This window comes from Phodopus roborovskii, unplaced genomic scaffold (genome assembly GCF_943737965.1).
Source record: "Phodopus roborovskii unplaced genomic scaffold, PHOROB, whole genome shotgun sequence".
Lineage (NCBI taxonomy): Eukaryota > Metazoa > Chordata > Mammalia > Rodentia > Cricetidae > Phodopus > Phodopus roborovskii.
Genome location: NW_026125605.1, coordinates 57,743 through 118,690, shown reverse-complemented (window position 1 = coordinate 118,690; position 60,948 = coordinate 57,743). Strand labels below are relative to the sequence as shown.

Sequence of the window (60,948 nt, the reverse complement as noted above, 5' to 3'; positions counted from 1 at the left end):
TTTGCTGCACCTTTTAGAAGTGGCTTGCTTGTACACCCTGCCTACAATATTATTGTTAACTTCCTTCTCAGTCCTTTGCTGAGGCTGAAGATTGCACTGACACAATTTGTTATCTCTTTCTAGATAGATATATTGGGTACCAGACTTCAACTTTACAGCTTAGAAGAACTCTATAGTAATCTCTGTTGTGCCTTTACCCTAGGACTCTTGTTCTTCACTGGAGATAGATCTTGTGTGTTTGTTCTTGCATTTTCATTCTCCTATAGCATACTTTATTTTTGCTATCTTTGTACATTGTTTTGTGTTAAATATGTCATTGCTACCTCTGCTTGTGCTGAAAAAGAAAAGAATGAAAATGTCCTAACTTAAAATGAGATACTGTCATCTAGTGACCACACATGGAACTTTCAATTTTCATCAGTTTGTGAGGGATATTGGTCTGTAGTTCTCTCTTGTGTCTTTGTGTTTTGGGTACCAAAGTAATGTAGCCTCATAAAAAGAGTTTGTCAATGAACCTTCTGCTTCTATTTTGTGGAACAACTTGAGTATTGGTATTAGTTCTTCTTTGAATTTTAGCAAGAATTCTGCACTGAAACTATCTGGCTCTGCGCTTTTTTTTTTTTTTTTTTTTTTTTTGGTTGGGAGAATTTTGATGAGTACTACTATTTCATTTAATATTACAGGCCTATTTCAATTGCTCATCTGTTCTTGATTTAATTTTAGTAAGTGATAGCTATCCAGAAAATTGTCCATATCCTTTAAATTTTCCATTTTGGTTTTTTGAAGTACAGATTTTCAAATTATGACCTGAACAGTCTCAGGATTTCCTTAGGTTCTATTGTTATGTCCCCTTTTCATTTCTGATTTTGTTAATTTGCATGTTACCTCTCTATCTTTTGGTTAGTTTGGATAAAGGTATGTTTATCTTTGATTGTCTCAACGAACCCACCCATCATTACATTGATTCTGTGCAATGCTTTCCTAGTTTCTACTTTATTAATTACAACCCTCAATGTGGTTACTTCCTAGCTTCTACTCCTCCTGGGTGAGTTTGGTCCTTGTTGTTCTAGAGCTTTCATGCGTGCTGTTGATTCTCTAGTGTGACGATTATCCAGATTCTTCCTGTGGGCACTTAGTGCTATGAACTTCCCTCTTAGCACTGCTTTAAAGTATCCCATAATTATGGATGAGTATTGTCATGATTTTCACTGAATTTTAGGAAAACCTTGATTTCTTTCTTTGTTTATTCCTTGACTCAGGACTGATGAATCTCATCATTGGTCAATTTCCATGAGTTTGTAGGGTTTCTGCAATTTGTGTTGTTAATTCTGACTACAAACCATGGTGACCTAATAAAATACAGGGGACTATCCCAATTTTTTGTATCTGTTGAGGTTTGTTTTGTTGCCATGAAGGTTCCATGTGGCGCCAGGAAGAAGGTATATTCTTTTGTGATACGGTGGAATGTTCTAAAGATGATTTTTTAATTACATTGGGTCATAACGTTTATTAGTTTCTTTCTTTGTTTGTTAATTTTCTCTCTGGAAGTCTCCATTGGTGATAGAGAGGTATTGATGTGGGGATATTATGTTCAATTTGAATTTTAGTGATGTTTCTCTTTTTAATTTACTTATTTTTATTTTACATGTCAATTGCAGTTCCTCTCCTCCCTCCCACTTCCCTTCTTCCCTCCAACATAGGAACACTGACTTCCCTTCCCTCCCACCCTCCATCCAGGTACTCTGTTCAGGTGGAGTCATGTAAATCTGACAACTCATTTGAAGTAGGGACTAGGACTTTTCTCCTGTCTCTAGATTAAGGGAGTATCCCTCCATGGGGGATGTGTCTGAAAGGTCCTTTTGTGAACCAGGAAACAACCTGGTTCTACTGTCTGAGGTCCCTTAGGACTGTTCAGGCCTTCTAGCTAAGACCCATGTCCACTTGATCTGAGTCAGTCACATGTTGGATTCCCAGGTATCGGGTTGAAGGGCCCCTTACATCCTCCTTGTTCCGGTCATCTGTCTCTATGTATTTCTGCAACCTGGTGTTGACTTTCTCTCTGCATCTGGTTTCTATTTTGACTCAGTGTTCAGTTATGGGTGTTTCCCTCTTTTTCCAACAGGTACTATGAGAGGGCTCTATGATGTTGGATAAGTTAGTTGTTGATCTCATTATCAAGGAAGGACATTTATGGTAGCCTTTCCACTGTTGTTCAAATTGTTAGTTGGAATCAGACTTGTAGGTCTCTAGATATTTATTTATGTTCAGTTTTCTCTTCAAACCAATAATGGCTCCCTATTTTATGTTCTCTCACTCTCTATTTTCTCTCTTCTATTCCTACAATGACTCAATCTTCATAGTTGCACGTGCTTTACTCTCCTTCTCACCTCTTTCTCTTAGATCCCTCTCCATTCACTGCGACCCAACTTCCCATGTGCTCATGTGGATTTGTCCCTTCCCCCTTCTGTGAAAGACCTTATATGAATCTTTTAGAATACACCTTGTTTCCTAGTTCCTCTGGCTGTGTGAATTATAGGCTGTTGATCATTTAGTCTAGGTCTAAAATCCAAATATGAATGAGTACGTACAATGTTCCTATTTTTGTGTGTGTTTTACCTCATTTAGGTTGGTTTCTTCAAGTTCCATCCACTTGCCTGTGACTTTCAAGATTCCATAATTTTTTTTCTGCAGAGAAGCATTCCATTGTGTAAATGTGCCACATTTTCTTTATCCATTCTTCAGTTGAGGGGCATTTAGCTTGCTTCAAGGTTCTTGTTATTACAAATAATTATGCTATCAAGAGAGTTGAGCACATGTCTTTGCGACATGGATGTAGATAATTTGAGTACATTCCTAAAAGGGGGGATTACCAGGTCCTGTGGTAAACTAATTCCCATTTTCCTGAGGAACCACCACACTCATCTCCAAAATGGCTGTACAAATTTGCATGCCCACCAGCAGTAGAGGAGTGCTTCCCTTTCTCCACATCCTCTCCAGCATGAGTTGTCATTGGCGTTTCTAATTTTAGCCATTCTGACATAAATAAGATAGTATCTAAAAGTTGTTTTGATTTGCATTTCCATGAGAGCTAATAATGTTGAGCACTTTCTTCAGTGTCTTTTAGCCTGTTTGATTTCCTCTATTGAGAATTCTCTCTTCAGATCTGTACCCAATTTTTAATAGGGTTATTTGGTGTTTTGTTGACTAGTTTCTTGAGTTTTTTGTACATTTTGGAGATCAGCCTTTTGTCTGATGTAGGATTGATGAAAATCTTCTTCCAGGCTGTGGGCTGCCGTTTGGTCTTGCCCACTGTGTCCATTGCCTTAACAGAAGCTTCTAAATTGGAGTAGGTCCCATTTATTAATTGCATATCTCAGTGTTTGTGCTACTGGAATAATGTTCAGGAAGCAGTCTCTTATACCAGTTTACTCAAGGGTACCTCATACTTTCTCTTCTAAGAGGTTTAGTGTGTCTGGATTGATGTTGAGGTCTTTGATCCCTTTGAACTTGAGTTTTGTGCATGGTGATAGACATGTGTCTATTTGCAGACTTCTACAAACCATCACAAAACGGTGCCAACACCATTTGTTGACGATGCTTTCTCCTCCCACTGTACTTTTAGGTGTTTTATCAAAAATCAGGTGTTCATAGGTGTGTGGGTTAACATCACGGTTTTCAATTCAAGTCCATTGGTCTACCTGTCAATTTTTGTACCAATTTCAGGCTGTTATCAAGACTATAGCTCTGTAGTAGAGCTTAAAAGTCAGGGATGATGATGCCTCCCGAATTCCTTTTATTTTACAGGGTTGTTTTGGCTATCCTGGGTCTTTTGTTTGCCATATAAAGTTGAGTATTATCCTTTCAAGGTCAGTAAAGAATTGTGCTGGGATTTTTCATGGGGATTACATTGAATCTGTAGATTACTTTTTGCAAGATTGCCATTTTTACTATGTTTATTCTACCTCGCCAAGAGCATGGGAGATCTTTCCATTTTCTGGTATCATCTTTAATTTCTTTTTTTTTTTTAAAGACATGAAGTTCTTATTATATAGGTATTTCACTTGATTGATAAGCTTTACCCCTAGATAATTGATGTTGTTTGTGGCTATTGTAAAGGGTGATGTTTCTCTATTTTCTTTTTCAGCCCCTTTGACTTCTGAATAAATTAGGGCTACTGATTTTTCTTTTTTAGTTTATCTTGTATCCTACTACTTTGCTGAAGGTGTTTACTAGCTGTAGGAGTTCCCTGATAGAGTTTTTGGGGTCGCTTATTTAAACTCTCATATATCTGCAAATAAAGACAGTTTGACTTCTTCTTTTTCAGTTTGGATCCCCTTGGTGTCCTTTTTTTTTTTTTTTTTTTTTTTTTTTTTTTTTTATTATAGCTTTAGCTACAACTTCAAGTATGATATTGAAGAGATACTGGGAGAGATGCAGCCTTGCCTTGTACTTGATTTTTAAGGGATCACTTTAAGCTTCTCTCCATTCAGTTTGATGTTGGCTGTGGGTTTATTGTATATTGCTCTACTTATGTTTATGTATGTTCTTGTTATCCCTGATCTCTCCAAGACCTTTTTTATGAAAGGGTGTTGAATTATGTTGAACCCTTTTCAGAATCTAGGGAGATGATCATATGGCTTTTCTTTTTCAGTGTGTTTATATGGTAGATCTCGCTGATAGAATTTTGTGTGTTCAACCATCCCTGGAACCCAGGGATGAAGCCTACTTGGTCATGGTGGATGATTTCTCTGATGTTTTCTTGGATTTAGTTTGCCAGTATTTTATTGAGTATTTTTGTATCAATGTTCATCAGGGATAATGGTCTGTAGTTTTCCTTCTTAGTTATGTTTTGTGTGGCTTGAGTAACAAGGTGATTGTGGCCTCATGAACAGTGTTTGGTAATAAAACTTCTGTTTCTATTGTGTGGAACAATTTGAAGAGAATTGGTATTATCTTTTCCTTGAATTACTGGTAGAATTCTGAACTGAAGCCATATGGCCCTGAGCTTTCTTTGGTTGGAAGGCTTTTGATGAGTGCTTCTATTTTGTAGGGGGTATAGATCTATTAACTTGTTCCTCTGTTCATGATTTAATTTTGGTAAGTGATAGGTATACAGAAATTTGTCCAAACCCTTTGATTTTCAAATGTTGTGGAGTACAGGTTTTCAAAGTATGACCTGAAAATTGTCTGGATTTCCTCTGTGTCTGTTGTTGTATCCCCCTTTTCGTTTCTGATGTTGTTAAATTGCCTGTTCTCTCTCTGCTTTTTTGTAAGTTGAGACAAGGGCTTGTCTATCCTGATGATTTTTTTTTTGAAAAACCAATTCTTTGTTGCATTAGTTTTTTGGATTTTTTCCCTTGTTTCTATTGTATTGATTATTTCCTGGCCTCTATGGCTCCAGGGTAAGGTTGGAAGTTTTTGTTCTAAGGCTTTAGGTTGGGCTGTTAACTCTCTAATGTGAATATCCTCTGTTTTCTTCATATGGGCACGTAGTGCAATGAAATTCCCCCAATAAAACTGCTTTCACTGTGTCCCATAAATTCGGGTATGTTGGGTCCTCATTCTATTGAATTTTAGAAAGTCCTTAATTTCTTTATTTCTTCTTTGAACCAGGTGTGGTTCTATTGGGCATTGTTCAGTTTCCATGAGTTTGTATGGCTTCTATGGTTTGTGTTGTTGTTGAATTCCAATTTTAAATCATGGTGGTCTGATAAGATACGGGGGACTATTGCAATTCTCTTGTACCTGTTGAGGCTTGTTATGCTACCGAGTATATGGTCAATTTTATAGAAGGTTCCATGTGGAGCAGAGAAGAAGGTATATTCTTTTGTGTTTGGATGGAATGTTCTATAGATGTCTGTTAACCCATTTGAGACATAACTTCTATTAGTTCTTTTGATTCATTTTTGAGTTTCTGATTAGTGGTCCTGTCTCATGGTAAGAGTGGTATGTTGAAGTCTCCTACTATAAGTGTGTGAGGTTTTATGTGAGGTTTTTGTTATAGTAGCATTTCATTTATGAATTTGGGTCCCTTTGCATTTGGGGCATAGATGTTCAGAATTGAGACCTTGTTTGATGGATTTCTCCTATGATGAATAGGAAGTGACCATCTTCGTCTCTCTTTTGATTAATTTTGGCTTCAAATCTAACTTGTTAGATATTAAGATAGCCAGACCTGCTTGCTTCTTGGGTCCATTTGATTGGAAGATCTTTTCCCAATCCTTTACCCTGAGGTAATATTTATCTTTAAAGCTTAGATGTGTTTCTTGTATGCAGGAGAAGGATGGATTCTCTCTTCATATACATACTGTTAGCCTGTGTCTTTTCATACGTGAGTTAAGACCAGTAGTGTTGTGGGAGATTAAGGACCATTGATTGTGTTTGTTTATTTTAGATTTTTTGTTGGTAGTGGTATTGTGAATATATTTCTCCTGCTTTACACTTGGGTCCTGGTGAAGTGGGATTATCTATTGCCTATGTCTTTGTGATCATAGTTAACTTCCTTGGGTTGGAGGTTTCTTTCCAGCACTTTCTATAGGGCTGGAATTATACATTTTTATTCTGAAAATCTGGCATTGTCATTAAATATCTTCTTTTCTCCATATATAGTTATTTAGAGTTTTCCTGGGTATAGTAACCTGGGCTGGCATCTGTGGACTCTTAGTAGTTGTAGAATATCTATCCAGGAGATTCTGGCCTTGAGCATTTCCATGGAGAAGACAGGTGTATTTTTTATAGTTCTGCCTTTATATGTTAATAGTCTTTTTCCTTTGCTGCTCTTAATATTCTTTCTTTATTCTGTATGTTAGGTGTGTTGATTATTATATGTTGAGGGGTCTTTTATCTTTGGTCCAGTCTATTTGGTGTTCAGTATGCTTCTTGTTCTTTCGTGGTCATGTCATTCTTCAGATTGGGAAAATTTTCCTCAATGATTTTGTTAAATATATTTTCTGCACCTTTGAGGTGGGCTTCTTTGCCTTATTCTCTGCCTATTATTCTTAGGTTTGGCCTTTTCATGGTGTCCCGCATTTACTGGATGTTTTGTTGTAAGGATTTGTTGGATTTACGATTTTCTTTGGTCCATGAATCTATTTCCTCTAGTTTGTCTTTTGTGCCGAAGATTCTCTTTTCTACCTTTGAATTCTTTTGGTTATGCTTGCATCTGTAGTTCCCGATCATTTGCCCAGTTTTTCTATTTCCAGCATGACTTTGGTTTGTGTTTTCTTTATTGTCTCTATTTCAGTTTTTAAGTCTTGAACTATTTCCTTTACCTGTTTCATTGCTTTTCTTGGCTTTTTGTACAGTCTTTCATAAATTTCTTAATGTCTTCCAATTTTTTGTTCATTTTTTTCTTCCATTTCTCTAAGGGATTTTCTCACATCTTCTTTGAAATATTCTATGATTTTTATGATGATACATTTTAAGTCATTCCCTTCTGCTTCATCTACTTTGGGGTTTTAATGTCTAGTTGGCGTAGAGTTCCTAGATTCTGGTGGTGTTATGCTTGCCTTTCTATTGTTTGGTGTTTTCTTGTATTGCCATCTTCCCAAAGCTTCCTCAAGTATGTGTTGGAAGGGTCTCTCCCTGTAGCTATGGTACTCCCCAGGTGGGCTTAGTTGAGTCAGAGGTTCGATGTCTGTAGCTCTGGGTGGTCCAAGCTCTCTATGAGTTATCTCCAGAGGCAGGGCCTGGCGGTGGGGGTCAAAAATCAGGCTCCAGCAGAAGACTGGTCATCGGAATTCGAGTTCTCGAAGGCTGGAACTCATGATGTCCTTAGTCAGGTAGGCAGATCTAGCCTGGGCCTGGCACTCTCCAGCTATGGCCTCTTTTGCAGAGGCCCTGTGATGGGTGTCAAGTATCCAGTCTGCAGGCACTCAGACCATGGGGATAAGCCGATCTCAAGGAGGCACCCAGACCACCAAGAGAGGACCGACAGTGGGGGTCAGAGACCAGAAAGGTGGAAAGTATTGGTGGTCTCACATGGATGTGCAGGTCTATTGTGCTCAGAGCAGCTCCAGGAAGGTCCCCAAAGCTGGCAGGATTGTTGGTTCCACCCTCTGTCCCAGTGCTCAACCAGAGTGGTGGGACAGTGGGCAGGGTAGGGGGAGAGCAGACTCTGGTGAGGGTAGGTGGGTGTGTATCAGAACTCCAAGAGTGCTCTCGATGGGGACAGGCCACAGGGGTAGTGAGATATGGAGGTTATCCAGGTAGTTACTGGGGAAGAGTGGGGGGGAGATTCCACCTGAATTGGACCCAGACTCACCTCTAGCTAAGGCCTGGTGAAGGGGGTCAAAGGTGGTGGGAGTCAAAGATTGGGCTGATAGTCACGATGTTTCCACAGAGATAGGCAGATCTAACTGGAACTTGGCACTCTCCAGATGAGGCCTCTTTAGCAGAGGCCCTGCTATGGGGGGGGGGGGGTCAAGGATCCAGCCTGCAGGAACTCAGAGTAGCCCCATGTGGATAGGCTTATCTCTGGGAGGTGCCTGGAGCTCCAGTAGAGGACCTGAGGTGGGGGTCAGAGACCAGGCAGGTGTAAATTACAGGTCATCCCACATGGATTGGCAGGTCTAGTGTGCTCAGAGAAACTTCAGGAAGTTCGCTGTAGATGGCAGCTTAGTGATGTTTCTTTTACAAATGTGGATGCCTTTTTATTGGGGCCATAGATAGATGTTCAGAATTGACACTTAATCTTGATGGATTTTACCTGTGATGAATAAGAAATAATGGTAAATGATACTCAGGATTGTTTCCCATGTGAGTCCAGGACATCAAGGACAGCTTTCCCTGTGAATATTGGATATACAGAACTTTGTCTTATGTAAGTGCATGACAATAAGCACATCTACCCATGCTTGCTACTCATGTGCATGCCATCTATTAACATGATAGGTAAGACTTACTACCACATAGATCCATGATATCCAGGAATGTTTATCATGACAATATATGACAGCTAGGATTTTGCCCCATGCAGGCATAGTGAAGCTCATGCATGTATGTGATATGTAATAGTTCTTCACATTCAGGTACCACATATTCAGGATATCTTCCTATTCAGATACATGATATCCAGTACTGCTTCAGATGCATATAATTGATATCTAGGACTACTACTACATTAGATACAACATATCCAGGATTGGATTTTGTTAAATTTTTTTAATTTTTAATTTACATATTGTTTCCAATTCCCTCTCCTTCTCCCCAACTCCCTCTTTCCCACCCTCCCAGGCCCCAAACTATCCTCCCCTCCCTCCCCCCAATTCATGTGTAGGGTGATGCCTTCCAGAAGGGTTCATCTAAAATGTCAAATCATTTAGAGTAGAGAGTAGGCCTTCCCTCCTGCCTCTACATTACTGGAGTATCCCTCCATGGGTTATGTGCTCCAAAATTCCTTTTTGTACGTCCAGGTTCCATTGTCCAAGGTCCCTTAGACATCCCAGGCTTTCTAACTGAGACCCATATTCAAGGGGTCTGAATTAGTACAATGCTGGATTTCCAGGTATCAGTCAGGGGGTACATTAGCTCCTCCTTGTTCAGGTCAGCTGTCTCTACATGTTTCTGTAGTCTGCTTCTGTCCTCCCTCTCTGCATCTGGATCAAATTTGGCTAACTGTATAGTAGTGGGTGCTTGCTTCTGTTTCCATCAGCTACTATAGGAGGGCTCCATGATGCTAGATAAGTTAGTTCTCAATCTCATTATCAGGGAAGGGCATTTATGGTAGCCATTCCACTGGTGCTCAAATTGTTAGTTGAGGTCAGACTTGTAGGTCTCTGGACATTTCTCTAGGTTCAGTTTTCTTGTCAAACCTATAAAGGCTCCCTCTTTTATTCTCTCTCTCTCCCCCTCTGTCTGTCTGTCTGTCTGTCTGTCTTCTCTCATCTATTCATCCCCCAACTCAATCTCCCTAGTCCCAGGTGCTTTCCTCTCCTCCCCTTCTCTTTATCTGAGCTTCTTCTCCAATCACTGCACCCCCACAACTCCCAATATGCTCAGGAGATCTTGTCCCTTTCCCCTTCTTTGGAGGACCTTATGTGAATCTCTTAGAGTCCTCCTTGAATCTTAGTTTCTCTGGTGGTGTGAACTATACTGTGGTGATACTTTGTTCTAGGTCTAAAATCCATATATGCGTGAGTACATACCATGTTCCACTTTCTGTGGTGAGTTATCTCATTTAGTTTGAATTAAGCAAGTTCCATCCATTGCCCTGAAAATTTCAAGATTCCATTGATTTTCCCCCCCTGCGGAGTAGTATTCCATTGAGTAGATGTGCCACATCTTCTTTATCCATTCTTCAGTTAAGGGGCATCTCAGTTGCTTCCTGGTACTTTATTTTACAAATAATGCTTCTAGGAACATAGTTGAACATATGTCTTTGTGACATGAATGTGGATCATTTGGTTATATGCCTAAGAGGGGGATTACAAAGTCCTGTAGTAGACTGGTCCCCAGTTTCATGAGAAAACAACATACTGAACTCCAAATGGCTGTACGAGTTTGCACTCCCACCATCTGCAGTGGAGGAGGGTTCCCCTTTCCCCACATCCTCTCCAGCATAAGCTGTTCTTGGTGTTTCTAACTTTAGCCATTTTGGCAAGAGTATGATAGTATCTCAGAGCTTTCTTGATTTCCATTCCTCTGATAGCTAAGGATTTTAAGAACTTTCTTTAATGTCTTTCAGCCTCATTGATTTCCTCTATTGAGAATTTTCTATTCAGTTCTCCACCCAATGTTTCATAAGATTATTTGGAATTTTGGTGACTAGTTTCTTGAGTTCTTTGTATAATTCAGAGATCAGCCTTCTGTCAGATGTAGGATTGGTGAATATCTTTTCCCAGTCTGTGGGCTACCATTTGGTTATGTCAACTGTGTCCTATGCCTTACAGAAGCTTCTCAGTTTCAGAAGGTCCCATTTATTAATTGTATATCTCAATGTCTCTGCTACTGGAATTATGTTCAGGTAGAAGTCTCCTGTAACAATTTGTTCAAGGGTACCTCCCACATTCTTTTCTAAGAGGTTCAGTGTGATTGGATTAATGTTGATATCTTTGATCCATTTGGCCTTGAGTGTTGTGCATGGTGATAGACATGGGTCTATCTGTAGTCTAATAAACACCATCATCCAGATGTGCCAGCACAAATTGTTGAACATGCTTTCCTCCTCCCATTGTTGACAGCTTTTAGTGCTGTCAACAAAAAAAAAAAATCAGATGTTCATCACAGTGTGGGTTAATGTCAGGATTTCAGTTTTGATTCCAATTGTCTACCTATTTTTGTGGCAATACCAGGATGCTTTCAAAATGTGGCTCTGTAGTACAGTTTAAAGTCGGGGATGGTGATGCCTCCTGGAGTTCCTTTATTGTACAAGGTTGTTTTGGATATTTTGAGGCTTTTGCTTTTCCATATAAAGTAGAGTATTATCCTTTCAAGGTCACCGAACAATTGTGCTGGGATTTTAATGGGGATTGCATTGAATATGTAGATTGCTTTTGGCAAGATTGCCATTTTTACTATGCTGATCCTACCTATCCTAGAGCATGGGAAATCTTTTCATTTTCTGGTATCTTCTCTAATTTCTTTCTTTAAAGACACAAACTTCTTGCTATATAGGTCTTCCACTTGTTTGGTAAGCTTTACCCTAAGATACTTTTTTGTTTGTGGCTATTTTAAAGTTTGATGTTTCTCTGAATTCTTTCTCAGCCTCTTTGTCATCTGTATATATAGGGCTACTGATTTTTTTTTTTAGTTATCTTGTATCCTGCTAGTTTTTCTGAAGTAGTTTTTTAGCAGTAGAAATTCTCTGGTAGAATTTTTTGGGTCGCATATGTAAACTATCATTTCATCTGCAAATAGTGTGAGTTTGAGTTCTTCCTTTCCAATTTGGATCCCCTTGATCTCATTTTGTTGTCTTATCTCTTTAGCTAGAACTTCAAGTACAATATTGAAGAGATATGGAGAGAGAAGGCAGCCTTGTCCTATCGGGCCTTAGGCCTTAGGCTTTTTTTTTTTTTTTTTTTGTGAGGCTTTTGATTACTGCTATCTCATTTATGGTTATAGGTCAATTTAAGTTGCTTATCTGTCTTTGGTTTAATTTTAGTAAGTGATAGTTACCCATTTGAATTTTCAAAATGTGGGGAGCACAGGTTTTCAAAGTATGACCTGAAATTCATCTGTATTTCTTCAGTGTCCATTGTTATGTCCCCCTTTCCCCTTCTGATTTTGTTAATTGGCTTGTTCTCTCTCTGCTCCTTTGTTAGTTTTAAATAAAGTTTTGTATATCTGGTTAATTTTCTTGAAACACAAACTGTTTTTTGCATTGATTTTTTTTTGTATTGTTTTCCTGGTTTCTAGTTTATTGATTTCAGCCCTCGAATTGATTTTTTTTCCTGGTGTCTACTCCTCTGGGGTGAGTGGTGTGGGTTTGCTTATTTTTGTTCTAAGGATTTCAATTGTGCTGTTAATTCTCTAATGTGAGTGTCCTCCATGTTCTTCATATGGGCACTCAATGCAATGAACTTCCTTCATAGCACTACTGTCAAAGTGTCCCATAAGTTTGGGTATGATGTGTTCTCATTCTCATTGAATTTATTAAGTCCTCAATTTCTTTCTTTATATCTTCTTGAACCAGGTATGGTGCAATTGCTCATTGTTCATGTTCGAAGAGTTTGTACAGTTTCTGCAATTTCTGTTGTTGTTGAATTTCAACTTTAATCATGTTTGATAATATACAGGGGACTATTCCAATTTCTTTTGTATCTGTTGAGGTTTGTTATGTTGCCAAATATGTGGTTGATTTTAGAGAAGGTTCCATGTGGAGCAGAAATGAATGCATATTCTTTTGTGTCTGGATGGAATGTTCTGTAGATGTCTGTTAAACCCAATTGAGACATAACTTCTGTTAGATCTTTTGTTTCTTTGTTATGTTTCTCACTGGTGGTCCTGTCTAGTGGTCAGATTTGGGTGTTAAAGTCTTCCACCGTGAGTGTGTTAGGTTTTATATGAGCTTTGAGTTTTGGTAGCATTTCTTTCATGAATGTGAGTGCCTTCATATTTGGTGCATAGATTTCAGAATTAAGACTTTGTACTTAGTTTTTGAAGATGGGTGTTTCTGTCCTCCCACATAATGCCTCCAGGTCCCACCACCCTTCAGCCCCTAATAAGCACATAGAAACTGTATTAGCTATAAAAATGATGGCTGAAGACTAGGGCTTCTTACTGGCTGGTTCTCTCTTAATTTTAATCAATAACTACTTACCTAAGTATTCCTACAAGATCTTATCTTACACGAGAATGCCAGGTGCATCCTATCTTCTCCATCATTATATGGTATCACTTTCCATGGCACCTCAATCTGTCTGCCTAACCCAGCCTTCTCATGGCCTGGCAGTTCTTCTGCCTATGCTTTCTGCCTGGCTATCGACCAAACAGTGTTTTATTTACCAATCAATAAGACAAGCATATATATCATATATATATATGATACTCCCATCATTTCCTCTTTTCTGTATAAATAAAAACTAATGTTTTAACTTTAACATAGTAAAATTATATATAAAAAACACTTATCCAGGAAGAACTATAACTAATAATGTTTAGTAGATTAATTTTGGCAAATTTTGGCAAAATTTAAAGAAAAAAATTCTGTATCTTATCTTTTTGAGTCTAAAGATTCACATGTAGCTTATCACTTATCATAACTAAAGAAATCCATAAACATAACTATCTGCCTTCAAATGAATCAAAGACCTCAAAGATTAACATATAATGTCCATAATTGAGAGGGACATCTAGATGCCTGGACAGTCACCAAAGTTCTTTTATAATGTTGGGGCATCTATGTTCAGCCCACAGGCCATTGTGTGTTGGCACACTTCTCAGTGAAGCAGGAAATTTTAAACTGTCCACCTGTATTGGCAGTTTGTCAGTCACTTTACTTGAGTTCTGCAGAATGTCTAGCAGACTCTTACATGAAGAATCCTGAAGGACTGTCCTATTATGTTTTGCCAAATTCAGCAGCCACTTTCCTGTGGGTTTTGCATGTCCAGGTTATACAGCATTCAGTCAAACAGTCCAGGAAAGAGTAATTTCTTGCCAAATGACTATTATCTGCCATGTTGAAGGAAAGCTCTATAATGAGTTTCCTCAATGCATATCTAACTCTCTGACAAAATTGGTGTTTCCTGGAGAAGTTGTGCAATAAAAAACTCTAATAAATTATTTTAAATGTCATATTCTGTAGGTCTTTGAAAGGTTTAAAGTATATTTGGCACTTGAAATATATCTCTACATATCTAGAAAACCTAACATGATTATAAGTTTTTATTATCATAGGTGACTATCTATAGTCTACATATAATTATACATATATTCTTATTTTACATATCTATCCCAGTTCACACTTCCTCCCATGTCCCCCGACGCCTGCTCCTGTCCCATTCCCCTTCCACTCCACAGGGAGTGTGATGCATTCCAGGAGGGATCATCAAAATCTCTAAGTCATGTGGAGTAGAATCTATGACCTACCTCTGGCCTTTAGGCTAAGGGAGTATTCCCCCATGCAGAATGTGCTCCGAAAGTCCTTTTGCACACCAGAGATACATCCAGGTTTAATTGTCAGAGGTCGCTTAGACTGCCTAGGCCTTCTAACTGAGATGCATATTCAGGAGTTCTGAGTTGATCTGATGCTTGTTTCCCACCTATCAGTCTGGGAGTCTATGAGCTGTCCCTTCTTCAGGTCAGCTGTCTCTATGGGTTTCTGTACCCTGGTATTGACCCCTCACTCTTGACCCCTCACTCTCTGAAATTGGATTCCAGGATATCAGCTCAGTGTTTAGCTCTGAATGTCTGCTTCTGTTTCCATTGGCTACTATATGAGGGTTCTATGATGGCATATTAGTTAGTTATTAATGTCATTATCAGGGAAGGGCATTTAAGGTAGCCCCTTCACCGTTGCTCAAATTGTTAGTTGGGGTCATCCTTGTAGGTCTCTGGACATTTCTCTAGAGTCACTTTTCTCTTCAAATCTATAAGCACTACTTCTATTATGGTATATCCTTTTTGCTCTCTGTTTTCGACCCCCTGACTCAACATTCCTGGTCCCACAGGTTCTCCTCTTCTCCACTTCTCTTTATCCTAATGCCCTCTCCACTCACTGCCCCCCCCACTTGCAATATTCTCAGAAAAACTTGTTGCTTTACCCTTCTGTGAGGCACCTTGTATAAAATACTTAGAACCCTCCTTGTATCCTTGTTTCTCTGGCGTTGTGAATTATAGGCTGGTGATACTTTGCTCTATGTTTAAAATCCATGTATGAGTGAATACATACAATGTTACTCTTTTTGTGACAGGGTTATCTCACTCAAGATGGTTTCTTAAAGTTCTATTCCTTTGCCTGATTATTTCAAAATTCCATTGTGTTTGTCTACTGAGTAGTATTCCATTGTGTAAATGTACCCAACCTTCTTTATCTTAGTTGCTTCCAGGTACTTGTTATTACAAACAATGCTGCTATGAACATAGTTGAACATATGTCTTTGTTGCATGGATGTGGATCTTTTGGGTATATGTCTAAGAGTGGAATTGCCAGGTCCTGAGGGTAGACTGATTCCCATTTTCCTGAGGACCAGCCATACTGATCTCCAAAATGGCTGTACAAGTTTGCACTCCCACCAGCAGTGGACGGGTGTTCACCTTTCTCCACTTCCTCTCCAGGATAAGCTGTAATTGATATTTCTAAATTTAGCCATTCTGGCAGGAGTAAGATGGTATCTCAGAGTTGTTTTGATTTCCATTTACGATGGTGTGGATGTTGAACAGTTTCTTAAGTGTCTTTCAGCAATTTTGGATTCCTATTTTTGAGAATTCTCTATTCATTACTGTATTCCACTTTTTAATAGGGTTATTTGGTGTTTTGGTGGCTAGTGTCTTGTTTTCCCTTCCATATTTTGAAGATCAGCCCTTTGTCAGATGTAGGATTTGTGAATATCTTTTCCCAGTCTGTGGGATGTCATTTTGTGTTGTCAACTGTGTCCTTTTCCTTAAGCAAGCTTCTCAGTTTCAGGAGGTCCCATTTATTTATTGTCCATCTTAGTGTCTGTGCATGGAGCCTGAGGAGGAGCTGAGTGTGGCCCCGGTCCGTGAAGTCTGTGAGGAGGCTGGAGTAAAAGGGACCTTAGGAAGGTTGGTTGGAATTTTTGAGAACCAGGAGAACAGGACATACGTGTACGTGCTTATTGTCACAGAAGTGCTGGAAGACTGGGAAGACTCCATGAACATTGGAAGAGAGAGTGGTTTAAAATAGAAGATGCCATCAAAGTGCTACAATGTCACAAGCCCGTGCAGGCAGGCATCCTACTTTGAGGCGCTGAGGCAAGGCTACTCTGCCAACAACTGCACCCCTGTCGTGGCCACCTCATACTCCACTTCTGTGTCAGGCATCAGATGACTGCAGACTTGCTGTAAGAGCCAGAGAGTGGAAACCAGACTGAAGTGTGGCTCTCGTCACCACTCCCTCACCCTCCTCACAGCCTCCTCTTTGACCCAGACATGGTGGGCTACAGAGAGGGGTACACTGAGGCGCTGCTGGGTTGTGGAGTGATGTGGGTGGTGTGTGGGGTGATGGGAACTTCTTTCTCTTTTTCCTGAGGGTGGGACTGGGATGTAACTCACGAGTACTTTCCTGCTTGCTCCATTCCTCCCTCACTCACCCTGCCCTCTGAGAGAGGAACCCTGTTCTCCCATTTTGGGTTCTGAAGCGTTCCCATTTGCCTCATCCCAGCCTAGCCAGGTATTTTCTCTAAATTTTTATTTTTCATTAAAAGACACCCATGTGAGATGAAAAAAAAAAACAAATACACATAAATACACAAACATACAATAAAAACAACTAAGATTCAAAGATAGACATTACCATAGGGTAAAGGGCTGGGAAAAGATCTTCCAATCAAATGGACCCAAGAAGCATGTATCTATCCTAATATCTAACACGTTAGAGTTCAAACCAAAATTAATCAAAAGAGAATTAGACGGTCATTTCATATTCATCATAGGAGAAATCCATCAGCAAAAAGTGTCCATTCTGAACATCTATGTCCCAAATACAAAGGCACCCACATTTGTAAAAGAAACGCTATTATAACTCAAACCTCATATAAAACATGAAACAATTATAGTGGGAGACATTGATACACTACTCTCACCGCTAGACAGCAACACCAGTCAGAAACTGAACAAAGAAACAAAAAATCTAATAGAAGTTATGTCTCAATTGGGATTAACAGACATCTATAGAACATTCCATCCAAACACAAAAGAATTTACCCTCTTCTCTGATTTCTCTGCTCCACATGTAAACTACTCTAAAATCAACCACATACTAGGTGACATAACAAATTTCAACAGATTAAAAAAAAAATGGGAATAGTTCCCTATATCTTATCAGACCACCATGCTTTAAAATTGGAATTCAACAACAACACAAATCTCAGAAACCCGACAAACTCATTGAAACTGAACAATGCGCAATTGTACCATACCTGAAATTCACATAGAATGAGGACACAACATACTAGTACTTAGGGAATTTCATTGCACTAAGTGCCCCTATGAAGAAAATGGAGGAAAATCACATTAGAGAATTAACAGCACAAATAAAAGCCTTAAAACAAAAAGATTCAAACTCACCCTGAAGGAGTAGAAGCCAGGAAATAATCAATTTGAGGGCTGAAATCAATAAAGTAGAAAGCAGGGAAACAATACAAACAAATCAATGCAACAAAGAGTAGGTTTTTCTAGGAAATCAACAAGATAGACAAAACTGTATTCAAACTATTGAAAAAGGAGAGAGATAACATGCAAATTAACAAAATCAGAAACAAAAAAGGACACATAACAAAGGACACAGAGGACATCCTGACAATTCTCAGGTGATACTTTGAAAACCTGTACTCCACAAAATTTGAATTCAAAGGAAATGGAAAATTTTCTGGATAACTGTTACTTACCAAAATTAAATCAAGAACAGACAAACAACTTAAATAGATCTATAACCTCTAATGAAATAGAAGCAGTCTTCTAAAGCCTTCCAACCAAACAAAGGTCAGGGCCAGTCGGCTTCTGTGATGAATACAACTAGAAATTCAAGGCAGAGCTAATACCAATACTACTCAATTTGTTCCACACAAAAGAAAGTGAAGGTTCAATACCAAACTCTTTTTATGAGGCCACAATCACCTTGATACCCAAACTTCACAAAGACAAAACTAACAGAGAAAACCACAGACCAATAACTTTGATGAACATCGATGCAAAAATACCCAATAAAATACTGGCTAACTGAATCCTAGAATACATCAGAGAAATCATCCACTACAACCAAGTAGGCTTCATCCCTGGAATGCAGGATTGTTTATCATACAAAAATCTATCAATGTGATCCACCATATAACAAAACTGAAAAAGAAAAACCACAGGGTCATATCCCTAGATGCTGAAAAAGCCTTTGACAAATTTCAACACACTTTCATGATAAAAGTCTTGGAGAGATCAGGGATAACAGGACCATACCTAAACATAATAAGAACAATAAACAGCAAACCAACTGCCAACGTCAAACTGAACGGAGAGAAACTTAAGGCGATTCCACTAAAATGAGGAACAAGACAAGGCTGCACACTCTCTCTCTATCTCTTCAATATTGTACTTGAAGTTCTACCTAATGCTATAAGACAACAAAAGGAGACCAAGGCAGTGCAAATTGGAAAGGAAGTACTCACACTTTCTCTGTTTGCAAATGATATGATAGTTTACATAACCGACCCAAAAACCTCTACCAGGTAACTCCTACAGCTGATAAACACCTTCAGCATACTAGCAGGATACAAGATAAACTAAAAAAAAAAAAAATCAATAGCCCTACTTTTTTCAGATGACAAATGGGCTGAGAAAGACATCAGAAAAATATCATACTTTACATTAACCACAAAGAACATAAAGTAACTTGAGGTAATGCTTACCAAAAAAGTGAAAGACCTATATGATAAGAACTTTGTGTCTTTAAAGAAATTAAAGCAGATACCAGAAAATGGAAATATACCCCATTCTCTTAGATAGGTAACATAAATATAGTGGCAATTTTGCCAAAAGCAATCTATAGATTCAATGCAATCCCCATTAAAATCCCAGCTCAAGTCTTCACTGACCTTGAAAGGATAATAATCAACTTTATATGGAAAACAAAAGACTCAGCATAGCCAAAATGACCCTGTACAATAAAAAAAAATCTCAGGAGGTGTCACTATCCCCGATTTTAAGCTCTAGTACAGAGCTATATATAATTCTGAAAACATCCAGGTATTGGCACAAAAATGGACAAGCAGACCAATGGAATCAAATCCAAAATCTGATATTAACCCATACTTACTAACTCCTGATTTTTGACAAAACCACTAAAAGTATACAATGAGAGTAGGAAAGCATCTTCAACAAATGGTGCTGCCACAACTGGATGATGGTGTGTAGAAGACTGTAGATAGACCCATGTCTGTCACCATGCACAGAAATCAAGTCCAAATGGATCAAAGACCTCAATGGAAATCCAGCCACACTGAACAGCTTAGAAGAGAAAATGGGCAGTATCGTTGAACAAACTGATATGGGAGGCCACTTCCTGAACATAACTCCAGTAGCATAGACACTGAGATCAACAATTAATACAGTGGCCCTCCTCAAACATAGAAGTTCTAGAAGACAAAGGACTCATTTGACAAGACCAAACAGCAGCCGGCAGACTGAGAAAATATTTTCACCAATTCTACATCTGAGAGAGGGCTGATGTTCAAAATATACAAAAATATACAAAGAACTCAAGAAACTAGTCAACAAAACACCACATAACCCTATTGTACTCCACAGCTAGTTTTCTTGTGTGACTGAAACACAGAACTGTAACACAATTCACACCAGATTTCAAAACTGAAGTTCATCTCTATGAAATACTTAATCATCTTCTGACCAAAGCAGAAACTCTACGTGAAAGTCTACAGTGCAGACACTGAGTCCCTTTGGTCCACTGTCCTATTCTGTGACCTGAGATTGCCTGTTATAGGGCAGCAGTAGTTCGTTCACTAACATAGGTTACCTAGAAGCCAAATTATCTGATGTCAGAGAGGGCACTCTGGAAGTTGAGAACTTTTCCTCCACTTCTATCAAATGGAACACAAACTCCACTGCTGCTTCCTATTATGCCAAGAGGTTGCTGATATGTGATGTGATTTCTGCAGGGCCACATACAGAGTTACTCCATGGCCTCAAGTGTTGCCCCTGTTGCTGTTTCTGCTTTCTGCATTTACACGTCTTTAGTCTACACATCGACCTGTAGCATCTAGCAGCAAAGGCCTGGCCTACTGTTCTTTCCATTCTGCTTGTTCCACCTGCCCTCATGCTGGCAAGTACTTGACAGGGTTCCAAGGATCTTCAGCTATGTCCTGTTTTCTTTTCATTTCCCAATGCAGGCTGTAGTTTAGTTCCCATAGCCTACTGGCTCAGGGCTCACTGCTCACTGCTCAATGACTTCCTCAACTAACACCTGAGGCTTAGCTCTTTTCCTAGCTCAGGTCCACCTTACAGACTGGGGAGGCTTTGAAAATTTGTGCCCTGGCTCAGCTGCCTCTCCTGATGAGGAGGTTCTACTTGGTAACAAAGTTGTGCATCTCAGGAAAGCTCCAGGTCACTGGGTCAGAAGTAACATAGAGCCCAGTGACCTCCCTGTAGTACACAGGACCAGTTTCTATGTGTGATCAAAAGTGCTTTCATTCTACTAGAAAATCAGAGTGTCTGTGTATGAAAATGGTGAGCAAGAAGAACAGGGTATGGGGGCAGGAGAGAGAGAGAGACAGAGAGAGAATGAATATGTGTATTCAAAAGTGCACATGACCAGCAAGGTGGAGAAAGATAAATTTATGAAAACATGTCAAGGTAAATATTTAAGAAAACTGAAAAAAAATGATAATACTCAACATTCTTAAATGTTTAGACAATGGAATATTCAAACCAAAATAACAGTTATTTGATGTTTTAACATGATACACTCCCATGTTTATTTCAAGCCAGATGCCATGCCACTGCCACATTATTCATTTTCTATTTATACTGTTTTATGAAAGTGGCCACCTCTTACCTTCAAAGGAAGGCAGTGACATTGTTTATGTGCATCACTGAGGTATTAGTGTATAAAGCTAAAAGGCCAGAGCTGTTATGTAGCTATTGCCAAAGAATCATAATTTTCCTCCTTGACTTAGAAAGCAAAAGCAACTTAGGAGACTCAGAGGGCTTAGAACCTGGGATTCAGAAGGTGCTTCCCCAGGGTTATGAATAACTGTGGAGAGGAGATTCTTCAGTGGAGTTGCCTGTCAACTGAGTAGGGAGAGCTGAAGATGCAGGTCTGGTGAGTCATCTGTTGCCTGTGCTCAGTTAGGCTTTTACTCATGGTCCCCAGAAGTAACCCTAATAAACTTGCTGATTCACTGAGAAGGGCTTGAGTTAATCTGTATCTAGATGTTTTCTGGAGTGGACAGATACATTTGTGTTCCCCAGAAAAGGATACATGATGTTTGCCCAGGGGAAATACCAGACAATGTATATCACAGACAACATGATGTAATAAATATTAGTGGTCACAGCTGTAACCTAACCTGCTTAGCACAACAACTTAATGATCTAAGAATAGGCATTTGTTAGGTTGGTAAGAAGCCTGAGGGGCATAGAGGACACATGACTTGGCTAAGGTCACAAATCTACTGGCAGAACTGTGAGAAGATGTGCTCAGGGCCCTGTGACTGCATATTTATTATTAATGCATGCAATTTAACTAATTCTCAATAAATGGCTACTCTGATGTTACAGTCAACAAAGACCAAAAGGTTTGGAGAGCTGAGAGCACTTTAACATCCCACATGGAGATGCTTGGAGTTTGCCCTGCTGGTTTTAGGTCTTGCTTCTTGTGAGGAAACACTATACCCCTTTTCCTCTCTTTAGAAATGCTAATGTGTACCCAATATGTTGGAGGTATGTGATTGCCTTTTTGCTTTTGCTTTTACATGGGCTTACAATTAAGAGGTTGCATTGCATCTCAGAAGAGGCTTTGAACTTGCAAACAATGTTGAGACTGTAAGACTATGTGGATTTTTGAAGTAGAATTAAATATATTCTGCATTGTTGTATGGATATAATCTTATAGGATCCAGGGAGTGGAATGTGCTGGTTTAAATAAGAATGGCCCCCATAGGTCCATATATATGAATGAATAGTCATCAGGGAGTGGGACCCTTTGGTGAAGATTAGAGGGATTAGGAGGTGTGGACTTGTTGGAGGGAGTTTATCACTGGCTTAGAGCTTTCAGAAGTTGCTTTCTCAGACTGCAGATCAAAATGTAGCTCACAGCCATTGTTCAACACCATGTATGCTAGTTAACATGCTCTCCACTACAATGATAGTAGACTAAACTTCTAAATCTACAAGCCACCCTCCAATGTGCCCCGACCAGCGGGGACTAGTTATTTGTGGGTCAAGGTGGGCTAAACCTGAAAATAATGGGAGAGAAAGAAGGAATGAGACCAAGCAATGCTTGTCAAGGTCTAACTTTATTAGGCACAAAGAGGGGTTTTTAAAGCAAAGCAGGGAGGAAATGGGGAGGGGTAGCTGTGCTGACTCTGGGGCTCTGGTATTTTCCCAGGCCAAAAATATCAGACCCTAAATGTCTGCTTATCTCAGTTCCTGGCGTCTTGGTTCATCTCAGTTCCTGGGTTGAATGGAACAGACTGCTTTTTCAGCAGTTTTCTGTTTTACCAAGATAAGGCTCAATTAGAGTTTTAAGGTATAAGTAATTCTGCAAGAGGATGTGAATCAAGGCCAGCTCCCAACATATCTCCCTATTTAATTATTTTTTTATGGAGGGTCTGTCTTAGGCTATGAGGTGAGCTCCCACAATCAGGACCCTGGGGATGGGCTTGTCACTATGTGACTAATCGGTAGGACCTCTGTCTTAGGATACATAGGGTGCATTCACCCTCAGCACTCAAGGACATAATCAAAAATCAGGTGAGAAACTTGGGCAAGATGAGTGGGCTCCTGAGAGAAGGCCCTAAGCTACTCCCGTCGTTGAGGGACCTACAGCCAAAGAGGAGGGTCTACATCTGCTTTGCGGCACCGCTATACTCCCATCATTGATGTCTCCATATTTGAGAGAACCAGGTCCTCTGTTGTTCGAGTCCTGTGAAATCAAGTCCTTTTCTAGGGGGATCAGAATTGGCATTGTCACCATCCTCAACAGGTTCCTCAGAGGAGTCCTGTTCCTTTTCCAAAAGCTGATGGTAGTGTACAGACATAAGTTTTTTGAGTATGGAATCAATTTGAGTTTTGACTAATTGAGTATTCTCTGGAATGTCCAAGGCCCAAAAGTCAGCAGCAGCAGCAACAATACCACAAATGGTCCCAGGAAAGAAGGAAGCAAGGTAGAAAGCCAAGGGGAGGTGGAAAACCAAATTTTATACCAGGACTCTGTTTGTTCCCGCTGTTGTTTACATTCCTCAAGACTTTTCTGTACTCTATCCAAGCTGTCTTCCACTAAGCCAGTCTTATCAGCATAAAAGCAACATTTCTCTTTTAAGGCTGCACAAAAGCCACCCTGTTGCAAGAATAATAGATCAAGCCCTCTTCTATTCTGTAACACAACTTCTGCTAAAGAAGTATGTGAATCCTTTAGATTTTTTAGTCCATGTTGTAATTCTTTAATATCTTTGTCTACTGCCACTGTGAGTCAATTGAAATGGGAGTTAATCTATACCAGAGAGGCTATTCCTGTCTCTGCCCCAACAGCTCCAAGACCTAGAATAACAGCCAAGGTAATGGCAGTTACTGGTTCTCTTTTTACATGGCTGGAAGTATCTTGCATCATTAAACTGAACAACATCAATGAAAGATCAGCTTTGGACTACAAACTGCTCAGAATAATTTTGAGGTGTCCTGCTGAGATGATCCAGCCTCACAGACAGACTCCTCTAGCCAGGACTTGAGTCAAGCCCTGCACTTTCCCATTATGCTTAGACTGAACAAAAATGAAACAGCTCAACAGTTAACCAATTTTTTTTTATTTTCAGGATCCTCTAAAGATGCTATCACCCCCAGAGAGCAGGAAGTAACTTTAAGAACATAATACCAACATTCCTAAGAGGTAGGGTGGGTGGTTTTTTGGTCACTCATTGGGTTAGGGATATTTGTCATTGCTTAGGGGTATTGGTTACAAAATGTTGAACAAAGGGGATTAGATTCATTGTTTAGGGGTATTGGTTACAAAATGTTGAACAAAGGGGATTAGATTCATGGTTTTTTCTTGGAAAAAAATACTGATATGATAGAATAAAGAAGATTATTGACTCTATTCTGAAAGGAAAAAAGGGAGGATATAGATAAGGTAAGATGAAAAGGTAGATTATTGAATATACTTTTAAAAAGCAACTGCTAGTTTTAAATATTTTACATTGATTGGATTTTGTATATTGTTTACAATTCTGTATATTGATACAAATTTGGGATTAGGTTAAAACATACTGTACATATGTATCTAATCTTGTTCAAGGTATTATACCAATACCACCCATTTAACAATGTAATGAAAATTTCTGGTTCTTGAAAGTTATTATTACCAACTATATGGGATAATAAGGAAATGTAGGTTAGTAATTAGTCAACTATTACAATCCAACTTGTACTCATATTATGCATTTTATCAAGGACAAACAGAGATATATTTTAGATAGACAGGTCATCTACAGAATATGGGATTTAAGGTGTCTTAATAACATAGTTTTTTTCTTTTTTTTTTTTTTTTTTTTTTTTTTTTTTGGACACTGAGACATAACTACTCCTGGCAGCACCAATCTACTACAGGGAAGATGATGGGCACTGAAAAAGCTCCATGTGGAGTTTACTTTCTTTGTGATAAAAATAAGTCACTAGATAAGACAGTGCCCTTGCCTCAATTGCTGACAGTGTGGACAAACAGGACATCAAGAAGAGTGACTGCAAACCTTGCCAAGACAAGGTGGGACAGTCCTTCAGAATATCCTGCTTCACAGAAATATCTGTCAGATATGCCCCAATGTTGCAAAAGAACCTTGAGTGAACTGTCAAGGCAGCCAGATGTTTTTGTCATTTCTCACATTATTTGGAAGTTGCTTGTTTGCACTTCCTGCTTAGTTAATAATATTTTTGTCTCAGATCTCTGAGGTACTTGAAAACTAGATAGTAGAGTATAGCTTTCCGTGTTTACCAGACTCAGAAAAGAAACTCACTAAAGAAATGTAAAGTGTATAAGTTTGAGAGACAAAACAGATATTTTTAAGTTGGAAATGCAAATTAGGATAGAAAAAGTAATTTAAGTACAAGACTTTCAACTCACCAGGGTAGAATAGATAATGAAGTATTTTCTCTCAATTTGTCAAATGCAAATGGACTAGATATTGTTGATAAACTTATTGCCTGTATATATTGTTTACACTTACTGTGTTTAGTTTTTCTTATGTTAGTTGTAGCCTTTTTATATTAGACAAAAGGGGGAATTGTGATATATTATTTGTGATTTGTTAAAGCTTGCCTGAGTGTACAGAAAGCACTAGTTGGCTATAGAAGCCAGGTGGTGTTACACACCTTTAATCTTACCACTTGACAGCCAGAGGTAGACAGATGCCTATTAGTTCAAGGCTACACTGAGCTACACAAAACTAATCCAGCCCTAGAGAGAAACAGCTCACACAAAGATGATCTTAGTAGTTGGGATCACATGCATTTAATCCCAGCACTAGCGAGGTATAAAAAGCAAAGGGTCTCATGTGGAGATTCATTCTCCAGTCATGCTGAGGATAGGCAGTAGTCGGAGGCTTGGTGGAGAGCTTGTGAGACACAATCAGCCCTTTTAGCCTGAGGTAGAGGTAAGAGCTAGTGTCTTGGTTGCTTTGCTTTTCTGATATTCGGCTTCAAGCTTGAACCCCAGTATCTGTCTCTGGGTTTTTACTTTTTGTGTTACACACAGTGACACACCTTCCCCAAACAGTCCCCACACCTAGGGCCCTAGCATTCAAACCTGAGCCTATGGCAGCCATTCTCATCCAAACTACCACACCAAGTAAAAAAGTCAAGAGTTGCCTATAAAGGAGCCCACCTGGTGCAGTGCAAAGTGGGCTGATGAGGTTGGATACCAGAAAGAAGGTCTCTATAGTCTTAGATTCTATACCTTGAAGAAATGATTCTTTAAAGGAGGGATTATTTACTGAGTTTTGATATAGGATCACGGATTATCCACGACTACATGAAAGCACTATAGAAACAATGCTGTCCCCAGACAAATACCTAACACTTTCATGAGTCTAGATTTTGGTTACTCTCTTCCCCATAAATGAGGGACAGAACAGGTCCAAGAATCTGCTGCTCGGAAGGAGGTCCTGATGCTGACTGTGTAGGTCCTACTAGTTCGAATGAGAATGTCCCCCACAGGCTCAGATGTTTGAACATTTGTTTCCTAGGTGGTAGCACTGTTTGGGGGAGGTTTAGGGGGTGTGGCCATGCTGGAGGAAGTATATCATTGGGGGTGGGCTTTTGAGAGTAAAAATGCTTTGCTTATTTCCAGTTTTCTCTCTTTGCTTCATGCTTGTGGTTCAAGATATGAGCTCTTAGCTTCCCAGCTAAAGACTTTAGCACCAATCCCATTTTCACTGCCCATTCCCTGTGTGTAGAATTGATACCAGACAGGATAGTTTTGATTGACTGTGCTCTCTACATACAGGGCCTCATACTACAAACGTCCTACTCCAACTGATTTTCTTCCTTCAACAATAGGAATGTTTTTGTTTTAGTCATGAATGTTTCGTTCATTTCACTGTAATATTAGAGAAAAAAAACCATAACAGTCAAGACCATGACTTCATGTGTATTATCTATAAGATTACATCCTTTTAGTAAGATTCAAGCATTTAATGCAGGTGGCAAAGGCATACGGCTCCCTCCCTCTAAAAATTTCCAGTGAAGTTGTAATATGAGTGGTTGAAGCTCAAGATATACTATTTTAAAAACAGATATGCCTAAAAACTGTTCTGGGTTTGGAACGGAGCTGCACTGGTGTGGTCTTTTACAGCCCCAAGCACTCTGTCATAGTTCTTTCTTGGCACAAGGAAAAGGGGCTGGAACCCTGCTTCTTGCCGCTTGCCCCAGGCCACTTCCAGACAGCCAGCTTGGTGGCTCCTGGCCTCTCTGGTCTCTGGTTCTTGTTGGAGCCTGCTTGCCTAGGTCTGGCTCCTCTCCCAGAATTCCTATGCAGCCCGGATTTCTCCTTGCAGCACAGCTTGGATAAAGCTGTCCAGTAGTCTCTGCCCTCACCTCTGCTTATCCTTGGGAGGTTGACTGCCTTCCTGGCCCATTCAGTAGCATTCTTTGTATCAATGCTGTTTGACACAGACCTCTAACTCTGATACTATGGGCTGCTGCTGTGAGACAGAAGTTGAAGTAACAACGTGCTCATTTCAGAGACTTGTGTATCTGCTTGTGATTACTGTCTTCAAGAGAAGAATAACCCGGCTGGATCTAGGGAGGGGATGAGACCTGTGGAGCTGCCCCAGGCAAACTGTCTACACCAGGACTTTAAATTTATGAAGAATGGTTCATTAATGTTCTTTGACATCACTGAGCTTTGGGTGTTTGGTTGCATAGCGATAGCTGACTGATACATGGACACAAAGCATCACCCAGATCCCACCCTGTATTTGACCTAAACCTAGAATGGAATTACTGTGTCTGAATTTTCATTAGCATGCTCATTGTCAGGCCAGTAATATCACGGGGGGGGGGGGGTTAGGGAGGCAAATGGACTTTAGGGAGCAATCTACAGCTCTCATCCACAACTCCATGATCTCCCTCCTACTTTGCAGAGCTGGGGGTGGACGAGTCAGGATGAGATTTAGAGATTTCCGCCATCCTAGGGACAGTGGGCGGTGCCAGGCCACATGCCCCTGCTAATGGCACAGCATTGGAATTTTCACCTCTCTGGAACTCTAGGCCCCTCTGTGTGTCACAGACACTAGTGCTTCCCACATTCCTTTCAACTGCCCTGACGCTTTCTGCCAGCCATTTGGAACTCTTCTTCTTTCAAGCTCACCTAACTTTCTTTCCAGGAAGTGATGGTCTGGAGGGGGCTCCAGTATGTGCCTTGGTGAGCTGACACTTGGCACTGCTAGTGCTTCTCATATGTATGAGGTGAGGTTTCTAACTTTAGCCACCGAATAAGATTCTCTGGAAAATAATGGGACAGATGGGTCCTATACAGACACATGGAAATGGATACAGAACCAGGGGTACACAATGGGAACTGGCTCAGGCAGTTGAGGTTACAGTTTTTTTTAGAAATGTCTCCGGGGGGGCCACAAGTTTATTTCTTTAATATTTGCCCCCCCAGTTGGAGCCCCCTCAAAAGGGAGCCACACCAAAAAAAAAACCAAAAAAAAAACCAATGGCAAATAAACAAACCAAACCCTAAAAACAAGAACCAGGAAGCAGGAAGCCAGCGCCATCTTGTAATGGCGAATACGGCTCCCGACAGGCTCAGGCAGTTGAGGGTTAAGTTTTTTTTAGAAATGTCTCCCACAGGTTCATGTCTTCATAGTTTGGACCCCAGTTGGTAGCTGTATTTTGAAGGCCCTGAATTTTTTGGAGGTTGAGTCTGGTTGGTGGAACATGTCACTATGAGTTGAAGGTGATACCTACCCTACCCCCAACCCTGACTGGAGCCTCAGCTTCTTTTTCTATCAGGATGGAATAGACTCATGCATCCACACTGTGAATTGCCTCTGTGTAGTCCTCATAAGGATGGACTGAGAAACCCCTGAAACTGGGAGCCCAAATCAACCCTTTCTTCCTAAGGCTGCAAGGTAACTTATAAAGTCATGGAAGCTGAAAAGTCTCCAAATGTGACACCTCAGCCTGAGAACCAGGAAGGTGATTCAGCATGAGTCAGGAGCTCCACTGTCCAAGGGCAAGAGAAGGCAGTGTCTGGGCCTCAGAAGAGACTAAACTGATCCTTCTTCTACTTGGAGATGGGGATCAATGTGCTGTGTCAGCTAGACTGCATTTGGGGTCCTCATTTTTAAAATGAGTGCTAGGAACTGAATTTGGGTCCCCTGGTATTACTCTGAACCACTGAGCCATCTCCTCAGCCCCATTTTTATTTTTAATTATGTGCACATTTATGAAATGTATGTGTGTTCTGTGTGGGGGTTATGTGCATATGAGTGTAGGTACCCTAGAGGCCAGAAGAGCTGGAGGATCCAGAGTGTGTACTAGAAGCTGAGATCCAGTCATCAGAAAGAACAGCAAGTGTGCTTAACCTTGGAAACATCTCTTTAGCCTCCAGGGATTCCTGTTATGGAATGAATGTTTGAGGAAGTTTCCAGAGAGGCATAACGTGACATCTGTTCAAGTGTGGTTGGTGGGGCTGAGGAGATGGTTCAGTGGTTCAGAGCACTGGCCATTCTTCCAGAGGACCCAGGTTCAATCCCCACAACCCACATGACAGCTCACAACAGTCTGTAACTCCAGTTTCAGGGGATTTGACACCCTCACACAGATAGATATACATGCAGGCAAAACCACAATGCCCATGAAAATAAAAATAAATACGTGTAGTTGACGCATTCTCTGGATAGGGGTTCTAGACCGACTGAAAAGGAGAAGCTGTGAAGCCGGTCCAGAGGCAGAATTCCTTTTGTCTGTTTCCTGGCCTGTGGGGATGATGCTGCTGTCCCATGCTCCTTCCGCTATGAAATCTGTCATGCCTTCCACACCAAGAAGAGCTGTCTAAAACACAGCTAATGCCTTCTACCTCTGGGCCAGTGGTTGGATTCCTTATGGAAGCATTGGGAGAACAAGGGAGAACTTTCTTGGAAGAGAGCTGTATTTGTGTAGTGTGGCACGCCCTCTCTAGAGCCAACCACTTCAGATACCAGTCCATTGCCTTTAGACTGGAGCTAGGGCTGAGTCAGCCTGCTGTAATTCAAGCTCTATGTGATCTGGGGCTGACCGCATCCAAGAGGAGAGGGCAGTGGGCAACTGCCCACAGCCATTTCAGGGTGGAGTTGAACCAGTGACACTGTGACTGACATGGCAAAAACAACTTAAGGAAGGGAGCATTTGTTTTGCCACACCATCTTTAATTTAAGTGGCCTTGGTAAGCTGTTTGCACATGTTGAGGCTGACTCTAAGAGAAAGACAGACTCCCCTTATCTCAGATTCAAACAGGTTTACCCCACTTGTCCTAGGAGACACTTTCCCAGGGCAGGCCGGTCTCATGCTTTAGTGACAGGGAGAAAGGAGAACACACAGCTATATTGCACCCTTGAGAACAGCTAGAAGGTTATTCTAAGTGTTATTACTTTTATTTCTCCTGTGATATAAAATGCCTGCGGTGGGAATGAGGAGTTGGGAGGCTCATCAGTGGAGAAAAAGATCCAATGCCCTCTTCTGGCTGCCTCAGGCTACTGCACACACATGATGCACATAAACTCAGGCAAACATATACACAGAAATAAAATGAATAAATGAAATACAATTTTAAAAAGAAAGGTGTCAATTCTTTTAAGGAGTACGGTCAGAAACATTTCTAAGACATTCTATTGGTCAAAGGCAGTTTAAATTGGGGCAGGGCATTACACCTTTTCATGGGAGGGACTCCATGCACAGGCTGCTGTTGTTGGAACCATTGGAGACACCTGCCACACTCTACAAGAGTGTTACTTCATGGCAGTATGAGTTTTCTTTCTTTTTCCTTTGTTCACTGACGTAGCCACAAAATGATTCTGAAACTGTTCCTAGTGCAATAGATAGTCAATGAATACATGGGGGTAAGAATAATGTTTCCAACATTCAGTCCATATTCGGACCTTCTCGTGGACCCCCTAGGATGAGCAGCTTTTGTAGGGGAAGGTGGGATGTGATGGCTCTGCTTCCCGGCCTGTGCTATAAGTCTTTCTCACCTCTCCTCACATGCAAGGAACACAAGGAGATCACAGTGAAGAAGGAAAAGACAGACTTGACGGGTTCTCAGCCAGACTCTAGCCAGTGGGAATCGCTGTTTCTCCACCTGTAAATTATGTGTGTCTCATGAGGTACCTGGGCTTCTCAGTTGTGCATTTTTACAGATGTGCTAATTGCACTTTTGTTCCTTCATTTCTGCAGGGCACTCTGTTGTTAGACTCTCCTAGGTTCTGGGCTGCAGAGGAAAGAAAGTATGGTTAGTTCTTTGAGAGACACACAAATAAGCAGGCCCTCTTAATCCATTTTCTGTTGCTGTAACCTGATTCTTGACACTTTTTCAGAAAAGAGCTTTCCATGGCTCATAGCCTCGGTGTCTGGGAAATCCAAGTTTGGTCGCACCTGGTTGATTCTGCTGAGGGCTTTGCTTCAGGCAGGGCTAGTGGGTCTGTGTGGAACCTAATGCCAGTCTAACGGATGCAGTACCGCTAGAGGGCGCTCTCCTTCCTAGTGAGCCTCCGTGACCCACTGTTAGGGCCTATTTCCCAACTAGGCTGTGCTACCTTTTTAAGCCTCCATGTCAGTTGTGATGAAGATGAACCAAATACAAGCCACAGCAACAGATGCATTCCCCAGCATATTAGAAGAGGGCAGATCGCACCATCTTTCGCACCAGACGCGTTCAATAGACTTCCCTGACAGTTCTGGCCCTGACTGAAGAAGAATTCACCTGCATAAGGTTAGAATCCTGCTAGGTTCCACCCTTAGAACAAAAGGCTGAGGTACCTCCTTAACATATCAAAGCGGACCTGGCTGCCAGGTTCTCCCAGCATCCCTCTGTCCCTACCTGTTTCAGGGCCCTTCTGGCTGGAATATGGCCCCCTATCCTGAACTCTCCAGACCAGGGGGCTACACTGCCCTTCCTTACATAGTCCAGCCATTGGTTGCCCACTCTCTTTGTACCTTTGGCCTCCAGGCTGCTGCACCTGGTTCCTGTCTCTCCCCTCCCTTCTCCCCAACATGGCTTAGGGTCATGACCCAGATGTCCCTGTCCCTGCCTCTGGCTATGCTCTCCCATGTATCTACAATAAACCTCCTCCATCACATCAGCCATGTTCCCTTCCTTTCCTTTGTTATTCCTTTTTTCATCCATTTGTTGTGTTAAATAGGCACCTCAGTCATTTGTCCCCAGGTTGAAACCCAACAACACCAAAGTCCCCACCGCTATGATCCTGGTTTAATTGGGATGGAATACAGCATATGTTGACCTATTTTAGAAGCTTTCAGGCAATTTCATGTGCTTCATAAGTCCCTGGTTTGGATTTCCAGTCACTGCTAGAACTCCTGGTCTCCCCTTGACTCCATTCCATCATGCAAACGAATGTTTGATTTCTGCTTCAAAAGGCTCTTCTCCTACAAAGTCTAGGGAAGTCCCTTGCTTGAGAAGGAGACAGCCTTCATGTCTTCCCAGCATGTGAGGACTTTTCTCTACCTTGCCCCTTACTGGAAAATAGGACTAAGCAGACTGTGCAGCCTGGGAGGACACTGCCAGCCCTGGGCAGAAGACAACAACTCCCAGTTTGCTCATCGCCAGCCTTGTGAGGGCTAGACCACCCAAGACTGTGGTGTAGATTTGTCGTTACCACCACCCCTCCTGCAGCTGCCCCCCCCCAAGCAATACCTGACCCAAAGGGCGTGGACGTGGGAGGAAGTACAAACTCAAAGCTCAAACGAGAGCTCATCACCGAGTAAGGAAGAGAATGGTGTCCAGAAATGGGGAATTCTATGGGGATTCCTGGTGGTCCCTGCAGAGGGACAGTGAGTGACTTTTGTTGTTTTTATTGTCAATATAGCCAAGAGTGGCCAGAGGAGTGTCAGATTGCCCTGTGGCTATGTCTGTGGGGAACTGTCTTGGTTGTCTCGTGATGGGGGAAGACCTAGCTCTCTGTGGGTTTACCACCACCTCTGGGTAGGTTATCCTGGCTTGTGACAGTAGGGCTGAGCAATAGGAAGAGAGACAGAGACAGACAGAGATACAGAGAGGCAGAGTCAGACAGACAGACACACACAGACACACACACAGAGAGCATCATTCTTCCAGGTTCCCTCCCTGAGTTCCTGCCCTGACTTCCCTCAGTGACTGATGTCACCTGAAAGTGTAAACTGAAATAGACCCTTTCCTCCCAAAGTTACTTTTGGTCCTGATGTTTTATCACAGTAACAGAGAAGGAAGCTGAGATGGTAAACTGAAAACAGGAAGCCTTCTCTCCATTTGAAATGCAGCCAAGCCCAGCCTGGAGGTAACCCTGGAGGCAAATGGAGAGGAAGGGAGCCAGTGACAGCCCCACCCTGAAGTGGATGGGAGGAGTCAAGAGTAACACACCTTGAGGGCCCAACCTTCATTTCCTCAAGTCCCACAGTCCCTCTCCCAACCCAAACTGCACCAGCAACAGGGGACAAAGTGCTCAGCCTGTGGGGGGGACCATTCTAGATTCAAACCACAGCACAGCACAAACAAAAAAGTAATACGAGATGAAATGAATGAAAATGAATACAAACACAGTGAATTCAGAGAAGGAAATGTGCTGAGATGTGCAGGTGTCCTGGAGGTTCACGTGGAACAAACCTCACCAGAGAACAAGAGAGATACAGAGGGCAAATCCTAACACCCAAAGCAGAGGGGCATTAGAGAAAGAGAAAGGGGGAAATATCTATAAAGGGAAAACAAGAGTTGAACAATTAATTAAAGAGCATTTTCTGAGCTTCAGAAAGACTTGATTAAAGGGGCTGATAAAGTTCCAGGAAGGATTAATTAAAGAAAGGCATATACTTAGACAGACCCTGGTGTAATTCCAGAATTATAAACTCCCAGGTAAAAGGGGCTACTTACAAAGGAGAGGAAAATTGGTTACTGGTCTAATGTGGTGGCACACATCTGTAATCCTAGTAGTCAGGGAGCTGAGGCAGGGGAATTGTGAATTTGAAGCCAGTGTGGGAAGTTAGTGGGATCTTGTTTAGAGAAGAAAAGGGAAAGAAAGAGGAGAAAAGGAAAAAAACAAGACAAGGCAGAGGGAAAAACATCAGGTTAGTTATTGAATTTTTCATCTGCTTTTCTGAAAGGTGGAATAACAGGATGGAGAACAGACACCTGGGTGACAAGGACAGCGGCCCAAGATTCCTTACATATCAGGGAAATGGATTGTGAGATGTGCCGGCCAGTTTTACATCACCTTGACACAAGCCAGAACCATTGGGGAAGAGGGACCCTGAACTGAGAAAATGCAGCCTATGCTGCATTTCCTTATTGATGATTGATGTGTGAGAGATCAGCCCATTGGTGGTGGTGTCATCCCTGACCAGGTGTCTAGGGTGCTATAAGAAGACGTGATGGCTACGAAAACCCCATTTTATGCCAGGCACTCATTCTACATTTCTAGAAGATAAGTTCTAGGCAATTCTGACTCCTTGCCCCCCTTGCCCCCTCCCTGGAATGATGTAACTTCTGTGAGATAATTAACTGCCTGCTCTGGGTTTTATAAATGCATTTATCGCTGTGTACCAGGGAGAGAGACAGTTACTCGCTAGCTGGGGGGGGGGGGGGGGGGGGAGTAAAGCAGGTTTTCATACAGCTGCAAATTCCACAGAGATGAGGAAATCGTGGTCTCCACCTTAAAAAACCCTTCTCTTAGCCCCTTCAGGGTGGCACACCTTTGATTCAACTGCAAGACTGTTGTCCTGTTAGCAGTATTAGTAGATTCATCTAGTTATAATTTGGAGTGAGTTTGTGGTATATTCCCAGTGGTTTCGAACTCTGTTTCCTAGACTGTGATGTGGAAGTAGAAGATGAAATAAATGCTTTCCTCCCCAAGTTGCTTTTGGCCATGATGGTTTTTTGTTGTTGTTGTTGTTGTTGTTTTGTTTTTTTGTTTGTTTGTTTTGATTTTTCCCCACAGCAAAAGTAACCGAACTGACACAAAAGAATTCAAAGCTGTCTGAAGACAAAGCTGGAGATGTGCTCATCCCCAAAGAGGTGAACTGGCACTCAGTGAGAGAGAGCAGACCCTGACCTGGGATGGAGGGAGCATCAGGAAGGGAAAGGAAGAAAGCAAGAGAGATAATGGCTTCGAAAGGTAAGAGAAGCAGCCTGAAAGCAGCACACTGTGGGTGGAGATTGATACGTCTTTGTCCGGTTTGACAAATAGCTCCTCAGACACTTAGATGATCTCTTCAAGAAGTGGATCTTGGGACCAGAGAGCTGGCTCAGCAATTAAGGGTACTTACTGTCCTTGCAGAGAACCTGAGTTTGATTCCCAGCCACCACATGGCAGCTCATAACTGTAATTCCAGTTCCAGGGGATCTGGTGCCCTCTTCTGGCCTTCATGGACAGTGCACACACATGGTGTATATACATACATGGAGCCAAAGTGCTCATACATGAAACATAATGTTTTAAATTAAACTATTATGTTGGGTTAAAAACATTTCCCACAATATTTGGTTTCATTTCTCAGTGCTAATAAATCTTTTATTTACATTATGTATGAAACTCTGTAAGTGGATTCACTTCAAGGAATCTTAGCTTAGTCTCCCTGTACAACCTAGGATAAAGGCAGTGTCCTTTACCTCTAGACCCTGCTGGATAAAGATGTAGGAGATTTGAATAATGCAGTTAGGACCTTAATTTAGGAGTTGAGTTTAATTGAGGGTAAGTGATTAACATTAATTAGGATTGTAAATTTTATTCTATACTAGAGAACTGGCATTTCCACTGTATCTCTTTCTGTCTCCCTGCACATCTGTAAACATCAAAGAGGTTATTGTCTGCAAGCACAGTCCTAGGCAGTGAGAATGAAAGCCACACTCTCTGATCATTTTCCAGTTAAACCAGAAAGAGATGATTTAAAAATGACTCCTCATGTACAGTCACTGTGGAAAACAATATGGTAGTTCCTCAGAAAACAGGGAAATTATTTATCTCAAGATCCCTCTATACCCTATTGGGCATATACCAAAAAGATTCCCCATCCTACCAGAAGGACATTTGTTCAATATGTTCATGGCAGCTTTATTTATAATAGCCAGAACCTGGAAACAACCTAGCTGTCCCTCAACTGAAGAATGGATAAACAAAATACGGTGCATTTACACAATGGAGTATTACTTACCTATTTTTAAAAATGCCATCATGACATTTGCAGGCAAATGAATGGAATTAGGGAAAAAAAAAAAAACATCCTGAGTGAGGTAACCCAGACCCAAAAAGGCAAACATGCTATGTATTCACTCATAAGTGGATATTAGCTGTAAAGGATAACCATGCTACAATCCACAGACTGAGACAGGCCAGATAATAAGGAGGGCCCAAGGGGGGAGACACATGGTTCTCCTTGGGAAGGGGAAATAGATTTTGTGGGTGGACTGGCGACAGGTAGGGATAGGAACAGGAAGGGTTAGGTGGGGGTGGAAGGGATGAAGGGAGAGAGTACTGGGAGAGATGGCTGGAATTGGGGTGTGTGTGTGTGTGTGTGTGTGTGTGTGTGTGTGTGTGTGTGTGTGCAGTGGAAACTCCCTGGAGTCTATGAAGGTGATCCTAGTGAGGGCTCCTAGTAATGGAGGATAGGAATCTTGAACTGTTTATCTTCTGTAACCAGGCAACTTCCAGTGGCAAGACTGGGAAATCAACCTGGCCACAAAACCTCAGATTTATAATCTTCTCTGCCTGGGGCAATGGTGGTGCACAATTTGTGGGAGTGATCCAATTTGAGGTCCATGCCAGCAATGAGAGGGAGCCTGTGATACTGCCTCGATGAACAGGAACTGGAGGCGGATAGTCTAGAGACCTAGGATAGAACCATACACTACTGGCAAAAATAAATGAATAAATAAAAAATTAAAACAAAATCAGTGAACTGACTCCTAATGATGTTCTGCTATATATAGATTAGATTGGTGCCTAGAGAGGCTGCCTCCTGTAGCTGATGGGAGCAGATGGAGAGACCCCACTGCCAAACATTAGGCAGAGAGAGAGAGAGAGAGAGAGAGAGAGAGAGAGAGAGAGGCAGAGCCCAGTAGGAGGTCTTTGCTGTGCTCCTCCCCTCGGAGCTTGGGGAACCCTGTGGAGGAGGGGAAGGAGGAATTGTGGCAGCCAGAGGGGTTGAGGACACCTGGAGAGCACAACCTGTTACATCAAGTAACCAGGGCTCATGGGGACTCACAGAGACTGAAGCAGCAATCCCGAGCCTGCATGGTCTGTGCTAGGCCCTCTGCATACATGCTATGGTGTTTTGGGGGTGGCCGTGACTCTTCTGCCTGCTCTTGGGACCCTTTTCCTCCTCCTGGGTTACCTCACCCAGCACTGACGTGAGGGCTTGTGTCTGATCTTCCTGTATCTTGCTGTGCCGCGTTTGGTTGATGTCCTGGGACGACATGCTCTCTTCTGGGGGGAGACAGGTGGGGAGGGACCTGCAGGGGATGGGAGGGGAGAAAGTGGAGAGGGAAAAGCTGTGGTCGGGATATGTTGTATGAGAGAAGAACAAATAAAACATTTTAAAAATGGCCCTTCCCTGAATGAAGAACAAACTTGTGACTGTTAAAAATTAAGCAGCTTCCTTAATATCTGGGTCACAAGGATTAATAACAACATTTACCACAAAACAAAACAAAACAAAAAACCTAAGGATGCAGGCAGAGTTTCAGTCAGAGGAAAATTTACAATAAAAAATACAAATAGAAAAATTATTTCACTTTTTTAGAGAGGAATCTTACTATGTATCCCAGACTGGCTTATGATTTTTTTCTTTTTCCTTTTTCATTTTATATATCTGCATGCGTATTAGTGTTTTGCCTATATGTATGTCTGTGCACCACATATGTACCTGGTGCCTGTGGAGGACAGAAGAGGGTGCTGCATCCCTTGGGACTGGAATTATAGACAGTTGTGAACCTCGATGTAGGAACTGGGAATTGAACCCAGTCCTCTGCAAGAACAACCAGTGCTATTAACTGGTGAGATGTCTCTCCAGCCCCCAAGTTTCTCTCTCTCCCTCCCTCTCTCTTTCATATTTTTATTTGTATGTTATTTTACCTGTATGTATGTTGTTTTACCTGCATGCTTGTTTGTGCACCATATGTGTGCATTGCCACTGGAGTCCGGAAGAGGGCATCAGATTTCCTGAAACTAGGGTTACAGATGGTTGTGTCACTATGTGGGTGCTGGGAATGGAACTCAGGTCTCTTAGAAGAGTAGCCAGTGCTCTTAGCCCCTGAGGCATCTCTCCATATCTGATTTCTAACTCTTGATCCATCTGCCTCAGCCTTCTGAGGCATGGACCACCAAATTAGCTCTGCTGAAGACATAGATGAGATTAAAGAAAGAAGAGTAGAAAAAGATACACACAAAGCAACAGTAGGAACAAATTAATAAGTACAAAAACTTTCAGACTTAGAAAATGAAAACAATATAAAGACAAATGAATACATATGTGTATTGTGTGTGTGTGTGTGTGTGTGTGTGTTCTGTGAGACAGTTCAGTGGGTAAGAACCCTCACCACAGGCCTGAAAACTGAGTTGGATCCTGGGACTCACATTCAGGTGGATGAAGAGAACCAGCTCCACAAAAATAATGTTTCCTGACCACTACTAACCATAGCATGCGCATAAACCCAATCATTTACAGCAGCAAATTTACAGTCAGGAATGAAAGGAATCAGTTTAGGAGGGCTGACAACTGTATCAGAGCTGACCAACAAACAACCAGAGAAAAGCCAGAATGACCGTCCACAGACATGACATATTTTGTAAGTGACTCTTTAATCTTTGCATAAAGTCTGAAAGTGGTCTCCTTTCAAATGCTGAGTCTTTACAGTTAATATTATTCTTTAATTTTAAGAAGGATTTATTACTTTTTATTTTGAGTGTATGAAATTTTTGCCTCCAAGTATGTCTGGTGTTAGTGGAGGCCAGAAGAGGACATCAGATCTTCTGTAACAAATAGTTGTTAACTGTGATGTGGGTGCTGGAAACTGAACCTTGCTCCTCTGAAAGGGCAGCCAATGCATTTAACCACCATTGCTCTGGCCCCCTAATATTATCTAATATTATTCTTTATTGAGTTCTGGATTTTGTGGCCATTGTGTAGGGATTACCCCCCCCCTTCCCATTTCCATCCCAGATCATTTATTGTGGGCATTAAGAAAAAGCCATTCATCTTGACCTACTTATTTGGGATAAAAAAAAAAAAAAACTTATCAAATCATCTTTAAACTTAAAACCATAAACAAAACAAAACAAAACAAAAACCCTTTAGCACCTGCATGCAAACATAATTCTCTATGGCTCCACTGACAAGCAAAGACCATGTGGAACTCACAGCCAGCAAGGACAGAACCTCAGTCCTACGAAGATATGAATGAATTTGGAGGCAAAGTTCCCCTCCCCCACCACCCTTGCCAGCACCTTCAGATAGGAGCCAAGAACTTGACTTCATTCGGCCCTTTTAAAATACTAAGTAAGCAAGCCAGTTGATTTATACCACATCCAGAATCCTGACTATGGAATCATGATGCAGGTAGACATCATCCTAGGCACTGAGTCCATGCTAGTTTTTTTATGGTGGGGAAAGAAAACTAATAAATACCCAGAAAAATAGACTCGGGTACCAGGGGGCTGGACAGAAGTCTCCGCTGTTAGGAGCACTTGCTGTTCTTGCAGAGGACACAGGTTTGATTCTCAGCACCAACATGGCAGCTCACAGCTAGGTTCCCTTGGACTCTGCAGGCGCGCTCGCGCACGCACACACACACACACACACACACACACATACACACACAGTAAGACAGAGATATGATAAAGGCAGTGTTGTCCTGGGACGGAACCCTGATTAACGTGTAAGATTTTGAAGATGTGGTGAGTCTTCAAGTCACACTCTTTCTTTATAGGTACAGTGGCCCTGTTAGTGTCCATAAACATTTCTGCCTAACTGAGATCCAGGGAGACCCAGGTGGTAAGGGGATCCAGAACAGAAATCTGGACAGCAGCAGAGCTACCATGGTCCCAACATTATCTCCCCAAATTCTTTCTTGGCATCGGGGTGTGGCTCAGGAGTAGGTTCTTGCCTAGAATCCCTCAGTGAGAGGCTGGGAGTGTGGCTCAGTAGCTGGCAGAGCATGCACAAACCCAGGGGTAATAACTAGCACCAAAAAAGGAAAGTTTTACTTTCTTATTTCTCTGCATCATTCGGTATCCCCTTGGCATTTGTGAGGAGTTGGTTCCATGACTACCCTGAAATGCCGAAATCCCTTCTATAACCACCCCCCAAACCCTTGCACGTAATGGTTTGGCGTTTGTATGTAACCTTTGTGCACACTCCCATGTTCTTTAAGCCCCTCTAGGTGACTTCTGTTGCCTAGTGCAATGTAAATGGCTGCTTAATACATTGCTTAGGGAACAATACAGAGGCAGTTTTGGGGGAGAACATTTTTCTTCTTCCTTTTTTTTTTTTTTTTAATTCGAGATAGGGTTTCTCTGTATTGTTTCGGAGGTCATCCTGGAACTGGCTCTCTAGACCAGGCTGGCCTCGAACTCACAGAGATCCACCTGCTTCTGCCTCCTCAGTGCTGGGATTAAAAGCTCCAGGCTTGGGGGGAGAATATTTTTCATCCGCCGAATCCAGGGATGATTCTACATATACTCAGGGCCAGTATTTTGTTTTTATTTCAATTATCCCTTCCTTTTCTAAGGGCCACCGGGGACTTTGTAATATGCACACAGAATAGTGCAAAACTTGTACAATAGGCTCCCCAGTTACAGCCAGAGAAGCCCCAACTTCTGGCCCAAAGTGTTGACCTAGGCTGTGTTGGCCCAAGCCAGTGGGCTGCGGAGTAGCGATTGGTTCAGGCCTGATGGGTCTTTAGCCCAGTTTCCCCCTTGCTTTGAGGGTTGGGCACACTGCACTCTTGGCTAGGTGGGCTTTTTATGGCATGGCCAGAAGAGGTCTTAGTAGGGCGAGGCTCTTTATTTTTAGCCCCTTAAAGACTATAGCTGTGGCATTATCTCCAATGTCACTGACTAACCGGTCCAAGTCCACTTTTTTTTCCCTTCTGTGCCCCTTTCTCCTTCTCTGACTCCCCCCACCCCCACTCTACCCCCTTGTGCTTTCAGTTCCACCTTGCTTGCTTCCCCTTCTTTCTCTGTGGAACCGAGTCCAGGGCGTGCTCGGCTCGTAACTCTCCATCAGCTCTTCTGGAGCAGAGGATCCAGCTCTGCACTGATGCTGTTTGGCTCAGGGTGGCCAAAGGTTTGATCTCCAGGGGGTCCCAGTGAGCCTGGTTTAGCCTTTCTGCAGCTCCTTACTTCCCCCACCCCTCACTCAGTGTTCAGAAGCGCCCTGGGACCTACGTGCCTTTGGTCCCATTTATCACAGCGCTGTGGGCCTGACCTAGGCTGTTTTAAGTGTAAAAGCCCAGCTGGGCGGTTGAACGGCAGACCTCAGTCCCTGTCTCACTTTGTGCCACCGTCGGAAGTCGAACGAGGTGGCGCCGGGCGTTCTATAACCCGCCAGGGTAGGGCAATCCAGCCTGTTTTGCAGCCCGGGGCTAGCCCGCCCTGAGTCCCCGCAGGGTCTGATTGCTCCTCGGGCTCCCTAGCAGCAGCCCAAGCCAATCAGCGCGCACGCGCCGCGAATAGCAGGCGGCAGCCTCGGAGGGAGGGCAGGGTGAGACTGAGAGGAGGTAAGTCTCCTGGGCAGCAGAGCTGCTGGCCTTGACAGCCCAGCTCCTGGGGGGTTGCACTGCGGGTGAGCTCCGCAGATCCTGCTAGGGCAGCGCTCCCTCGAGGTCACGGGTTCGCAAGGCATCTGCTGCCATCTGGTGGCTGGGCTCCTGCAGCTGTGACATCAGGACTAGAAGGGCTTGCAGGCCCTGAGACATCCCTGCACCCAGAGCTTCCCCAGTCACACCACACAGCCAGCAGTGTCCATGATGCCACCTCTCGCCCTGTTCCGGATTTTCCTGGCAGAGGGAGAAAGCAAGCATCCCCAAGAAGGCCTTGTGCACAATGGTCGGTGCACAGAGATGCGAGGCAAATTTGGTATGTCCCAGCTAAGAAGCAGGACACAGGGCCTTTCACCTGGATGGATTCAGTTCAAGCGTCAGGTCAGAACACACTAACAGTAGACTGGGTGTTTTAGAGTCACTATTGCTGTGATGAAAAAACATGATCAAAAGCAAAGTGGGGAGGAAAGGGTTTATTTGGCTTACATTTCCCCAGTGGTCGGTCACTGAAGGCATTCAGGACAGGAACTCAAGCAGGGCAGGATTCTGAAGGCAGAAGGTGATGTAGAGGCCATGGTGGGGGAGGGGGTGTGGCTTATTGGCTTGTTCCTCATGGCTTGCTCAACCTGCTTTCTTATAGAATCCAGGGCCAACAACAACCCAAGGATGGTCCCACCCACAGTGGGCTGGGTTCTTCCCTATCACTAATAAAATGCCCTACAGTAGGATGTCATAGCTGCGTTTTCTCAATCGAGGTTCTCCCCTTTCAGTTAACTTTAGCTTATGTCACGGTGGCATGAAACACTGGGGTAGAGTGCAAGTTAGGGGATGAAACACACACAGAGAGAGATAGGGGGGGGAGGGAGGAAGGGAGGAAGAGAGGGAGGAATGTGCACTTGGTCATATCATGGGTTTTCTTTCTCCATCCTTAAATTGGGGATACCAATGCTGGCTTCCACCCCCAGGTTGGGTAACTAATAATATGACTCTACGACGCTGAGGACAAATCTACCGGCTGTCCTGAGCCTCCTAGTTCTTTCTTCCAACTGTAAGCTGATTTTCAACCAGTCTGGAAGCTCTCACAGCTCTGTCCAAACCTTGCGACTCTGCCTCCTGCCTTATAGATAAGGCTCATTCTCTGCCTCTAAACCCTCTCTCCAGGGTCATAGACTAGAAGGTCCAATGTAGAACAGATTGTTTTCTCTGACGCTTTTCAATGTGGCTGTACAGGGGCAACTGGCTCACCCCCACTAATAAGACATGGTAGGAGGACTTAGGTGGTAGTGGGGCTTGTCACCAAGCCTGATGAGCTTAATTTGATACCCAGGGCCTAGATGATGGAAGGAGAGGAGAGACTTCCTTTTCTGACCTCCACATATGCTGTGTGGCATGCACACAAACAATGAATTAAAAATATTAAAAAAGATGATGGTAAATTGCAGGACGGTAAACAGCTCTCAAAAAAGGACAGTCTTCAGGTGTGGTGGCACAGGCCTATGTTGCCACCATCCAAGAGGCTGAGGCTGGAGGAGACAGAGATGCAAGCAGCCACTGTCCCAGAGACATGCGGGGCATGTGGATGCATTCAGTTCCAGCGGGCACACGGCTTCCAAGGCTTCTCAGCATGCAGCAGGAGAAGAGCTACAGAGCCAGGTATGACAGCTAGGTACGTCCTGGAGGAAGGGGGATGTCTGTCTCAGCCGCAGCAGTGCATAGTACTCAGGCTGTGAAAACGCCGGCTCTGATTCAAAGGTATCAAATATTTGCTTAGCTGTTCAACATTTCTTCAAATAATATACTCACAACTAATTCACATCTAGACTCGACGTCTTCATCTCTCTCAAGCCTCCCTCCTGGATTAGCTGTCTTGTCTATTCTCGGAGAAAATTGACCTACATTCTAAAAATAGGCCTTGGAGCCTGGACACTGGCATTTACCATGAGAGAAGACTTTATTTATTTATCTTGACAGCTGTCCTCTGGGGACAGCTGCAGCCGAGCCTGGGGACACATTCATCAAACAGCTCAGGTACATTGCAGGAGGCTGAGACCACTGAGGTCTACGCTGCTTGCTGTCTTCCAAAAGAGGTTGTGCTATGTTCACAAGGGTGCCCTTTGCCATTTGCGCAGGGCAGGGCAGGGCAGGGCAGGGCAGGGCAGGGCAGGGCAGGGCAGGGCAGGGCAGAGTGTCTCAGAGACAAGATCCTCTCTCTTCCTCTTGGGGGGTTAGAAGGCCAGGATGTCCCTGTTGCTTCCAGGACCTGGCAGAAATGGGTGCATGTAGGGGCTATGACTCCTAAAGTTACAGCCCAGGGAACGCCTAACTTCTAGCTTTGCCCCCACCCCAGTGCCTTCTTGATACTCTCACAGTCCAGCTATCCAGAAAGCCGAAGGGAGCATTCACTTGGGGGGGGGGGTATCTGCTTGTGGGGGAGGTGTTAAGAGCAGGTAGATAAGGGTGCAGAGGGGTATACAGGCCTCCTGCCTTCACCTGTGACCCTCCAGGTCGATTGATAACTGCCAGTCTACACAGATTCTGGCAGCTCTATTCCCACCTGAAGTTCTACCCGTGGCCTCCTGCATTACACAGAGGGAGCCAGGCAGCTCCGTCTAGGGACCCATCACATGCCGGCCTCCTCTGTATCTACAGTGCTATCACTGAAGGAGGAGAGACTATGCCTTCCACCTTACCCTCCAGGCAGCCTCCTCCTCTGTGTTGCTCTTAATGAAACCAACCAGGAGTTCACTCCCAGATCCCAGGCTCTCTGAGCACCACCAAGCCCTTATGGCAAGCTCCTATTGTGTGCCCAGCTCCAGAGCTGATTCCTGTCTGTGTGCAGTCACTCCATCATTAACCAGTTAGTGCTGGTAGTTACTTCACCAGAGCTCTGGCATTGACCCCCACAGCCACAGAAGGCTAAGCCTTTACTATAGACAGAACTGTGTTTTGAGTTGCCACCTTCCTGCTCAGGTTCTCATCCAGCTGGTGTTAAACAAAGTTCGCCCAAATGAAGAGTGTCTTTAGGAGGCAGGTCCACTTGTGGGATAACTCCTAGTATCAGTTTTCACCCAGTTACAAAGAAATTTCTACTCTCCTAATCTCATATATGCAGTCAGCTAATGCAAAATGAAATTCCACGTGATTTTTTTTTTGTTTTTTGCTTATTTTTAAGTTCACTGGGCACATCGTGGCTGATCGGTGCTCTGACATTTTTCTTCCCTCATTAAGAAAGATGCCCCTGGTGAGTTATTTGTGCTTGGCTCAGAGCAGAAAATAAATATCGCTAGCATCCACTTTTCTGTGCTCTCTGGGTGTAATTAAGAAGGAGGCAGCTGCAGAAAAGGGAGACAGGACTGAAAGCAGGTTGGCGGGCACTGTTCACAAGATCTCCTGCATGGGGTGGGGCAGGCAAGTCTCCAGAGGGCTATGGAGTGAATCAGGGGCACAGAACCTCCCACTTTCAGGAGTGGCTCAGTCCAGATCTGGGAGAGCGGACGAAGCCTGCGGACAGTGCTGTTTCTCGGACAGAGTCTGTGGCTGAAACTTTAAGAACGGCAAGGAAACGTGGAGGTGGAAGATGCTACAGAATGCTCAGCTCACCATGCTCCTGCCTTGTCTTCTGATCCTTAACGGCTGGGTGGACTTTTAGCTCCCAGAGGTTGAATGCTTTCTTGTCTGTCCCATACTATCTGGCACAGGGCAGGGCTCTGAGGCAGTGAGTGAAATGCTTATTGTCGCCCATAGATAATGTCAAATGGTCTCCTGTGCAATGTTCAGTTTCAAATCTGAGGTGGGAGAGAGTAAAGAGGGAACTCAGTGAACTCCTTGACACTTAGCCTGCATGGGTTCATCCACAGAGGAGGAAGCAGCATTTTTGTGCTGAGAGTTCACCACAGATGTCCCTGTGTAATGCAAAATCAAGCTTTTGGCTTCTGTTCTTTTGACTTTTTCTTTCTTTCTTTCTTCTTTTTTTTTTTTTTTTTTTTTTTTTCTTCTCTGAGGCTGTCCTGGAACTAGCTCTTATAGACCAGGCTGGTCTTGAACTTAAAGAGATCTGCCTGCCTCTGCCTCCTGAGTGCTGAGATTAAAGGTATGTGCCGCCACCACCATCCGGCAAGCTTTTGTTCTTTAGGTCCTAAAAATAGGAAGTGAGTGATGGCTTCAAATTCCAGCCTTGGGATTCATCAGTGAGCATTGTGAGAAAATCCCTCAGCCTTCCCCAGGCTAACAACTTGGGGGATGGACGCCATGTTGGGAACCTGCAGTCTGCTGACCCCGCCCCCTGATGGGCGGGATGCTCATAGTCATGTCTTATCTACAACATGACTTACCTGGCTGCCAGTAAAGTTACACATGCACAAGTTTCCCTTTTAAAGCAAGCAGGCTGAGCGAACCTCCCTCTTGCTCCTTCTCTCTCTCTCTCCCTCTTGCTCCTTCTCTCTCTCTCCCCTGCTTTCGGTTGGCCACCAGCTACCCTTCTTTCTCTCCCCTCTCTCAATAAACTCCACATGGGTGCTGAGTCTTGTGTTTGTGTTTCATAGGCAACAGCTGCAGCAAAAGAACAACACACCCTAAGTACTCCGGAGAGCTGCAGGGTCATATTGCCCTTGGACTAACAGTATTTATCTAGATGGTTGCTCCAGACCACAGGGGACAGGTTCACCAACACCACTGCAGCTCTTTACCTCTCTCAGAGCACTAGCAGCTACCTTATATCCTCTTTAGCAGAGTGTGGCCACCCTCCCCACCTTGCCTTGGGCATTGCTGAGGTTCCAAAGAGCCTCAGTTAGGACTGAGGATGTTGCTAGGTGGTAGAGCACTTGCCTGGCGTGCACAGGGCCTGGGCTTCTATATTGAGCAGTGAAAAAACAAAACAAAGGTAAATCTGGTGATGGTGTGTAGAAACTGATAGGCACCAGTCAATACTCATGGAAATAGCAAATCATGTTGTTAACTTCTGGGAGATCTCTGCAAACACCTCACCATTCTCCCTTGGCAGGAGAAGAAACTTTGCAGTCTTGGGGATCCCTCTAGCTGGAGGATGAGGATCCCAGAAGGACAAATGGTGCCCTCAGAAGCTGACACATGGGCCCTCCCGGCCCCTCCTTCAGCAAAGTCTCAGCCAGCAGTAGACCCCCCCACCCTCTTGTAGATATGGAGTTATTGGTTCACAGAAGCATCTCTGGTCTTCCCACCTGCAGCCTGCAAATTCGGGCTAGCACTGAGAATTCGAGAGGCCCCAGCAAGCTTAGAGTCCTGCGACCAGGAGCCAGTGTTTCAGGTCTGGAGCAAAGGCAATCATCAAATTAAGTCATTCATTTCTGACCTGTCAGTCTCTGTAGATGAGCTGGGCCAGTCTGTCTGATTTTTTTTTTTTTTTATTTATCTCCAGCCGAAATTCAACCTCTGACCCTCAACATTTACGATTAGCTTTTGGGGGATTCCCTCACTCCATTTTAAACTTTCTTAATTTTTTTGCACTACCTCACCAAGGCTATCTTTTTTGTTTGTTTGTTTGTTTGTTTGTTTCTCTGTGGTTTTGGAGGCTGTCCTGGAACTAGGTCTTGTAGGCCAGGCTGGTCTTGAACTCACAGAGATCTGCCTGCCTCTGCCTCCCGAGTGCTGGGATTAAAAGCCTGTGCCACCACCACCACCGGCCAAGGCTGTCTTTTAATTTTTTTTTTTTTTTTTAAGATTTTCTTGTAAGCAGTCATGTGGATGCTGGGGACACAATCAACATTCTCTAGAAGCTTAGTCAGTGCCCTTAACCACTGGATTATAAACTTCCTTTTTATTTTGTGAAGTAGGGTTTCTCACTACATAGCGCTAGCTGGCCTTGAACTCACTCCTCCTGCTTCTGTCTCCAAGATGTTGGGATTTGGGACTTGTACCACCATGCCTGGTTTGGAATTAACCCCTTTTATTTGAGAACACATGCTCCTCAAACCATAGCTCCATGCAGATATTATTCATACACCGCTGAGCCCCACAAAGATGCTCAGAGCCCTTCCTGAGGGCTGAACTTGCCTGATGGATGCTGTCTTTGGAGTCTGTTCCCGGTGGGCTGTTGGTTCCTTTCTTTCTTTCTTTCTTTTCTCCCTCTCTTTTCTTTTTAAAAGAAAACATCACCCACAGCTTGCCTCTTCTCATTTCCCAAGCTGCTTGCTAGAAAGGTTTCTTTTTTTCTTTTTTTTTTTTTTTTTTTTTTAAGAGCAGCGGAGAGCCAGGGCCAGGGAAGCAACCCAGGGCTATAGCTCAGTTTCCAGGCTTTCAGGCCCTGCTCTGTGTTTCCTAAGTGGCTCCATCAGGCCCCTCTGCCTCCCTGTGCTTGGTGGTGAAAAGAAAGCAAGAGTTCCAAACTGCTTCTTAACGTGGAACTCTCCGCGTGGGCTGAATATATTCCAGACTGGCTATCCAGACTTTCGGGGTACAAAGTGCCAAGGGTATCATGGCATGGCTATACAGTGTCTCCCAAACTTGGCCCTACTGAGAAGTGATTGGATCCTGGGGGTTGTGACTTCCTCAATGTGTTAACCAGCTGATGAGCTCATAGCTGCTTGGGCTACTAGGTAGGAAGTAGGGACTACTTAGGAGAGGAAGCTCACTGGGCATATGTTTGAAAAGTTTATCTTGTTTCCACAACAGGTAGAGGGACAGAAATAATCACCCTGGTGCCTTCCTAAAGCAGAATCCAAGAGCCAAAAATCCTGCAGCTCTTTGAAGGTGGGGGGATTGGAAGTGGGCATCTGCTCTGTTCTGCCCTGAGGGAGGCAGGCTGTGATACCCTGGAGTCAAGGCCCTCCTTGAGCAGCCTGTCCTCCCTGATGGCTTGTCCAGGGACTGGTGTGTGTGTGTGTGTGTGTGTGTGTGTGCTGGCTTGCAGTTTGTTTCTTTGTTTTGAGAAAGAATGTCGGCACACTATCCTGGATCACTGACTAACCCTGGCTGGTCTCAAAATTGGAATCCTCCTGACTTAGCTTCCCAAGAGTTTGAAACACCATATTTGTCTGTTGGTCATTTACAGAATCCTGACACAGGGATTTTTAATTGCCACTGGCTGGGCTGGAGAGATGGCTCAGTGGCTAAGAGCATTTGCTGTTCTTTCCAGAAGACCCGTGTTTGATTCCCAGCACCTACATGGTGGCTCACAACCAACTCTAACTTCAGTTCCAAAAATTCTGAAGCCCTCTTCTGACCTCCATACTCACTGCAAGCATGTGTAGGGAGTCAGGATGTGGGAACTAGGATTGATATGTGCAATAAGCTTGTTTCAAATTTAAATTAAAAAATCATTAAAAAAGTGTGAATGTGGTCTCACTTTCATCAATAAGTACAATCAATTAAAGGTTTACTGACCTTTTAAAATATTCATGTCAAGGACAGTCTCTCTCTGTCTCTTTCTCTCTCTCTCTCTTTCTCTTTCTCTCCCTCTCTGTTTTGTTTTCTTCCAGACAGGGTTTGTCTGTGTAGCCCTTGCTGTCCTTGTACTGTGACAGCCACCTGCCTCTGCCTCCCAAGCTCTGGTTTACTTAGTACCTGTCAAGTAGTTGATTTACAATGACACATAGATTCATACACTCATAGGTGTTTGTACAATTTATTTTAGTCTCATAAACCTTTCTAAGCCATTAGGAATACAGTTATTTCCTTTTATGAACATAGTAATATTGACTTTGTGTCATGCCAAAAGGACACTGCAGGGTTATAAATCATCACATCATAAGCTTAATCTGCACAGTGTTCTCTCTGCCTTCTAATGGTGCTCCAGTGCTCCCTTCCACATTGGCGCCTTCCCTGACATCATCAATCTTCTTCAGTCTCTGGCAGACAGGATCGTTGGCATTAGCTCCTTGGCTGAGGGAAGGGCGGCAAAGTGGCCTCCTCTGTTAGGGTGCAGTCTGTTTCTAGTGGTCACTACAGTTGCTGTCTCCCCCTGGCTGCAGCAGTCTTTTTCCTGGTCAGGATAAATGAATATAGGAGGCACGCTGTCATGGAGAGGTCTCTGGGGTGAGTGTGACTAGGGAGGCCGAAATGCTCCTGAAATAGCAGAGGTAATGGCTGTAGAGAGGTTTGTTTTTTGTTTTGTTTTGTTTTGTTTTTTTGCTTGTTTTTTGTTTGTTTGTTTTTAGTTTTTCATGACAGGGCTTTTCTATTTGGCAGCCCTGCCCGACCTGAAACTCCTGGTGGCCTCTAACTCAAAGATCTGCCTACCTCTGCCTGTTGCCTCTTAATATTAAAGGCATCTGTCACAACCCTTCTTTATTTATTTTTAAGCAATGGCCTCATATGGCCCTGGCTCTCCTAGAGTCCATTTATAATATTACTAGTCACATTGTGTAAAGATAACAGGATTTTACTTCTGTTTCAACTACAAAGCACTTTTACCAACTTCTTTAAGGATATTTTTAATATGAGTAAAATCAAAGAGTAGGTTTTCCTGGCCTTGGTTTCAGAACATTTGTTTGCTTGTTTTTTTCATTATTTTCCCCTCTGAAGACAAAATCTCCTTGTTTAGCCCAGACACTTACCATGTAGCCTAGGCTGAACTCAGAAGTGTAATATTCCTGTCTCAGCTTCTGGCACGTTAGATTTTACAGGCCTCTCTCACTGAATCCAACTCAGAAAGCATCTTTGAGACTGGCAGCATTAGTGCCGGTCATTGTGACAAAAATCAAAAAGTGATTTTCATTGCTGTAGATCTGGGACCCAAGGGCCCAGCCCAGCATGCTCAGGTAGCCTGGGTTCTGTTAAGACACTGCCCTTAATTTCTGATGAGTGTTGTTTTAACTTAGAGTGTGGGTGAGGGAAAGCAGTAGTTTGTAAAATAGTGAGCACTCTGCAACTTTTTAAGCGAAAAAGAATTCTCAGAGGAACTTGGACAAACAGCCACACATCCCTTTGTAGATCTTTGGGTGATTATTGAGGCCATTTTCAACTTAAGCATTAAGGCACATAGGATTTCCAGGTTGAGCCCAGTCTGATAACATCAGCATGGACATTAAATGTGTTTAGATTACAAACGCCTGCACCTTATTTAGCATCTATCAGATTGTGTTTGAGAAAGTGCCCATAATATGTGAACTCAATAATGTACACCCTACCTCTTTTTTTGAGACAGAGTCTCCCTATCTATGTAAGCCTGTCTACCTGGGGACTGGCTATGTACATCAATTGGGTACAATCACACAAAACTCCACCTGCCTCTATCTCATGAGTGCTGGGATTAAAACATTTTAAAAGATTGCTTGACAAAAATTGTACATGTTTATGGCATTTACAATGACACATTGAAATTTATATATTATGAAATGGCAAAATCAGGCTAATTAATCCAATAAAGTCATATAATTGCTTTTGTGGTGAGACTTTTAAAATTTCACTGATTCTTTCAATTATATGATGTTACTATGTCATATATTAGATTATTATATGTAAACATTTGATTTCCTTTAAAAAGTTAATTAGACAATAGTGGCCTAGGGGTTTATCTCAGTGAATGAACACATATACATCCAGGCCCTGAGTTTTATTGTCAGAGCTGCAGGGAGTGTGTTTTGCAGTAGACAACAGAAAGTATGGGATTTATTTCTTGGGTTGTAGAATCAAAAGTAGCATGTCGTCTGTGGTTTCAGCGACACAGGCATATTTTAGCCTCTTTTAGGTTATTAGTAATCTCTCTTTTTAAAAGAATTATTTTTACTTTATAAGTGGTTTTACTTTCTGTTTTCTGAGGCCCAGTTTCTCAGCTGTCCTGGGACTCTTTTTGTACACTGCGCATGTCTGGAGTTCACAGAGATCAACCTGCCTTTCTGCGATGCTGCCAGTCTCAAAGACGCTTTCTGAGTTGGATGCAGTGAGATAGATCTGTAAATTCTAATGTGCCAGAATATAGATGTGTGCTACCCTGCCTGGACTTATAGTGTTTTGAGTGCATGTAGGTATGTGCATGATGTATGTATGTGTAGCTGGTTTCTGAAGAGGCCATAATGGGGCACCAGTCTTTAATAGATGGTTATCAGCCTTTCAATGTGTTCAATGTGTTTTTGAATCCTGATCCTCAGTAAGAATAGCATGTTCTCTTAGCTGCTGAGCCATCTCTCCAGCCCAGTAATTAGGAATCTTTTAATGAACCCTTTTCAAATACCTAGCATAACTTTGGGTAACAGTCAGTGTATCTTGTGATTCTCAAAGTACAGTAGGATAGCAGCTTTGTGCAGATTAGTTATGCTTGCTACCAGGAGTCATGTCATCAAGCTGTGGTTTCAAAGACTAAATAGCATTTTCATATAGGACCTTAAGAATAGGCTTCAGTTATTAAACTGATTTGAAAATCAGCTCTCTTGGGCTTACTTTCTTCCTTCTGATTTTTTTATTTTTTATTTTCATGCATTGGTGTTTACCTGCATGTATATCTGTATGAAGATGTTTGTACCCTGAAAGTGGATTTACAGGCAATTGTGAACTGCCATGTGGGTGCAGAGAATTGAACCAAGACTTGTCCTTTTGAAGAACAGCATGTGCTCTTCACTGCTGACCATCCATCTACCACCTTACTTTTAAAGTTGTCATGTGTCTGTGTGTGTGCTCATGTGTGTACAGCTGCACATGGGTGAAGGTGTAAGGAGAGGGGTAGGAGTCGTTTCTGTTCATTCACTGTGTGTGTCCCTGGAATCGAAGCCCTGTCATCAGTGTTGGCAGCAAGCACATTTACCCACTGTCTTAGTTAGGGTTTCTATTGGTGTGAAGAAACACTATGACCCAAAGCAACTGGTGCAGGCAAGGATTTATTTCTCTTATATGCAGAATCACAGTCCATTGAGGGAAGCCAAGGCAGGAACTCTAACTGGGAAGTACTCCTCAGGCAGCAAGTGAGGCAGAGGCCATGGAGGAGTGATGCTTACTGATTTACCCTCATTTCTTGTTCATTCTGTTTCCTTACAGATCCTCGAACAAAAATCCCAGGAGTGGCATTAGCCACAACAGGCTGGGCACTCCAATATCAAAAAATACTTAAGAAAATGTACTGCATATTTCCCTTCAACCTGAACTTTTGGAGGCATTTTATTGATTGACATCTCTCTTTCCCCTGCCCTTATGTAACTTGAACTCATGTCAAGGTGAGAGAAAACTAGCCAGTGCACCCACAGAACCATCTCGCTGCCATGATGTCATATATACAGAAACAAGGGTTGAAAGGTCTAATTTGACTCAAGGTCAGTATTCTGGCAGTGGATGTATATAGCTGTGGGAGTTCATTTCATGGCTGACCAGGAAAAACCGACTGGCAAGAACTATGTCTGGGCTGTAACCTTAAATGCCACTCCAAATTATTCACTCTGCCAAGAAGGCTGGACTTCTTGCAGGTACCCTGGTCTCCCAAATAGTACCACCAGATAGGAAACAAGTGCTCAAAGGCTGAGCTTGTTTTGCAGATTGCAGATTCAATTCATGTGTTCCATTAAGTGAACGAGATCCACTTGTCTAATGACTTCTGGTGACAGTGGGAATTACTCTCTTTTCTACTGGAGTTCCTTGTTATGAGGGCTTTCTCCCCCAAGCCTGGTCCCACAGCTGCGCCAGCCCCAAATAAGACTCAAAGACTATTAATTAGATATAAAGCTGTTGGTCTGTTACTAGCCTTTCTCATTGGCTAGCTCTGTTTTAAATATTAACCCATTTCTATCAATCTAAGTATTTCCTCCTGGTCTTATCCTACCAGAGAGAGGATCTGGAGTTCTACCCTGTTTGATCCTACATGTTGAAACTCCTACTACCTCTGCCTGAAACCTCCTTGTCTCCTAGTCCTGCCTTTATTGCTTTCCTATTGGCCAGGAGTGTTTTATTCATTAAGCAATAAGGGGAACATATTTACAGAATGATATCACTCATCAATTTCCTGTCACCACTTACAAAATTACTTGTTAGAAAGGAATCGTCTCCAAGTATGCAATTAGAACCAAAGGGGACATGAGAGTTATAATCTAAGTTTCATTACTCTTTTATTTCATTCGTTGTTCGAAAGATGTATACACACATGCATACATGTTCTGGAGTCTGTGCAGTGACAGGATTATAAGAGATCACTACCAGTCCAGTTCTGTTACATTTCAATGAATACATGGATATGAGAGAGGAAGGTCATTTTTTTCTTTCCCACAAGACAGCTGTCCTGCAAATTCTGTTTTTTTTTTTTTTTTTTTTTTTTTTTTTTTTTTTTTTCAGATCTTGGAGTGTGGATTCTCCTGTGCTTGCTTCACATGATGACTTTGAGTACTCTGTAAGACAGCGCTGCTTAACAGATGATACCCAGCTTCATCTGTGCCCTGAAAAATACAAGACACAGATTATGAACTTTTTGGCTGTGATTTTGCACTTGATTCAAAGATTGGCCTCAGAACAGAGAGGACTGGTGAGCAGAGATGGAGGGATTTGATTGAGGAGAACATGGATACAGTGGCAGCAGTATCTGTCAGATTTGTTGGTTTAATGATTGAGTTTGGGAGTATGCATGTGTTGTCACCATGTCATGTATATGGAGGTCAGAAAAGATCTTGTAATAGTTGCTTCTTTCTAGCTCTCATTGAGTTTAAGACATTAAGCTCTGGTTGTCAGTCTTTGTGCCTAGCTCCCCTACCCACTCACTCATTGTGCTCTCTCCATTCTTTTAGTTTAGCAATGTCACCAGAAGCCATTTGAGAACAGAGTCTGACATCAGACCTTATTTCCCTCACTTTATTTTGTTATGCCCCACGATATTGTGGATGGAACCCAGGTTTCCCACTTGATGGGCAACAGATGTACTATTGAGATTGAGCTCTCCTGCAGCTCAATACTGGGCAGTCTACAATGCAAACCCTTCCTGCATTGAAGAAGTAGACACACTGGGAATAGAATCGCATGCTGAGTCACATGCTTTGGTCAGGAGGTAATACCACATTTAATAGAGTCTTTTACACATATCATGCATGTCCTAAGGTCTGTTTTTCAAATGCAATTCCTTGGACTTAAAACCTGTGGAAGTCACTTTTCAGGCTGTCCTGAACCCATGTTGTCTACAAAAGAGCTTCAGGAGATTTTTTTTCCTAGACTGTGTCTCATTATATAGTTCAGATTGTCCTGGAACTCACTATGTGTAGAACAGAATAGTCTTGAACTAAAGAGATCCACCTGCCTCTACCCCCTGAGTGCTGGCATTAAAAGTGTGAACCACAATACTAGGTGTTTTTTTTAGTCAATTTTTAAAATTACCTGGTGTCTTTGAGTTGACCCGACTGAGTGAAATTGTGATTTTGGTTTCTGTGATAGGCTCACATAAATTGAATCTCTTTGGCTTTGGTAGTCATTCCTGAGACACCAGAGAAGTTTCCAAGGGGTCTCACTATAGGATGTAAGGGGGGCATGCACTCAGTTCATATTTGTTTTTTTTTCTTTGTTTTTTTGTTTTGTTTTTTTTTATTTAATTTAATTTTATATAACAAAGTCCAATTAAATGGAAACAAACATTTATACACAATATTTGGGAATTTGGGCGTCGTTCTTTCCAAACTACTTCCTGCTGGTAAGGGGTGCTGTCTTGGGGGGATTCAAAGAAGATTCAGATATCCTGGCTGTAGTCTGTAGGGCTGCTTTGTCCAGCTGTTTTGAATGTAGGATTAGCTTGTACTCTGTTTCAGGTGGTCTGGCGTGATCAAACCACATTAGTCTGGAAGGAATCCACATCTTTTCATTTTCTGTGGAAACAAAAATAGAAATCCTTTTCCCCTTTAAGTTGAAGTTGTCCTTCAACTTAAATTTTGGAGTCAAAGCATTTTTTTTAATTTAATTTATTATTTTACATGTCGATCCCAGTTCCATCTCCCTCCCTCCCTTCCTCCCTCCCTCCCCCCAGCCCTCCCTCTCTCCTTCCCTCCCTTTTACCCTCTCTGTCCTCTCACATGCACTCTAAACACCCTCCCCTCCCATCCACCCACCCCAATTCCATATGTAGGGGAATGCCATCCAGTTCGGGTCATGTAGATCTGACAGGTCCTGTGAAGTAGGGACTAGGGATTCTCTCCTGTCTCTAGATTAAGGCAGTTATCCCTCCATGGGGGATATGTTCGCAAAGTCCTTTTGTGCACCAGGGATACATCTGGCTCCACTGTCTGAGGTCTCTTAGACTGCTCAGTCCTTCTGGCTGAGACCCATATTCAGGGGGGCCTGAGTCAGTCCCATGCTGGATCCCCAGCTATCAGTCTAGTGGCGGTTAGCTCCTCCTTGTTCAGGTAAGCTGTCTCTATGTGCTTCTGCCATAGAGACTATGGTCTTGTCCTCTCCATCTGCTTCTGGGTTCTAGTTCGACTCAGTGTTTATGTATGGGTGTTTGCTCCTATTTTCAACAGGCATTAGTTGAGGGCTCCATGGAGAGGTTAGTTGCTGATCTCACTCTCCAGGAAGGGCATTTATGATAGCCTTTCCACAGAAGCTGAGATTGTTAGTTGGGAGCAGTCTTGTAGTTCTCTCGACCTTTATTTGTGTTCAATTTTATCTTCAAACCAATATTGGCTCCCTCTTTTATGTTCTCTCTCTCTCTCTCTCTCTCTCTCTCTCTCTCTCTCTCTCTTCTCTCTCTCTCTCTCCCTATCTTCTATTCCTAACCAGGCTCAATCTTCCTTGTCGCACAGGTTTTCCTTTCCTCCCCCTCATTTTCTCCTACTTCTCTCTCCATTCGCTGTCCTCCCCCACTTCACCTGAGCTCTGGGGGGACTTGTCCCTTCCCAGTTCTGTGAGGGACTTTATATGAATCTCTTAGAATACACCTAGTATCCTAGTTCCTCTGGTGGTGTGAATTATAGGCTGGTGATCATTTGATCTAGGTCTAAAATCCATATATGAGTGAGTACATACTGTGTTCCTCTTTTTGTGACTGGGTTACCTCATTCAGGATGGTTTCTTCAAGTGCCATCCACTTGCCTGCCAATTTCAAGATAACATTATTTTTTTTCTGCAGAGTAGTATTCCATTGTGTAGATGTACCACATCTTCATTAACCATTCTTCAATTGTGAGGGGCATCTAGGTTTCTTCCAGGTTCTTGCTATTACAAATAGTGCTGCTATGAAAATTGTTGAACAGATGTCTTTGTTGCATTGATGTGAATCCTTTGGGTATATGCCTAAGAGGCGGATTGCCAGGTGCTGTGGTAAACTAATTCCTATTTTCCTGAGGAGATTTGTTTTTCCTAGACTGTGTCTCATTATATAGTTCAGATTGTCCTGGAACTCACTATGTGTAGAACAGAATAGTCATGAACTCAAAGAGATCCACCTGCCTCTACCCCCTGAGTGCTGGCATTAGAAGTGTGAACCACAATACCAGGTTTTTTTTTTTTTTTTTTTTTTTTTTTTTTTTAGTCAATTTTTAAAATTACCTGGTGTCTTTCTTTGAGTTGACCCTACTGAGTGAAATTGTGATTTCGGTTTCTGTGATAGGATCACAGAAATTTGAATCTCTTAGGCTTTGGTAGTCATTCCTGAGACACCAGAGAAGTTTCCAAGGGGTCTCACTATAGGCTGCAAGGGGGGCATGCCCTCAGTTCATATTTGTATCACCATTTCTGAGAAGCTCAGTTTCAGAGAAGTAGATGCTGGCTGCAGACCTCACATTTCCCTGTACATCCTTTCTTGCTGGCTCATAATATTGGCAAGTTAGAGAGAGAATGGAGTAGAAGCAAAAACTAAAGATAGCTAGTGTTGCTTGTGTCCTGACACCTAGCTGGAATGAAGACAGATAGCCCCCCCCCCTTCAGGTTCAGAAGACCAGGAGCTACTTTAGTCTACCTCTGTTCAGGAAAGAGGCCTCAGAAAAGCTGCTTGGACTGTTTATACAGCACATGCTTTCTGAGAGGCAGGGGTACTTTTAGATTCTCCTACATCCCCTGTCCTTTAATATGGAACATGCAACCTACAATATAACAAGGGGTATAGAAGAACATATCCAAAAGCAATATAGATGAAAATGTAGAGATGCAGGAACCTTCATGCTAAACTAAGAGAAGACAGTACCATGAGAGGCAGGATACTGCAGGTTAGACCAGGATGGGACAAGCTATGAGACACAGGAATCTGCAGATTGGACAAAGGGAGAACAGAATCATCAGATGAAGGAAACTGCAGTCTAGACCAGGAGGAGACAGAACCATAAAATGTAGGAAACATCAGGTTAGATCAGGAGCGGTCATCACTGTGGATGTCCTAGCTTTCTGAACTGTAATAGAGTCCCATAAGATTCTATGACAGACACTTCAAACTATTTAGAGGAAAAAATGACTCAGTGCATGAAGACACGATCTTCATAATGGGCCAAAACCATGGTCTTTGTTCTCACTGGGAGCCACAAATATAAAGGAAGCACATGATGACTGCTGAGCATAAATCTACCCCAGGGTCAATGCAAACAACCTGCTTAGTTGTCAAATAAGCAGTGGTTTGTGAGATTAACCCTAGCAACTTTCAATGTACTAGGAATGTGTTCTGTCACAAGCTCACTTCCTTCTCTCCTTTTTGTGGGCTATTTGGAGGCCAGGGTAGGGTGCCCAGTCTAATCTTGAAGTTGGGATGGCCCTGCTTCATTCTATCATGTAGATTGCATAACAGGTCTGCATCACCATGCCTAGAAACAATTATCTTCTGGCAATTCTGAAATCTTTCCCTGTAGATGTTGCACATGGAAGTTGCCACCTCTGAGTAATACTAGCCATCACAGCTTCAAGGGTCTTAAGGATGATACTTTAGTACACCACTATAGGGCAGGGTAGAATCAGAAATGACACAGGGATTGGTTCATTCTTCCTGAGTCAAGGAGTGATTTTCTATCATGCCTGTTAAAATCAGGATTACCCACTATTTCTTAGCATCACAGCTGGTTCTTGTGAGAAGGAGATGTGGGACTTCAGATCAGAGATATTTCTGTGTCAATATTTCAGCTGAATTTTGATTTAATGCCTCAACAGAACCAGATGGCTTGAATGAGACATAGGGTAAAAGGAGAGAGAAAGGAGAAGAGATATGGTTATAGATAATATTCAGTAATTTGTGGCTGCTCAAGAGAGTGGAAAGACAGTAGGCAAGACATCCCAGAGGACAGGATGTACATGTAGATTTTAGTGAGTGCAGCACAGGGCTACCCTTATGAACAAGGCACTCTGGCTTTGTCTTGGCACTCTGGCTTTTTCTTATCCATTTGTTACTTATTTTTGGTATTGCTTTTCCTATTTTTTGAAAGAATTTTTTCCTGCTCTCCTGTTATTTTCTGAGAGGGGCATTCATATCTGCAGAGTGTCTGTGCACTACACATGACATATGTGTTCACTAAAGTGCATTATATGTGACCACATATTCAGGAATTTAAGTTGCCAGCATCGTTTTCCTGTAGCATGTAGGATTCAGAGAGATGGAGCTGAAATCCCTTAAGGATATTGTTACTAATTGACATTCTCATCTCCTTTGGCACATAGTATATATATGATTAAAGATGGTGGTTTTTGTTCAGTATGATCCCTCCACATTTCAACCCCAAATAAACACAGAGACACTATATTAATTATAAAGTGTGGCTGATGGGTAAGACTTTTTATTGGCTAGCTCTTTCTTAATTACTAACCAATAACTACTAAGTATTTCTCTATAGTTTTATCTTACCAGAGATTGCCAGGCACCTCCCACCTTCCAATCTCTCTAAATGCTTCCCTCTGTCTCCTTCCTCCTTCCTCCTACAATTGTGCCTATACCCCCTGCCTGGCTATTGCCCCATCAGTGGTTTATTCATCAACCAAGAGAGCAACATATGTATAGAAGGATATCTACCATTGGATGTTGGTATTTATTGGTGCCAGTTCATTGTAATTTCTGTATCCTCTCCTCAGCACCATAAGAGACTTGTTCTTGTAAGAGGGCCTTAAGGCAGGGCTGTGTTGTGCTGGTTTGTGTGTGTGTGTGTGTGTGGGGGGGTGTGCAGACAGAATTTGGAGTAAAGTAATGACTGAGCAGTTGGGCTATGTCCTGTCTGTCCTCCACAGGTATAGGCAAGACAATGATGCATACAAAACACCTATGCACATAATGTAAAAAATAAATAATATTCTATCCACCAGGAACAGACGCTTGGGAAACACAATCTTAAAATAATGTCATTTACCATACCATCATATGAAATATTTAATAAGTTTAGTAACAAAGGATATTCTAGACTTAATCTTAAAAATCAGAAAATTCTGATAAAAGAAATCAGAGAGGAGCTAAGTAACCTGAACAGCTAGCTGTCATAAAGGCTGATACATACCACATTATTGAAATTTCTGTCCTTCTCAACTTAAGTGCTACATCCATCAAATATCAACTTTAATACCGGTTAACTCTAAAATATGTGGGAAGTAGAATCACCAATAACAATTCAAAAACCAGCAAAGAAGGGCCAGAGAGCCAGCTCAGCTATTAAGAACACTTTCTGCTCTTGCAGAGGACCAGTGTTCAATTCCCAACACTCACACAGAAGCTGTCTGTAACTTTAGTTCCAGGGGATCCAACACATACAACTCATACATATAAAATTTAAAAATAAAATAAACTTTTTTAAATGAAAGAAAAAAGTCTGAGTGGGAGATGCACACTTACTTTTCCTCTAAAGCTGTCGTAAAGATATTTCTAATCTTCCTTTCTTTCTGCTTTCCCTCTCTCCTTCCCTCCCTTCCTCCTTTCTTCTCTCTCTCTCTCCCTTCTTCCCTCCTTCCCTCCTTCCAGAGATGAGGCAAGGATCCCCCAGACTGCACCCTCCATGGACCAATTAATCATCTGCATCTCTCATCCTCTGCCACAGTTCTTCCTGTGTTTAACTCTAAGGCTCAAATTCATGTGCTAAAGATGGATGCTACATTACTGGACCCCTTCATCTGTTCTTCCTAGTGTAGCCATTTTGAATAAATCTCTTTTCTCTTCTTTCCAAAATTGCTTTGTCTACCATTTTCATATTTAGATATTTAATGTATGTATGTTTGCACATGTGCATGTGTGTGAGCATGTGGAGGTCAGCCGATAACTTGCAGGAGTCAATTTTCTCCTCCAGCACAGGTTCCAA

At 42.5% G+C, this 60,948-nt stretch overlaps 1 pseudogene; it reads left to right on the top strand.

The window, feature by feature from the left end:
* The first annotated feature begins 16,102 nt into the window (after positions 1–16,102).
* LOC127217071 (diphosphoinositol polyphosphate phosphohydrolase 1-like) lies at positions 16,103–16,535 on the top strand (annotated as a pseudogene).
* Positions 16,536–60,948: the final 44,413 nt, after the last annotated feature.